Source organism: Myotis myotis, unplaced genomic scaffold (genome assembly GCF_014108235.1).
Source record: "Myotis myotis isolate mMyoMyo1 unplaced genomic scaffold, mMyoMyo1.p scaffold_m19_p_4, whole genome shotgun sequence".
Taxonomy (NCBI): domain Eukaryota; kingdom Metazoa; phylum Chordata; class Mammalia; order Chiroptera; family Vespertilionidae; genus Myotis; species Myotis myotis.
In genome coordinates, this window is record NW_023416346.1 from 116827822 (window position 1) to 116899910 (window position 72089).

Sequence of the window (72089 nt, forward strand, 5' to 3'; positions counted from 1 at the left end):
AGCTCTCTATCCTTTTTCCTTCCTCTCTGAAATCAATAAAAATATTTTTTTAAAAAGAAATAGATTTGGGGCAAATATCTTGCATGTGATCCCAATAGGGAAGTGGCTCTCAAAGCTGGTCCCAGGACTCACAGTATCAACACCTGGGAACTTATTAGAGATGCAAATTCTCAGGCCCCAAGCACCCAGAAGCCCCTGGGGGTGGGGCCCAGCCATTTGTGTTTTAACACACCCTCTGAGTCAGGCGAGTGTAAGAACCACTGTTAGTAGAGGATATGAGAATAAGGAGTAATTAAGGAGAAACTCAGTTCAGGGTAAGGCATTCTCTTGACCCATGGGCATATTTAAACCTATGTATTATTTTGCCAAGTAAAAGAAATCTCCAAATACTACATATGTTATTCTCTTCTTATGGTGGTGTGCTGGAGCCAGCTCCTAGCAACTTGTGAGAGCTGATTGTTAAACATTCAGAAAGTCAGCAAGCCAGCCATGGTGAGAGTATTTACACCACAGAATCAGCAAACGCTACAAATCCAAGCTTTTATTCAGTGAGCCCGTTTACCAGCACACGACTGGCTGATTTTTAAAAGGGTTGTTATGGTAGGTGTTGGGACATGAGGCCATATCTGATAAATGATCACAAAGTAAGGAGTCAGGATTTAGAGCTGGGCGAGAGAGTAGGAAGATGTAGGTACAGAGGGGCAAACCAGTCCCAGGAAAAGGCCAGAAAGCCAGTGGTAGAAACTTAATTGGATGCTTAGAACAGCCAGAGCAGGAAGGGGTAGATTATGGAATGAGACAGAGCAAGTTTAATATAATATAATTTTATATTTTAAAAGTATTCCAAATATATTGTTTTGTATTGTTGACTGGTGGTGACATCTTGATTTATTCATTCATTTGGCGAATACTTATTGAATGTCTATGTATACCGGGCATTGTGCTAGACTCTGATGCTACAGCAGTGAATAACACAAAGTCTCTGCTACTGCATAGCTTACACTTTACAGATAACAACAACATAAAGCTAAGTACACATAGTTTAGTATTCCAATGGGGATAAGGAGTCATTTGATGTAATGATCATAAGTGCATATATATATATATATATATATATATATATATATATATATATATATATAAAAGCCTAAGTGACTGTTACAACCGGATGACCAGCCAGTAGCTATGACACGCACTGACCACCAGGGAGCAGATGCTCAATGCAGGAGATGCCCCCTGGTGGTCAGTGCGCTCCCACAGCCAACCCCCCGCAGCCCCTCCCCCTGGCCAGTGGGCCCGATGGGGACTGGGTGAGACGGCCCCAATAGGCCCCAATCACTGCCCAGGTCAAGGGACCCCACCCGTGCACAAATTCATGCACCGGGACTCTAGTTTGATATAAGATGCTCAGGGTGAGCTTTGTGAGCAAGGTGACATTTGAGTAGAGACCCAAAAGAAGTGAGAGAGCAAGTCATTATTGAGAAACAATTCTCCATGGGTCTTGTGCATCTTTGCACAATTTAGGAGCAAAATCACTGACTGCCTTTGATCTGGAGAGCTTTTCAAAGATGTCTATATAGCAAAGTCCATGGAAGGCAGAGAAAATGTCTCTCTCCAAAGTTAAGCACAGATTCACTTACTGTCCAGTATAATGAAGATAATATTCCCCCAGGGAAAAGGACAACTATGCCTTCCCTGCCCCATTTTAAATGATTAGGGTTTCCTAATCTCAGGGTTCCTCCCCTATAAAACAACCCTGAATGGGCTGGTGTCACCTGCCCTCCCTATGGGAACTGGGACTCAGGGAACCAACACAAGAAAATGCAGATACTCTGGCTACAGATATTGCTGTCAATAATAAAGTCCTTTGTCTCTGACCAAAGAGTGTTATGTCTTCTGCCAGCATCCATGAAACTGCAGCAAGATAGCTTGATGGCTTGCGAGCAAGGTAACATGGCAGGCCCCTCCGAGTTCATGACATCCATGAGAATAAATGAGGGAAGGGTGGTCCAGGCAGGGGAATCAGCAAGTGCACAGGCCCTGAGGAGGATGATAGTTCTCCTCAACCAGACTCTCCTCTGTGACTTGCCCTGGCCCTCCATAGCTGTGTAAATCACTGTCTTAACTCACTCTGTCTAACTTTAGGATGCCACCACTTCTTGCATAAGGTCTGTGATTGTCAATACAGGAGGAAAGAGGGAGCATCTCCCATGCCACCCCTACATATAGTTCCAAAGGGAGTCCTATGGAATATAGGGTCACATGAAATTTGTTTAGTTTATGGGCTGAGAAAAACAGTCCTAATCTTGGGGGGAAGGCTGGGGAAGGCTGGGGAAGGCTGGGGAGGGTGGGTGGGTGGGTGGGTGGGATATAATCAACCAAAGACCTTGTATGTATATATGCATAACCCATGGACACAGACAATAGGGTGGTGAAGGCCTGGGGTGGGGGTGGAGGCGGGCTGGAGGGGGGAAAAGGGGGACGTATGTAATAATGTCAACAATAAAGATTTTTTTTAAAAAAAAAACAGTCCTAGAAAGCCTTGCAGTGCCCAGAACAAACACTACAGAAAGCAAAGAGAGACAGTGACCAACACCACCAGGCAGCAGCTAGGAACCCAAAATTCAATAGAAGAAAAGTGGAAAAATCAAGAAATGAGAGAAGAGGTACATCCTCAGATAGGAAGGTCTCAATATTAGAGCATTTGTGGGTAAAGCCATGACAAAGCACAGCAAAGCCAGCTGAAATCACAATGGAGAAAAAAAAATTAGGATAGATTGACTCACATAAAGAGTATGAGAGTTGAAGGAAACAGCACCTGGCATATAGATTCTAAAAGCCACATTTGAATGCATTTAAAAATTTTTTTTTTCAGAAAAACATCTCCAATTTGATCATGAAAGTCACTGAAAAGGCAGAATTCTATTCACAGACATTTGCATTATGAATCACTCCTTAGAAATGACTCATTTCCTTAAAATTAAATGTCAGCACCTCATGAGGAGCAACACCTCTAAAATTCCCTACTTCCATCTTTAATCAGATTTTGAACTTGGCTTTAGTTTTCAGTGTTAAAAAAAGGAGTGTACTCAGCTAAGTTTGAGAAAATAGTCAATACTTTCCTGTGTATCATGATTCAATTTGCCAGTCACTCTGATGCAGATAAATCTTAAACGAAAAAAGCAGACTGATACTATGATTTCTGTTTTAAAATATTTTCTTTTCTCTCCTACCTCAAAAGAACTTACTTCCCTCATCCATAACTTTTACAAACTTATTCCAATGGGTAATATAAGTGTGCGTATACCTTCAGAGTAGATCTTCATTGCAATGCACTGAATATTTGTGTTCCCCCAAATTCACATGTCAAAACCTAATCCCCAATGTGAGGGTATTAGAAGGTGGAGCCTTTGGCCCAGCCGGCATGGCTCAGTGGTTGAGCGTCAACTTATAAACCAGGAGGTCATGGTTCAATTCCTGCTCAGGGCATATGCCAGGGTTGTGGGCTTAGTCCCCAGTGTGGGGTATGCAGGAGGCAGCCGGTCAGTGATGCTCTCTCATCACTGATGTTTCTTTCTCTCCCTCTCCCTTCCTTTCTGAAATCAATAAAAAAAGAAAAACGAAAAAAGAAGGTGGAGCCTTTGAGCAATGATTAGGTCATGAGGGTAGAGCCCTTATAAATGAGATTAGTGCCCCTATAAAAGGGACCCCAGAGAGCTCTTTTGCCCCTTCTGCCACATGAGAACACAGCGAGAATAGACACATGCATGATAGCTGTCTATGAACCAGGAAGCTGGCCCGCACCAAATGCTAAATCTGCTGGTGCCTTGATCTTGAACTTCCCAGTCTCCAGAACTGTCAGAAATAAATGTTTGGTGTTCATATCACCCAGTCTGCAGTATTTCGTAGAGTAGCCCTTACAGACTAAGATAGTGGTATCGATATATATAAAAGGCTAATATGCTAAGTGTCCGACTGTCTGACCGGTCACTATGATGCGCACTGACCACCAGGGGACAGACTGTCAATGCAGGAGCTGCTGAGCTGCAGTGACTTGGCTGTGGCGGTTCTCAGGTGATACACCCCGAAACCAGAGAGGAGGGAGCCTCATTACTCGTGTGGCCGCATGATTCCACCTTCAGCCATGGGTTATGTTGTTGCTGGGGCACTGTCGGCCCTGAATCTGGTTTACTGCACACTTGCATTTGTGTTCCACACCCTGTACAACAGCAACTTTGCAGAGTGCCCTATCGCACTCCAGGACCCCTCAGGGGATGTTGGAGAGCCAATTTCAGCCCAATCCCCACAGGCCAAGCCAAGGGACCCCACCTACCGGAGGGACCCTGCTCACTCTGCAGATGCCCTTCGAGCCAAGGCGCCACCCCAGGTGCAGCCGGCCAGGGAGGGACTACGGGAGCTTGGTTCCAGGGCATTTCCTGCCCGTCTTTCCCAGTCCCGAACTGCTGGCTGCCTTCTAATTAATTTCCTTTCAATGTACACAAATCCGTCCACCAGGGCACTAGTATCCACATAAAAGGTTTCAAGCACAATTTGATCCTGAGGTCATCAAATAAATTTTCCTGCTTCTATATAGGACTGTAGCAAAACTGGCTAAATCAACCTGGCCCATGTGGCTCAGCAGTCGAGCATCGACCTATGAACCAGGAGGTCATGGTTCAATTCCCAGTCAAGGGCACATGTCTGCATTGCGGGTTCGATCCCCAGTAGGAGGCATGCAGGAGATAGCTGATCGATGATTCTCTCTCATCATCAATATTTCTATCTCTCCCTCTCCCTTCCTCTCTGAAATCAATTATATATATATATATGCTAAGTCAGTATTTGCCATGTTTTCAAATCCTTCAGTGAACATCATCTTGCCATTTGCCAATGTTATCACCGATAAGGGTTTAATCTCCAACATTTATAGGAAACTCATACAACTTAACAAAAGGAAGAGAAACAATCCAATCAAAAAAATGGGCAAAGGACCTAAATAGACACTTTTTAAAAGAAGACATTCAGAAAGCCAAGAGACATATGAAAACATGCTCAAAGTCACTAATCATCCGAGAGATGCAAATCAAAACAACAAGGTACCATCTCACACCTGTCAGAATGGCTATCATCAACAAATCAAAAAACAACAAGTGCTGGAGAGGATGCGGAGAAAAAGGAACACTCGTGCACTGCTGGTGGGAATGCAGACTGGTGCAGCCACTGTGGAAGACAGTATGGAGTTTCCTCAAAAGGTTAAAAATGGAACTCCCATTTGACCCATTGATCCCACTGCTAGGAATATATCCCAAGAAACCAGAAACACCAATCAGAAAGGATATATGCATCCCTATGTTCATAGCAGCACAATTTACCATAGCTAAGATTTGGAAACAACCTAAGTGCCCATCAACGGATGAATAAATTAGAAAACTGCTGCACATCTACACATTGGAATACTACGCTGCTATAGAAAAGAAGGAATTCTTACCATTTGCAACAGCATGGATGGAACTGGAGAGCATTATGCTAAGTGAAATAAGCCAGTCAGTGAAAGAAAAAGACCACATGATCTCACTCATTTATGGATAATAAAGACCATTATAAACTAATGAACAAAAATAGATACAGAGGCAGAGCAGCATTAAACAGATTGTCAAACTACAGCAGGAAGGCGGGGGAGGGTTGGGGGTGGGGGGGTAAGAGATCAGCCGAAGGACTTGTATGCATGCCTATAAGCATAACCAATGGACACAAGACACTGGAGGGTAGGGGAGGCCAGGGGATTGTCAAGGGGGAAAAAAAGGAGACAAATGTATTACTCTTTGTAATATTTTAAGCAATAAAAAAATCCTTTAAAAATAAATAAATAAATATAGTCTTTTAAAATTTTCTGTGAAGATTTTAGTTACAATCATGACTACTTTTGGAAACAAGGACAACTGGAAACAACATAAATGCCTCCAAATAGAGGAATGGTTAAATACCTGAGGCCATGCCCTGACTGGTTTGGCTCAGTGGATAGAGCCTCGGCCTGCGAACTGAAGGGTCCTGGGTTTGATTCCGGTCAAGGGCATGTATCTTGGTTGCTGGCACATCCCCAGTGGGAGGCGTGCAGGAGGCGGCTAATCGATGTTTCTCTCTCATCAATGTTTCTAATTCTCTATGCCTCTCCTTCCTCTCTGTAAAAAATCAATAAAATATATATATTTTTAAAATACCTGAGGCCATAAGCATTTGGCCAGACACCTTGCTGCCATTCAAGAGATAGTGTAGAATATTAATGGCATGAAAAGATTGTTATTATAGTTTGTTAAAAGTAAGGGAGTTATGTAGCAGCACATGCAGGGTGATAGCATTTTTTAAAAATTATATGCTTATATATTCCCCATGTGGGTACGAAACGTGTGCTAAGCACCTATTATATGCCAGGCACTGAATAAGGCTCTGAGAAGCAGTGGAAAAAAAAAAAAAAAAAAAACATAATTTCCCCCCTCATGAAGCTTACAGTCTGGTCAGGAAGATAAACATTAGATAAATCAGTATGCAAGCCATTAGTTCATTGTAATGAGAGGAAGTGCTGAAAAAAATCCAGGATATTATACTTTTTTATCTAAGAAAACCCTCACTCCAGGCATTCTGCTCATCCTCTCCATTTCAGCTTTGTGAAGTCCCTCTGAGTGAGAGGTTTTAGGACATATTCTGCTTCCTAATTTTTTAAAAATATATGTTTTTATTGATTTCAGAGAGGAAGGGAGAGATAGAAATATCAATGATGAGAATCACTGATTGGCTGCCTCCTGCACACCTGCTACTGGGGATTGAGCCTGCAACCGGTCATGTGCCCTTGACCAGATTCAAACCCAGGATCTTTCATTCTGCAGGCCGACGCTCTATCCACTAAGCCAAACTGGCTAGGGCTGCTTCCTAATTTTTCACATGAATATATGTTTAGAATAAGACCAATAAGAGACATTTTAGAATCCCTGAGGAATCATTTCTCAATAAGCATGCCATCCCACCAGGAGTAACTTTGCATTGACTGGAAATCCTCACTCCTCAGCTCTTTTTGGCCAAGCTAATTATGTGAATTATTTTAACCTTTCCTTATAGGTTTTATTTTCCAAGCCTTAAATCATATTCATTGTCCTCGCATGAACTGCCTCCAAGTTTTACATGATTAATGTCTGCTCATTAGATGCTGAGCAAATTTGTGGTCAGATGCACTCCAGTAACTTTAAAGGCTTTGGTTTTGTCAAAGAAGGGCTGCCGCCAATACACAATATATAGCATCTGCATCTATGATAAGCAGACCTCTTAAAGCTGGGTTCTCCATAAAGGCATTCAGTCTTCCCATTTCTTTCTAATTAGGATCGTCCCATCTTCAAAGGCCTGGATTGCATCCACAATCCCTAAATTATGTTTCATTTCTTTAAAAATAGCATTTCCCTGAAGCAGCATTACACAGACATTTCAACATGAGTTTGTTTGCTTTTTTTTCTGTTCAAGCCTATCAGCAGATTTGCTACTGCTCTGGCCATCAGACACAATGCATCAGGTCCAAGCAATTTTGCCAACACAGAATTTTTATTCTATTCCTGGAAAGCAAGTGAAGACACTGCCTTAAAGATCCCAAATGGCCTGAATGTTTTTTTGAGTATCTAATGTTTCTTGGGAACTTAACATGTATGTAATATTTCTCTCACACAACTAAACAAGAAGATGAAGTTCCTATGTTCCAATGACTGACACCTAAATGGAAAGATAGTACAGCCCAACCAGCATGGCTCAGTTGCGGTTGGATTCCCAGCCACAAACCTGGATTGTGGGCTCAATCCCCCATGTGGGGGGCGTGCAGGAGGCAGCTGATCAGTGATTCTCTCTCCTCATTGATGTTTCTATCTCTGTCTCCCTCTCCCTTTCTCTCTGAAATCAATAAAATTATGTTATAAAAAAAAGGTAGTACAAACAGGTGGGTTTAAACATGAAGATTTAGTGGCCTCTTTAATACACATTAAAAAGCCTGGGCCACTGGGAAAATACACACCAATGCTTAAAAACCTCATACAACCTTAGCAGAGCATTGAGATTAAGCTCTGCTCAACTGTGGGAAGCTTCCACGGACTACATGGCTTTTACGTGACATTTTTATTACTGTTGAAAGTAGCACACAAGGCCTAGCCAAATATGCAGTAACCACTGGGCCAACAAGAAAAACCTCACAGTAATAGCATCAGGATTTATTTAAATGACCTCTATTGAGCATAACTCAATGAAGACTTGGAGACGTCTCTACCATAAATGCCTAGAAATCATAAATGGTTACCCTGTATTCATTATGTTTCTCGCTTCAAGATTTGAAAACGCCAAGAAAATGATGCTGATAAGATATGGATTCTCTACAGTACATTGAAAGGAGGGAGAGGAGGAGAGGGAAGGGAGGGAAGGGGAGGATGGGGAGGAAGTGAGAAGGAAGGGGAGGGGAGAGGGGAGGGAGGGAGAGGGAGGGGAGGGGAGGGGAAGGGGGAGGGGGAGGGGATGAGAAGTGTTTTTGAACAAATAGCTTAGGAAATGCTGATTGTTCCACCCCTCTCTGGAAGAGTCATAAGGCACCTTAGTATATATTAAAGTCTAGGAGAATTCCTACAATAAAAAATTTATGAAACTTTTGAGTGATCCACACATTTGCAAAACCTATATAGTAGGTGCTCAGGTTATGTCTGAGATCCATTCCTATGGCACTATGTAATGCGATTTTCACCATAAGTCGGAACCCACCTACATAAGCACCTAAGTCACTCACATGGAGCACATACACAGCAGTAATGAAGTGAAACAGTAAAAAAAAATTAAAAGAAAGATAATTCCTGACCTTTACTTGTGGTAAATAAATAATAAAAATATAAAGCACATACGTACCCACATCGAAATGACGGGCCTTTTTTATAAATGAGAGATGGCAATGTAACCACGAAACGACGTACGTCAAGTCCGACGTAACCCGAGGACTGTCTGTCTACCCACAAAATCCATGTATGGTCCTCAGAAGAAGGTTAGACAATCACTCTGTGTTTCTAAACTATATACTCTCCCATGCTATTTTATGCCCTAAAGCAGTGATGGCAAACCTATGACATGCGAACTCATTTTTTTGGTTGATTTTTCTTTGTTAAATGGCATTTAAATATATAAAATAAATATCAAAAATATAAATCTTTGTTCTACTATGGTTGCAAAGATCAAAAAAGTTCTATATGTGACACGGCACCAGAGTTAAGTTAAGGTTTTTCAAAATGCCGACACACCAAGCTCAAAAGGTTCGCCATCACTGCCCTAAAGCATCAGGGACTGAACATAGACAAGCTCAAACCAAGACCTTGACCTGCTTTCTACTTTTCTCAGCCCTGTTTTAAATGCACAAGATCAACATTTTAAAAAGTGAAAAACAAAGTTTGTCATTCTTCAGGTAGCTATTGTCTACTTCTCTATCTAAATTTTACATCTCTGGACCATCAGTACAGAATAAACCTCTTCAAGTTCGTTATTTTTATTGCAAGTGTTCAGTTTTCCATTTCCTTCCCTGTCATTGCTTTTCTGTGGACAGTAACCATTTGTGTCATTCAAAATGTGTTCAGTTAACCATGTCAGATATTGTTTCAGAGCGCCAGACATGTTCCCTAACTCATAAGTACAGTGGGGCCTTGACTTACAAGTGTCCCGACTAACGAGTTTTTTGAGATACCAGCTGTCTCTCGGCAGATTTTTTTGCATTGAGTTGACAGAGTAATTTGAGTTAACGAGCTCCTTAACGAGGTCGGTCTCGGAACGAATTAAACTCGTAAGTCAAGGCCCCACTGTGGATTACATCTATAAGTCGAGGACCAAGAAATGTACATATAAGCTGTGTGAACTGGACGTTAAACAAAGCCAAATATCTATATCATTAATTTTAAAAGAAGTAATAGAAAGGGATATGAAGACATGTAACTTGTAAGAGGAATACTTCACATACTGTTACAGAGTCGTTTCAGAGGACTGGAACTTCTTGATTTAGTTGTTTTAGAAATGTCACTTAGGAATAATTCTGAATTTGATGCATTAATAGTGACAAATAGTGTAGGATTTCAGATTTAGACTGCTTAGGCTCTTTATCAGTTAGTTCTTGCTGTGTAACAAACTGTACCAAGTTCAACAGCTTAAAACAATAACCACTTTGTCTTACTCATCTATCTGTGGGTCAGCTCAGGTGGCTCTGCTGATCTAGGCTGGGCTCAGCTGGGCTTGGCTTCATGTTGTTGGTTGAGTCTGGGTCTGCTCAACATGTCTCTCTTCCTCTTTGGATAAGTGGGTTTAACTGGGGCATGTTCTTCTCATTATAATGGCAGAAATACAAGAGGACAAGCCCAATCACAAGAACACATTTCAAATCTGCTTGCATCATTTCGGCTAATATCCCATTGGTAAATTCAAGTCTGTGGTCAAGCTCAAAGGCATCTAGTGATGAAATACACTCCACCCACCATGAGACTAAATCAAGTCCCACAGCCAAGCCCAAAATCAATGGGATGGGAAAGTATACTTCTCCCCCGGTGAGAACATGAGTGTTTTTTAACACTAATCTGATCTTCCATGGCTCCAGTCTTGTTTTTGCCACTTATCAGCTATGTGGCCTTTGACAAGTATCTTAACCACTCTGCTCCTCAATTTCATCTTTTGCAGAATGGGTATAAATAGTGCTTACACTACAGGGTTGTTGTGAGGAGTGAATGAGGAAATGAATATAAAGCATGATTGAATCTAACACCATCTTTAACCATTGCAAGAATGGTTTAAATATTATAGAGATTTTATTTTTCCTTAGGAAGTGAAGTAAGGGTTCCCTAATAATTGGATGCAAATACCAAAGCATTTTTACAATGGCTAAAGGAGATATATTTTCAATATGGAAAATATCTACAATAACACAATGGAAAATCAGAGCAAGAAACCAAGTCTACTTTGGAAGCTCTGACCCATTGCTAACCTTATAACAACCCTCTAGAAAAATAAAATCAAAATATATCTATATGCTGTAGTTATGTGAATATAATATACAAAATTTTATTTTCATTTTTTACCTAAAGTGTGGAAAGCTTAATTAGCCAGATAGTTGCTTCAGTCTTCCATATCATTTGGCATACGTTTGCAAAAAGGGGAGGGGGGATACAGTACATTTTCACTATAACAAGAATTATAAGGAAAGGCATTTTAGGACTCTTAAATATGCATTTATGTAGGGCTTTTGCTAAAAGCAGAACTGGCAATAAAGAAAGCTATACAACTGTTTTTCCATAACTCAGTTGTAAAAGTAAGTCAGCCCAAATACATCAGCTTTTTCTAGGAAACTGACTTAAAACTGAATCACCTTCCAGAGTACACATTATACCCACTTGACTCCTACCAAAACAGCTTGAATTCTGAATCCTGCTTCCTCCTCAGATCTTCTGAAAAACCTCACTATCAGTCCCATTGATTTAACACTTACTTACAGCTCTGAATTGTGACAAACCATCTTCTAGGTATTGTAAGCATGATTCATTCCCCAACACAAATGGAATCAAGTCAAGAGCAAAAATCTCTTTAAACTGACCTGATCAATTAGCCCAATAACTTGGTCATAGAGAGTATCCCATAAATATTTGACTAATAGAACCGGTGTCTACAAAATGACCCCTTCCTTTTTGTCCACAGCAGCTGTACAAACAATGTCCAGAGAATTTTTATTAATGACTAGATATAGCATCATGTTTGTCTGAATAGGTAAAAGCTGTCTGCATCTTCTCTACCCAGTAAGATCTGTACTTATAATTCTCTTTCTCATATTTACCTGTAGGATCAAGTAGAGAGTAAACCTTTTAGACTAGTCTAATTCAGCTACACATATATAAATGTATCAATAAAGAATCCCCAGCTTTCGGACCAAGATGGCGGTGTAGGCAAACACCTGTACTCACCGCCTCCCACAACCACATCAAAATTACAACTAAAATACAGAACAACCATCATCCAGAACTACCAGAAAGCTGGCTGAATGGAAGTAAAGAAGAAAGCACACTAAGACTGGTAGGAGGTGCAGAGGCGCTGAATGAGCTGGTCCAGCACCCATGTGTGCTGCTTTTGTAATCAGGAGGAAGATCGTCTCTGCAGAGGCTGCCCTGGAGGAGCAAGGGGCCCCAGCCCCACACCAGACCTCCAGACCAGGGTCTCAGAGCTGGGAAAAGAAGTCCCCATAACTATGGACTGTAAAAGCTAGTGCACATCGGGGCTGAGTGACACAGAGGCTGCTGGAGATCCAGCTACTCCTCTGAAAAGGCCAGCACACAAACTGAACTTACAAGATCCTGCTTCCTCTGAGCTCCAGTGCCAGGGTGAGGCTCCAGACACATATGAGGAGGAATTGGACTGTATATCATCGGGGCAGGAACTCGGGGGTGGCTTTCTCCCAGACAGAAGTACTCAATGGCAAGGATCATTGTTCTTATGCTGGAACCTGCCTGGTCGCAGAGCTGACTGACAGCCATTTCTGTTTGCTTCGCCCTGGTGAGTCCCAGAGACCCCAGCTCATCCAATTTGCAGCCTCACCCAACCTGTGTGCAGTGTATTTTGCATATGAATAGCCTGTCCTTGCTCAGGTTAAAAGTTGTCAAACAAGCTGCAGTTAGGTCAGGGAGTCCTAAACCTATCAATAAAAGGCCCAAGATCCAGCATTAGCACCAGTCTGCCTTGCTTCACAGCTGGGCCTCATCTGGGCACTTCCAACCCTGATACAAAGAGGAGGAATCTGCATATCTCTCTGTAGCTCCTACTGGGTGGCCGCAGGCAGTGGCTGACTTTACTCCTCCCCGGAGACCCAAGAGCCAGTATATCCAGTGGTCAGTGTCAGACCATACCAGATTACAACTCTTCACATCTATAAGTGATACACTCAAGGGGCAGACTCAGTGAGCACCAAAGCCCCACTGAAGCAAGTCCTGCTCCATAAGGGTGTCTCCTACACTGTAGCTCTCCCTCTGTAGTCGCAGCTAGTCCCCACAGCCAATTGGTCTGGAGGTCAATTTCTCCCAGTGACACCAACAGCAATCAAAAGGCTCAACTACAACAAGACTGTGCACACAGCCCACAAAGGGGTGCACCTGGAGTGTCCACCTCAGGTAATTGGGGAGGCTGAACCACTGGACCCTATAGGACACCTACTACACAAGGCCACTCTATCAACTCAAGGATACATAGCAGCTCTACCCAATACATAGAAACAAACACAGTGAAGCAGCCAAAATGTGGAGACAAAGAAACATGTCACAAATAAAGAAATAGAAGAAAGCAAACCACTGGATATAGAGTTCAAAATCATAGTTATAAGGTTACTCAAGAATCTTCTAGAAACCTCTAAGGGACTTAGCAAGACTTTCAAGGAACTTAGTGAGAATGTCAAAAAAATGGAAAAGGACCAGTCAGAAATTAAGCATACACTGACTGAAATATAGAATAATTTACAAGGATTCACCAGTAGACTAGAGCCGTGGTCAGCAAACTGTGGCTCGCGAGCCACATGTGGCTCTTTGGCCCCTTGAGTGTGGCTCTTTCTAAGCCTTAGGAGTACCCTAATTAAGTTAATAACAATGTACCTACCTATATAGTCTAAGTTTAAAAAATTTGACTCTCAAAAGAAATTTCAATCATTGTACTGTTGATATTTGGCTCTGTTGACTAATGAGTTTGCTGACCACTGGACTAGAGGATTCCAAGAATCAAATTAACGATTTGAAATATGAGGAAACAAAACACACCCACCCAGAAGAGCAAAAAGAATAAAAAAAGAATAAAAACTATGAAGATAGTGTCAGGAGCCTCTGGGACAACTTCAAGCACACTAACATCCACATTATGGGAGTGCCAGAAGAAGAAAGAGAGCAAGATATTGAAAACCTATTTGAAGAAATAATGACAGAAAACTTCCCCCACCTGGTGAAAGAAATAAGACTTACAAGTCCAGGAAGCACAGAGAGTCACAAACAAGAGGAAACCAAAGAAGACCGCACAAAGACACATCATAATTAAAATGCCAAGGGCTAAAGAAAAAGAGAGGATCTTAAAAGCAGCAAGAGAAAAGCAGTTACCTACAAGGAACTGCCCATACAACTGTCAGCTTATTTCTCAACAGAAACTATGTAGGCCACTCAGTGAGGGAATGGCAAGAAATACTCAAAGTGATGAATAGCAAGGACCTACAACCAAGATTACTCTACCCAGCAAACCTATCATTTTGAATTGAAGGTCAGATAAAGAGCTTCACAGACAAGAAAAAACTAAAGGAGTTCATTACCACAAACCAGTATTATATGAAACTAGAGGTGGCCCAGTGCATAAAATTTGTGCACTCAGGGGGGTCCCTCAGCCCGTCCTGCACCCTCTCACAGTCCAGGAGCCCTCGGGGGAAGTCTGATGGCTTAGCACTGCTGTGGAGGTGGGAGAGGCTCCTGCCACCACAGCTGCACTCACCAGCCCTGAGCCTGGCTTCTGGCTGAGCGGTGCTCCCCCTGTGGGAGTGCACTGACCACCAGGGGGCAGCTCCTATGTTAAGCATCTGCCCCCTGGTGGTCAGTGTGCATCATAGTGACTGGTCATCCTGCCATTAGGTCAATTTGCATATTAGCCTTTTATTATATAGGATGTTGAAAGGTATTATTTAAGAAGAGGAAGAAGAAAAAGGTCAAAAATATAAACAAAAAAAGGCAACAAATACATATCTATCAACAATTGAATCTAAAAACCAAAATAAATGAATAAGAAATCTAATGAACAGAATAAACTGGTGAATAAAATAGAATCAGAGGCATGGAAATGGAACAGACTGATGATTCTCAGAGGGAAGGGGGGATGGGAGTTGGGAAGAGATTAAACAAAGATCTTATATGGCCGAAACCAGTTTGGCTCAGTGGATAGAGCGTCGGCCTGCGGACTCAAGGGTCCCAGGTTCGACTCCGGTCAAGGGCATGTACCTGGGTTGTGGGCATATCCCCAGTAGGAGATGTGCAGGAGGCAGCTGATCGATGTTTCTCTCTCATCGATGTTTCTAACTCTCTATCTCTCTCCCTTCCTCTCTGTAAAAAAATCAATAAAATATATTTGAAAAAATAAAAAGATCTTATATGCATATACGCATTACCCATGAACACAGACAACAGGGTGGCAAAGGCCTGGGGTGGGGCAGGACCTGGGTAGAGGGGGGGTGGCTATGGGGGGAAAAAAGAGAGACTTCTGGAATAATTACAATAATAAAGATTAAAAATAATAATTTTTAAAAATCCCCACAGAAGGGACTATTATGAATCTAATTTCACTCAGAAGCTCAAACCAAAAGCATGAATAGCATCCTTGATTCTGAACATACTCCCACCCTACACACACACACACACACACACACCCTTAATCACCAAGGTCTGTCGCCTATATATTTCTTGAATTCTCATCTCTCTATCTCTATTGACATTATCCCTTACTGCTGCTCTTTTATATTATTACAACTGTCACCTACCTCTTTTTTTAAAAATATATTTTATTGATTTTTTACAGAGAGGAAGGGAGAGGGATAGAGAGTTAGAATCAATGAGAGAGAAACATTGATCAGCTGCCTCCTGCACACTCCCCACTGGGGATGTGCCCGCAGCCAAGGCACATGCCCTTGACCGGAATCGAACCTGGGACCCTTGAGTCCGCAGGCCGACACTGTATCCACTGAGCCAAACCGGTTTGGGCTGTCACCTACCTCTTAATGAAGGCTTGCCATGTTCCAGTCCATTCTCCACAATACAAATTTAATGGTGATAGGTCAGGGGAAAAAATGACCACAATATTCATAGCTCCTCCCACCAAGTGATAGAATTTATTTCTTCACTCCTTGAATCTGACTTGCTTTGGCCATTGGGACATTAATAAACAGGATACAATCAGAGGCTTCGAAAGTGCTCACATATTGGTGTTTGATCTCTCTTGCTGCTGGGAACTCTTCAGCCATTGTAAGAGGCAGCCTACTGAAGGATGAGAGACCATGTGGAGAGAGGTCCCAGCCAACGCAGCCGAGGTCCCTGATAGATGAACAGCCTTCCTAGACCATCCATCCTCAGCTGAGCTGGCCTAAACCAAAAGAATAGCCCAGTCTACCCACAGATTCATGATCCTATATAATAAAAGGCTAATATGCAAATTGTCCCCTCTACCGGGAGTTCAACCAGGGGGCAGGGCTGGCCAGCCAACCTCCCACGTCCCCTCCCCTGGCTGGCCCAGCCTGATCAGCCCAAATTCATGCACCCGGCCTCTAGTAAATAATAAAAGGCTATTAAGGCTAGTGTCTTAAGCCACTAAGTTCAGTGGGTAGATATTATAAAGCCAAGACAACTGATCTTTTTTTCCCCTGCTTAAAATCCCAAAATAGATTCCCCTAATATAAATCCCAAACACCTTAATCTACTAAAATGTGTCCCTTCACAATTTAGCACCAGCTAAAATCTACAGTCTGATCTCTCACCATTCCCTCTCCTCCCCTCCCAACTTCTGCCAAATAATTAACATTTTTAAACCTTTAAAACCCTACCTAATAATAAATCAGTTTCATTTATGTCCCTGGCTAACCCCCTTTATTCTCAGAATCCTTCCTGCATCCTGGTAAATAGACATTTCTTATTGATTTTAATTTATTAAACACATACCACTCAATTTTCAGTGCCCCGCAGGAGGCTCTTTCACTGTATAATAAAAAGTTGCTGCTGTTTATTCATATTTTAATGATACTGTGAATACAATGGTTCATATTCTGACTCCTATTCTTAGAGAAATGGTCTCTGTTGGATTCTCACTGCCATTCATTTCTCTACTTATTGTTGGACTTTGCTATTATGATAATTCCAGATATGTCAAAATAATATCATCATGGGCCAGTTGCTTTGTTCAAAAACAAGCCACCTTGTCAATTTGTTTCCTCTTATATTCAATAACAGAGCTTACAGCAGGATTAATGTTTTAATTGAGTCGCACATGTGTTTTTAGCTCCCTGTAGAAAGTCAGTAGCTCTCAAAACACTGAACTCATTACTCCTCTCCAGCTGTTCTAAACTAATCCACCATCACTTGGTTAAAAGTAATCATATTCCTTCAGTCCAACAAACATATCAAATTCTGTTGATTTGATACTTCCCTGGTTAGTCTGATAACTATATACAATCAAACTAGTTTATTCTGGCTCCAACGTTGATAGCCAGTGGCAGTGACCTCAGATTCCTACTTAGAGCTATGCCATGTGGATCCAAACTAATCACTTATCTACCTTGCAAACCCTAATTCCCATGAAAGTCAGCAGAACGGAGTAAAGAATCTCCTTTAAGTTCCAGGTACACGGGCAATTATGCATTCACATGGTTGAAATGGCATCCTAGAAATGTCTTCTGTGGAGAGTGGCTACAGCATTTGGACAGGTTCAAGCCTCGGACTAATGAGAGAGCAGGGTCCTCTTGTGGCAAAGCCACGTGCAAGTCCCAGCTTGGAGGGCAAAGCCCTCCCAGCACAATTATACCCAAAGGCTATGGTTGTAAGCTTGACCTTATGGTCCGAACCTGTGGTCCCAGGTGGCTAAGTAAGGTAGGCTGCGGGAGGTGCAGCAAGTGCTGCCAAAACAAAGCTTGATAGAGTTCAAGTGCACGTAATTGAGTAGATTCGAAACCCCTGAGAACTTTGTAAATATCTTGACCACACCCTTACTTTGCCTCGTGGAATCTGGCTATAAAATAAAGACTCGGCTTGCAGGCTGCGCCACTGTCTCTCCATCTGAGAGCAGCGTCCCACCTAGCCCCAGCTTTATCCTCTTGTCTGTCTTCTTTAATACTTCACCACTACCAACCCCACCCCTCAGGTTCACCCTGGCCATGCGGAGTACGGCACAGTCTTCTATTTCTCTATCCCTCTGCCCACACACACACACAGCCATTTTTAGCGAGATTACATTTCCACAGTGATACTGCTGGCAGAATGTGACTACAAAGGGACAAAACTCATGTGAGCCAAGAAAGGGGTCACTTTGACAAGCTCTTTTTACTGTTTCCTTGTCATCCACCCTCTGGGATCACTAACCTAACTCCTAGGAACCCTCCCACGCTAACCAGCTAAAAGTCAGCAAACAAACCACTGTGCTGAAAAGGAGACTGGTTTTTAAAAATAGCCCTTTCGGTTTTCTACCTAAGTTACAATTATGTTGTGCAACACAGTTATATGAACAGCCTAGCTACACTCCTTTATTAGACTCAAATTCATTCAGAGTCAACAAATATTTACCCAATGCCTGCTTAATGGCAGCCATTCCATTTTTTCAAAGAATTGAATAAAACTCACACCATGATTTACATATACCCTAATTAATGTGCCTCCTGTTCCATGTAATTCACCAAAAGTCGTCCTATATCCACCATCCTTTTTCAGAACCTAGACCCTGTCACCAAGTCTGGTCAATATCATCTTCTATGCATTACCTATCTCTGCCTTTGCTCTCTATCTCTATTCCCACCACTCAAATCCAGGCCAGAACTTATTACAGCCTCCTAGTGTGTCTCCATCTTTTCCCCTTAAATTCATAATGACCATCTGAAAAGCAAATATGAATATGTTACTTCCCAGATTAAAATCGCTCAAAGAGCCTGGTTGGTGTGCTCAGTGGTTGAGTGTTGACCTATGAATCAGGAGGTCACAGGTTCGATTCCTGATCAGGGCACAAGCCAGGTTTCGGGCTCGATTCCCAGTGTGAGGCATGCAGGAGGCAGCTGGTCAATGATTCTCTCTCATCATTGATGTTTCTATCTCTCCCTCTCCCTTCTTCTCTAAAATCAATAAAAATATATTTGGGGAGTAGGCAGCATGGCATTAAAAGTGCCATGGACCAAGACCAATTCCCTCTCCCACCAAATCTCTTACTCCCCTCCCTCCCCGCTCCTTTATTATTTTTTGTTGTTGTTGTTAATCCTCACCGGAAGATATTTTTCCATTGATTTTCTGAGAGAGTGGAAGGGGGGGGGGGGTAGAGGCAGAGAGAAACATCAATGTGAAAGAGACACATCGATTGGTTGCCTCCCACACACACTCTGGCCAGGAGCCTGCAACCAAAATACATGTCCTTCACCAATTTCAAACCCAGGACCCTTCAGTCTGCAGGCTGACACTTTATCCACTGAGCCAAACGGGGTAGGGCCCTTCCAGCTCCTTTAGCTATCAGGGGCAGTCAGGAAAGAATTATGCTATTTTGGGCTTCCATCAGCTAGACTTTGATGGTCTGTGAGGTCCGAAAGGTTGGCGACCGCTGAGCTAGAGAACCAGGCTTGGGCAAATGATGAAAGAATTGCCTAAATCAGCCGTGAGCAAACTACGGCCCGCGGGCCGGATCCGGCCCGTTTGAAATGAATAAAACTAAAAAAAAAAAAAAGACTGTCCCTTTTATGTAATGATGTTTACTTTGAATTTGTATTAGTTCACACAAACACTCCATCCATGCTTTTGTTCTGGCCCTCCGGTCCAGTTTAAGAACCCATTGTGGCCCTCGAGTCAAAAAGTTTGCCCACCCCTGGCCTAAATCATTGGCTTTCCCTCAGTCTTTGTTTCACTTAAGCTAAAAATCAACTGACTCATGAGCTACCATACATGCTCAGGGCAGCTTCTGTTTTCCACACAATTCTAGAAACCCAACAACAAGCTCCATAATTTGGGGCCAGGAGCTAACCTAATTCTACCCTAATTATAAAACTCCTTGAAACATTTCTTGAAAATTGAGCAAATTGATACATTTTCCTTAAACATCATTTTCTTTGTGGTTAATATTAAACTAACTCACCAACCAACTGCATTGGTGGAAATCAATTAGATGATTAAGGTTCCCAGAAAAACGTTATGTTTTTACTTTTAAACATATACCACTTGGTCACAATGCGGACTAGATGAGAGAAAAGTCTAAATCAAATATAATGCTTCATATAGATTAACAACAACTATAAGAGGATGTTTAATTGGGACTTTTGACTGAGACCCTACGATATCAGATACCAAAGTCACCTGTAAGACAGACTACCATGAGGAAATGTCATAGCAAAAGAATGAGTGCCAGTTATGTAACTTAATCCACATCAAGGAATTAAAAAGAAAGGGTTGGAAATTAAGAGAATCTGTGAGGAGGATAATTTTTGACTTTTTGGAGAGGACTGTATCCTGAGTATCACCCCTGTGCCCTCCAAAGGGATGGGATGGGATGGGATGAGGTGGGGTGCTGCCTTTGATATCCAAGCCAAGTGTGATGGGCATTGCTTGGAGAACTTAATATGTGTGCCACGGAAGATGGCATGCAATAAACTGGTGGTTGACTTACTAGTAAACTTTAGGGCCAATGTAGCTGGAGACAACTACAGCTCCATTATTATTATCATTATTATTATTATTATTTTGGTTAATCCTCACCCGAGGATATTTTTTCATTGATTTTCAGAGAGAGTGGGAGGGAGAGGTAGAAGCAGAGAGAAGCATTGATGTGAGAGATTAAAGGGCTACCCTCCCTCCAGTGACAGGTCAAGTGCGCAGAAATCCCAGCAATCAGATGTGAACTCTGACCCAGAAGGCAACCTGTCAGGGTGCAGAGCCTGCAGGACTAAGAGGATGTGGGGTGTATCACCAGGGCAGAGACGGAGAGGGAGTGGGGCAGCTGACTGAAGGAGGAACACTGTTGGAATCAAGGGAGGCCCAGAAGGGGGTGTCTACAGAACCCACAAAAATGCTCTAAGAGAAGCATCTTCAAACATTGGACCAGAGATCGCAAAGCCACTCTGAAACAGGGCCAGCAAATAAGAAGTCTCCTTCTCTTCTCATTCTCTGATTACAAAGGTCTCAGAATCTCTAGGCAGCAAGGTGGGGAAGAGCAGCAGGGAACAGAGAGAAATTTCACTTTCAGTCAGGTTTGGATAGTCTGTGGCTGGACAACTTTAACTGAATTGAGATTGTGATCACAAACTGAAGGCACCTTAGAACTTGTCTTTTTTCTATGAGTATCCAGGAAATCTTGGGATTTGACCGAATTTTTAAATAATGGCTGGAGGACATTTTCCACAAAACAAATGCAAAGGAACAATGAAAAGCCAACAAAACAACAATGCCACTGCTTTCTGAGTTCATCCCAAGATTCTTGCCTATGTGACGCAACAGTTACATAGCTAACATTTTGAGAAGTTACATGGGCCAAGAATTGATCTACACTTGGTATGCATACCTTAATTAAATCCTTATAACTCCACGAGTAGGCCCTATAATTAGCACCATTTTATCACTAAAGAAAACTAAGATCGGAGAAACCAAGATAGCGGCATAGGTAAACACCGGAGATTGCTGCCTCGCACAACCACTTCAAAAATACAACTAAAAGACGAAATGGACATCATCCAGAACCACAGGAAGGCTGGCTGAGTGGAAATTCAACAACTAGAAGGAAAGAGAAAAGCATACCGAGACTCAGAGGAGGTGCAGTGCGGAAGTAAAATACAAAGTTGCGGAGGTACATGCAGAGAGGGCTGGCGGCTGAGGACACGATTGTCTTTTTCAATCGGGAGGGAGTCTCAGGCTCTGAGCTCCAGTTCTGGGCAAGTCTCTGGGGACCCAGACTCATACAGGAGAAACGGGACTGTCTGGCATCCGTTGGAACTCGAGGGCAGCTTTCTCTCAAAGGCACTCACAGTGATTGCCGGGGCCTCTGAGGGCAGGACTGAGAGCAGCCATACTGCTTGCTCCGCCTGCCCTATTGATCCCCTGAGATCCCGCGCAGAGAACCCCAAACAAAAGGAATCCAAAGAGGACCACACCAAGACACATCATAATTAAAATGCCAAGACCAAAAGACAAAGAGAGAATCTTAAAAGCAGCAAGAGAAAGAAACTCAGTTACCTACAAGGGAATACCCATACGACTGTCAGCTGATTTCTCAACAGAAACTTTGCAGGCCAGAAGGGAGTGGCAAGAAATATTCAAAGTGATGAATGCCAAGAACCTACAACCAAGATTACTTTATCCAGCAAAGCTATCATTCAGAATTGAAGGTCAGATAAAGAGCTTCACAGATAAGAAAAAGCTAAAGGAGTTCATCACCACCAAACCAGTATTATATGAAATGATGAAAGGTATCCTTTAAGAAGAGGAAGAGGAAGAAAAAGGTAAAGATACAAATTATGAACAACAAATACACATCTATCAACAAGTGAACCTAAAAATCAAGTGAATAAATAATCTGATGAACAGAATATACTGGTGATTATAATAGAATCAGGGGCATAGAAAGGGAGTGGACTGACCATTCTTGGTGGGGAAAGGGGTGTGGGAGATGCGGGAAGAGACTGGACAAAAATCATGCACCTATGGATGAGGACAGTGGGGGGGGGGGTGAGGGCGGAGGGTGGGGTGGGAACCAGGAGGAGGGGAGTTATGGGGGGAAAAAAGAGGAACAAATGTAATAATCTGAACATTAAAGATTTAATTTTAAAAAAAAAGATTTAACAGTTAAAAACTGTCATCAAACCATAAAAAAAAAAAAAGAAAACTAAGATCCGGAGACATGAGATAACTTATCCAATATAACACACCTATTAAGTTCAAATTCAGGTCTATTTGAGTCCAAAACCCATGCTTGAACCATTATTCTGGTGAATTATTGGTAAACACTTTGGTAGAGAAAGGACTACTCTCAAATTATAAGGACTGGATTATCAAACAATTGTTAACATGACTATATTGCACATATTAAAAAATGTCAAAATACAATCTTTAAAATCAAAATGGCAATCGCAATCCTTGATACCTTTATTACCCAGGGCTTAGAGCAGCTAAAAGGTTTCGGCAACGTTATGTTGCATACAAATTACGGATTAAACATGTCTGTGGAGTGTCCCCATGTAATCGCCATAATATTCTATTATAGAATAACAGCACAGGTCCTGATCCCTAGCTCTTAGTAAACATGAGTAGCTGGAATCCATTGTTGTAAGGGCTTAGCATCCCCCACGCATGGTCTTGGCCTGAAAGCGAGTTTCCCAAAGCCAGACATCAATAGAAACTCCTTTGCTGAAGATTTGATTTTTATGAATTGGGATAAACGGAATGAGCATACAGTGCGCACAGTTATTAGGGAATGCTTTCATCTACTAAACTCGACTGGAGGAGGGAGAGAGTTATCCAAACAGCTCAGTTGTACATCTCTGCTAACTGTGACTTAATCCCAGTTCATAAAAGCACCTGTGTTATTTGTCATGGGTCTTAGTCCTGCCAAGTACACCAAACAATGCCAACCTCTGTGCAGGGGGCAGGGGGTGAGGGTTAAATGATATGTGTCAATCTCTAAAGGGATTAGGATGATGTCGGCTCATTTTTACAAACATCCTGGAATACATGTGGAATCTGCCTTCCCAGAAATGAAATTCTCCAGCACCATCTACCACCTCCACACCTCATGGCAGGCTTAACTCATCTCAGGGGACTGCGCTGTTCTTTTTCTCCTCTGCCTTCCCTGGAATGGATACCCCTTTCTTCCTTTTTTGGAAATAAAAAATGGATTGTGCTGCTCTAGCCGGTTTGGCTCGGCAGATAGAGCGTCAGATTGTGGACTGAAGGGTCCTGGGTTCGATTCTGGTCAAAGGCATATGCCCGGGTTGTGGACTCTATCCCCAGTAGGGGGCGTGCAGGAGGCAGCTGATCAATTATTCTCTCTCATCATTGATGTTTCTCTCTCTCTCTCCCTCTCCCTTCCTCTCTGAAATCAATAAAAAATATTTTTTTCTAAGTGGATTGTGCCCCTGAGGAGCTCTTAACAAATAGTTAGTTGCACAACTTCTTTTGGTTTCCTTTCACTGACATGTCAAAATGTAAATTATCTTTAATCCTAGGCTCAAGGCAACGGGGCATAAAAGATCATCTATTCTTCCCTTCACTGGTCTCCTCAGCTCACCCTCTTCCTTTTTTTTTCTTTTTTTAATCCTCACCTGAGGATATTTTTCCACTGATTTTGTTTTTAGAGAGGGTGGAAGGGAAGGAGGGAGAGAAACATCAATTGGTTGCTGCCTGCACGCACCCCGATGGGGTGCCGATGCTCTAACCACTGACCCACACCAGCCAGGGCGTGCCATCCTCTCCTGTTTCACTGTGATTCTATTCATCCTCTCTGCATTGCCTTATCCAGAGACAGGGGCAATCACCAAACTCTGTTTGTTATATTTCACATAACCAAGAATTAAAAGCATGTCTGAATGAAAAGCATTTTCTGGGACTAGGGAAAGATTGTTCTGCCTTCCACAGTGAAACAAAGGTTATGTTAAAATATATGCTGAATACAGTTTAAAAAACGAACCTAGATGTCTGTGAACTTAGCTAAGGAATCAGAATCTGAAAATATAGTTGCGTCTCCAAGAATTCAGAATCCTTGCCCTTCTCCGAGGTTGGCTGTGCAGATTTTGCGTGGCAGACAGTATGGTACAGATCCGGATCTCAGTTCTGCTTACCTCTTGCTTTGCAACAGACAACATCAGGCGGATAAAATGTAACTGAAACATAGTTTGGCTGGGAAAATACGACACGTTTTCCCAGGAAGTGGAGTGGGGAGAGGGGAAGGGGGGAAGGGCAGGTCCATGGCTTGATTCAGACAGCAGAGGGCGCAACTTACACATGTAAGTATAAAGGAGCCTTCCCTGGGAGCTGTAAGGGCTCCTGAGATTTTTGTCATAAATTTCACATTTTCGAAAGGCATATCCAAGCTCCCGGGGACAAAACTCTGCTGAAGTCACTCAGTTCTCTCCTCTTGATCAAGTAAGATTATTTTCTACTGCCCCCAGGTCCAGCCACTCAAACTGCCACTTCTCCACCCCTGGCTCCAGCATGGGAAAGAGAATGAAGATAAAACTCCTTCAAAAGAAACGGCTTTGCAGAAAGGGTGACCTGTATTCCCAAGCAGCCTTCATTTGTATTTACAGCGCATTAGCGTTGATCAAGGAATTCTAGGTGCAAATTTCTTCATTTAACAGACTCAGTCTGTTCAACTCTTGACACTGGGAATTGGGATTTCCCAGAACTATTAGCACTGCACAGTAGGCGCTCCACCCCGGCCAAGAATGGGGGATTAACAGGTATTTGTCTCAGCTAATTTCACTCTCTATACTGGGTCTATAGAGACTGGGGCTTCTTGGCGGAGTGTGTGCCACCCCACTAATTGGCTACGAATGTAACTACTCCAGCATGCCAATGGAGCACAGGGTAGCCCAGTCTTCAGAGGCTTGAGGCGAATGGATCCTTCCACTAGGCATTCAGGCAAGTTGAGGTTGCTGGGCAGCACTGCAATTGTAAACAGTTCATTTGCCAACTTTTGCTCCCGTTGACTATGAAACTCTTTCCCCTGTAGACCATGTCGGGATCCTTTGTAAAAATTATGCTCAATGACAAGTGCATCTGTGAAATCCTGTAGTAACAAAGAATTTCCATATATTCATTCTATTCAGGATGTATTAATAGAATCAAAGGTCCTAGAGGTAGCTCCCCTAAAACACAAAATTCCAAATCATATAAAATCATTATGCTCATCAGGATATTCACAGATTACGTAAATCATTTCTGGGAAGAAGACTGGAAATAAAGAGACAGTTGTGATTGTGAAACCCTATTCACATGCCCTATTCTTCCGCTTCCCTGGTGATAATCAGTCTCCTTTAATGATGGATCCTACCTCTAAAGCTTCTGATATAGGAATTGAAGAGTCAAATATTAAATATTATATGTATCTATTGCAACCTAAAAATTATCCCAAAGTTTGCAGCTGAATACAACAGACATTTATTATCTCACTAGAAGCCTCGTGCACGAAAATTCATGCACTCAGGAGGGGGATCCCTCAGCCTGGCCTGCGCTCTCTCGCAGTCTGGGACCCCTTGAGGGATGTCCAACTGATGGCTTAGGCCTGCTCCCCAGGGGATCGGGCCTAAGCTGGCAGTCAGACATCCCTCTGGCAGCCTGGGAGCCCTCAAGGATGTCCTACTAAGACAGTGATGGCGAACCTATGACACGCATGTCAGAGGTGACATGCCAACTCATTTTTTTGGTTGATTTTTCTTTGTTAAATGGCATTTAAATATATAAAATAAATATCAAAAATATAAGTCTTTGTTTTACTATGGTTGCAAATATCAAAAAATTTCTATATGTGACACAGCACCAGAGTTAAGATAGGGTTTTTCAAAATGCTGACACACCAAGCTCAAAAGGTTCGCCATCATTGTACTAAGACATCCTTAGTGCTGCCGTGGAGGTGGGAAAGGCTCCTGCCACTGCCACTGCGCTGGCCAGCCATGAGCCAGTTTCTGGCTGAGCAGCACTCCCCCTGTGGAAGCGCACTCAACACCAAGGGGCAGTTCCTGCATTGAGTGTCTGCCCCCTGGTGGTCAGTGCACATCATAGCGACTGGTTGTTCCAGTTGTTCTGACTTTAGGGTCAATTTGCATATTACCCTTTTATTATATAGGATAGTTTCTGTGGATCAAGAATCCAGAAGCGAAAGAAGTTACTCGGGAGCAACTAAGATGGCGGCATAGGTAAACACCGGGAAATTATCGCCTCACACAACAATTGAACATTACCGCAAAGGACTGAGCAAACATCATCCAGAACAACAGGAAGGCTGGCTGAGTGTAAAGTCCACAACTAGAAGGAAAGAAAAGCACGCTGAGAGCCAGAGGCGCTGCGGAGGTGAAGTGCAGAGGTACGGTGGCGCGCGCGTGCGAGGAAAGGGGGTGGCACCTGAGGACGCGGCTGACTTTTTGAATCACAAACTCCCGACTGCTCTGAACTCCGGTTCCGGGAAGTCTCTGGGGACCCAGGACTCATACGGGGAGAGGCTGGTCTATCCGGCAGTGAGCGAACTTGAGGGCGGCTTTCCCTCAGAGGTGCTTGCAGCCGTTACCGGAACACTGAGACGCGCGACTCCGGGCGGAGAATCGGCCATGGCCGCTTTCTCCGCCCTCTGACTCCCTGAGACCCCGCCCCACCCAGGCTGCGGCAGAGGCTTTTGCATGTGAATTATACCTAACTGCAGCCGAACCAGGCAGACCTGGAACTTCCAAGAGAAGGCCCAAGGCCCCGCAGCGGCTTGCATTGCTTCACAGCTGAGCCTCTTCGTGGCTCCTGCTGTGTGGCCTCAGGCAGAGGCTGAACTAGCACCTCCTTAGAACCAGGAGCCACTGTACCCAGTGGTCAGAGGGGGTCCATCCAGACTGCAACTCCTCAGATCCATAAGGGACGCACTCAGGGAGCAGACTCAGTGAGCACCAAAGCCCCACTGAAGCAAGTCTTGCCCCAGAAGGGTGTCTTCAGCACAGAAGTTCTCCCACTTTAGACACAGCTGATTCTCACAGCCAATTGGCCTGGAGGTCAATTCCTCCCAGTGATTCTACAACAACCAAGGCACCAAGAGTGCACCAAGAGTGTCCACCCCAGGTAACTGGGGAGGCTGAGCTACTGGGCCCTACAGGACACCTGGCGCACAGGGCCACTCTATCAACACAGGGAAGCTGCAAAAATGCGGAGACAAAGAAACAGGTCACAAATGGCAGAAATGGAGGAAAGCAAACGATTGGATATAGAGTTTAAGGCCACGGTTATAAGGTTTTTCAAGAATTTTATGGAAACCGCCGATAAATTTAATGAATCCCTCAATAAGTATAGGGAGACCATGGAGGACATGAAAAAGGACCAACTAGAAATTAAGCATACACTGACTGAAATAAAGAATAATTTACAGAGATCCAGCAGCAGAAAAGAGGATCCCAAGAATCAAGTCAAAGATTTGAAATACAAAGAAACAAAAAATACCCAACCGAAAAAGAAAAAAGAAAAGAGATTCCAAAAATATGAAGATAGTGTAAGGAACCTCTGGGACAACTTCAAGCGTACCAACATCAGAATTATAGGGGTACCAGAAGGAGAGAGAGGGCAAGATATTGAAAACCTTTTTGAAGAAATAATGACAGAAAACTTCCCCTACCTGGTGAAAGAAATGGACTTACAAGTCCAGGAAGCGCAGAGAACCCCAAACAAAAGGAATCCAAGGAGGACCACACCAAGACACATCATAATTAAAATGCCAAGAGCAAAAGATAAAGAGAGAATCTTAAAAGCAGCAAGAGAAAGACAGTCAGTTACCTACAAGGGAGTACCCATACGACTGTCAGCTGATTTCTCAACAGAAACCATGCAGGCCAGAAGAGACTGGCAAGAAATATTCAAAGTGATGAATAGCAAGAACCTGCAACCAAGATTACTTTATCCAGCAAAGCTATCATTCAGAATAGAAGGTCAGATAAAGAGCTTCACGGATAAGAAAAAGCTAAAGGAGTTCATCACCACCAAACCAGCATTATATGAAATGCTGAAAGGTATTCTTTAAGAAGAGGAAGAAGAAAAAGGAACTCTTACCACTTGCCACAGCAGGGATGGAACTTGAGAGCGGATAAATACCACAGGATCTCACTCATTTGTGGAATATAATGAACAACATAAGCTGATGAACAAGGACTGATCCAGAGACGGAGAGGCATTGATTGGACTGTCGGGACTTGGAGGGAAGGTAGGGGAGGGTGGGGGTAAGGGGGAAAGATCAACCAAAGGACTTATATGCAAGCATATAGGCCTAATCAATGGACATGGACAACGGGGGGTGAGGGCATGAGTGGGGGTGGGGGGGGTGGGGGGTAGAGGGTAACGTGGGGACAAGGACACATATGTAATATATTAATCAATAAAAATTAAAAAAAATAAATAAAAAATAAAAAGAATCCAGAAGCAACTTAGATGGGTGGTAATTGATTCAGCTTCTCATGAGGCTGCAAAGTGTGGGCCAGGGCTGCAGTCATCTCTAGGCTCGACTGGGGGAGAAGCCACATCAAAAATCAATTACATGGCTATTGGCAGGCCACAGAAGACCCCCTTCCAAGCTAACTAATGTGTGCCTCTCCTCAGGCTTCCCTCATAACATAGCAACTGGTCTCTCTCACATTGTAAATGTCTGTGTCCCCTCAAAATTCATAATTTGAAGCCCTGACCCCAGTATGGCTGTATTTGGATAAGGGACCTCAAAGAAAGTAACTAAGGATGAATGAGGTTATAAGGGTGGAGCCCTGATCCAACAGGATTAGCATCGTGATAAGAAGAGACACTAGCCTGGCCGTGTTGCTCAGTGGTTGAGCATTGGCCTATGAACCAGGAGGTCACAGTTGGATTCCCAGTCAGGGCACATGCCCGGGGCTGCATGCTCAGTCCCCAGTGGGGGGCGTGCAGGAGGCAGCTGATCGATGTTTCTCTCTCATCGATGTTTCTGACTCTCTATCCCTCTCCCTTCCTCTCTGTAAAAAAATCAATAAAATATATTTTTTAAAAAAAAAGAATAGAAGTGAGCACACAGCAAGATGCCAGCCTCCTACAAGCCAGGAAGTAGGCCCTCACTTAGAACTGACCAGCACCATGATCTGGGACTTCCAGCCTCCAGAATTGTGAAGAAAAAAAAACAAACAAACACCACAATTTCTGCTGTTTAAGCCACCCAGGCTGTGGTCTTCTGTTATGACAGCCCAAGCAAACTAATACACCCCAGAACAAGCAGTCCAAGAAAGAGAACCCTACGATGGAAGTCCCAATCTTTTCATAACCTCATATCAGAAGTGGCATCCCATCACTTCTGCCGTATTCTATTCATTATAAGCAAGCTGATAAGTCTAGCCACACTCAAAGACAGGGAACTCCACAAGGGCGTGGCTACCAGGAGGCAGAGATCATTGGGGGCCATTTGGAGGCTGCCTGCCACACTATAGAAGAGCCAATCTATTGAATAAAAATATATCTACAATTATACTATTATCATTGCATCTATTCCAATACAATCAGTGCATGTTATATTATTAGCATTTGCAAGAAGACAAAACTGGTTTTCAAATTATTGGTGCATTTGAAAGCTAGCTCAAAATTTGGGAGTCTTCTGCTTTATAATCCCATTCACACATGTGCCCTTTTGCACTCCTCTGAGTAAATGTGTGCATATTGATACCACTTCCTGAGCCACAAATGTTGCCAGTGGAATATGTGGTTCACCATTCCAAGCTTGCTTTCTGGGCTGTCTGCCATATCTGCCACCCAGTAGTAAACCTCTTATTACAAATCCCATTGTTCTATCAGATGGCTACACCATTGATTGATTAATTGAGCCCCTCTCAACACTGTCATAATGATAATAATAACAATAATACATTTCTGAATGTGTTTGCTTTTCCATGATGAACTGTAGTGGTTTCATTATCACTTAGCCACTACATAGACATTGGGACATACTATTGTACATCTCACCTTTATTCTTATATCTGTAATAAGACTTGAAAAAGAAACTTCTTCAAAGATGAACATTGGGGAAATAAAGTAAATAAGTGGTTTTATGAAATTTTTCTATGTCAGGTTCACTCTGTATTTTGTATATATTTCTTCTACAGAGGAGCTTCTTGATTATGGTTCCTGAATTTTCTTTGTTGTATGCATTAAAATGAGACTAAGTTTCTTACGGCATATTTAATGATTCTATTGCATCAAACTAATGTAAGTGTCCCATGTGTCATCTAGAATGCATTTGACAGCATCCATCACAATTTTAATATTTATCTCAGCATTTAAACATAATGTCAACATGATGGAATAATGAAATACTAAATTATTACTTAAAAGAAGGATTGCTGTTTGGAGTAATGAGATGGTATATGTACAAGCACCTGACACAGGAGCAGAGAGCTCAAAGTCATATTTCAAATAAAAGCTGGCTGACATTAAGTTCTGGGCATAAAATAAAGTGAAAACAAGAAGGAACTAAAGAAGAAGGGGAAAAAAAAGACAGAAAAAGAGGGTGAGGTTGACCCTACATGGCTCCAGAACTGGAAATAGCAAACAGGTTGTACTGACATGTAATCCTTCAGTCTCCCAATCCCATTAAAATACAAATCATTAACACTATGCAAATCAGCAACACAATCAAGATTCCCACAGTAATTTCTATTCCCACCTCTGCAGAGAGATCTAGTCTATTTAGTTGCACAGACAGAGGTTCCGGAAAATTTGATTAATTAGGGGAAAACATGATAGTCACAAAAGAAAACTTGCAGCTAACCCAAGTTCAGCTAGTCAAGGTTACAAAGAGGAGAAATCATGCAGGCTACTTAATCTTGTGTAATGAGAATTCCACTCCACAACCACCAATGTACTTCTGATTCTAGCAAACCAACTTATAACACTAGGTCATGGGGTAAGGCAGGCATAATGAGGGATTTGAATGTTTTGCTGTTTTTTATGGGGTTTTTAGCATTTCTACAGAAAGGTAACCCCACAAAACAGTCATACATAGTGGAGTGAGATGAGGGTGAGACAGTCACACCATCCTCTCCTATAAAAACCAGTACCAATAGCTTTCAACTCAAAACCCTGGTGATTCAAATGGAGAGAAAATTCCTGTTTTAACTTACTAGTCCTACCCAAGATTTCTACAGAACAGTCAAATTTCAAAATAATGGAGAAAACTGAAAATAATATTCCATTTTGAAAAAATACGTAGTAAATGTAAATTAAAATTAAAATAATATTTTCAGTAAATAGGTGTGATTTTTTAAAAAAATATTTTACAAATTTGTCTATTTTGAAATAGTCATAATTTACCGAAATTGCAAAAATAGTACAGAGGTCCATCCCATGTCCCCTATACCCAGATTTTCCCAATGGTTACAACCTACATAACCACAGAACACTATTAAAACCAGGAAATAGACGTTGGTTCAATGTGTGTGTGCATAGTTCTATACCATTTTATCACACGAGGAGATATGTGTAACCATCACTGTAACTAAGATACACAACTATTCCTTCACCACACAGACTCCATCATGCTACCTCTTTAGTCACACCCACACCACCACCCCTAACCCTTAGCAGCCACTTACTTGTTTTCCAGCAATTTAAGTATACCATTTTGCAAATGTTATATAAATGGAATCATACAGAATGTGACCTTTTCAGATTGGCTTTTTTCACTCAGCATAATGCCCTTGATGTCAATGAAAGTTGTTACATGCATAAATAAAAATGTAGTGGTTGCTCTAGGTATTGCATTAGGCATTCATAACTCATCACAGTTTATTGGTGTTGAAATGTTACCAGTACAAGTGAAATGTAGAAGCCTTACTTCCCTTTAAGTCCCTATACCCTACTCCATTTATAATATAATTGTCTTAACTATTTCTTCCGCATACATTGAGAACATCAAAAATGTTATCTTTTCACTCCAACTGCCAAATATTTAAAAACTCAAGAGGTCTATTATATGCACCCATATTTGCTCTTTTCTTTGTTCTTCCTTCTTTCCTAGTGCTTCAAGATTATTTCATTTCCTTTCAATTTCAAGAATTTTCTTTAAACATTTTTTATTGTTTTTATTAATTGCTCTTTTTTTAGAGAGCAAGAAGGAGGGAGGGAGAGAGGGAGGGAGGGGGAGAGAGAGAGAGAGAGAGAGAGAGAGAGAGAGAGAGAGAGAGAGGGAAGAGAGAGAGAGAGAGAGAGAGAGAGAGAGAGAGAGAGAGAGAGAGAGAGAGAGAAAGATTGATGCAAAAAAGAAGAAAAAGAAACATTGATGTGAGAGCAGAACATCGATCAGCTGCCTCCTGCACCATCCCTACTGGGGATTGAGCCAGCAACCTGGGCATGTGCCCTGACTAGGAATCTAACTGGCAACCTTTCTATGCACAGGACAAGCCCAACCAACTGAGCCACACCAGCCAGGTCTAAACATCTTTTTACAGATAAGACTGCTGAGGAAAAAAAAATATTTTCATTTTTCTTAGTCTGAGAATGTCTTTATTTCCCTTTTATTCCTGAAGGAATTTCACTAATGAATTTGTGTTTGGCCCCAGCTGGTTTGGCTCAGTGGATACAGCATCGGCCTGCAGACTGAAGGGTCCCAGGTTCGATTTTGGTCAAGGGCACAGGCCCGGGTTGTGGGCTCAATCCTCAGTGGGGGGCGTGCGGGAGGCAACCAATCAATGATTCTCTCTCAACATTGATGTTTCGATCTCTCTCCTTCTCCCTTCCTCTCTGACATCAATAAAAATATATTTTAAGAAAAAGAATTTGTGGTTGACATTTTTTTCTTTCAGCACTTGAAAATTTTTATGCCACTTCTTTCTAGCCTTCCATGATTTCTGAGGAGAAATTTCCTGTCATACAAATTATTTTCCCCTGTACAGGCATGTCTCATTTTATTGTGCTCCACTTTATGGCATTTCACAGTTATTACTTTTTTTACAAATTGATGGCAAGACTTTCCACCAGCAAAAAGATTACAACTCACTTTATTGTGATACAGGTTTTAACGTGGAACCAGACCCACAACATTTCAAAGTCTGTCTGTAGATAATGTATCATTTCTCTCTGGCTACTTTCAAAATATTTTCTTCATCTTTATGTTTCTCAAGTTTGATTATGATGTGTCTTGGCATGGATTTCTTTGGGTTTATCTTGAGTTTCTCTCAGCTTCTCAAAACTAGAGGTTTATATTTTGCCAAATTTAGTAAATTTTTAGGCGTTTCTTTGAATACCTTTTCAGCCCCACCCTCTTTCTTTTCCCCTTCTGTGATTTCAACCACACAAATGTTACAGCTCTTGTTAGAGTCCCACAGATCTCTTAGTCTCTGCTCAATTTTTTTTTCCAGTCTATTTTCTCTTTGTTGTCCAGACTGAGTAATTTTTATGGTTCTATCTTCAAGTCTATTGATTCTTTCCTCTTTCCTCTCCACTCTACTCAGGTTTTTTCTGTTATTTTATTATTCAAATCTAAAATACCCATTTGATTCTTCTTTATACTTATAGAATATATTTCTTCTTAATGGATTTGCTGAAACCAAAAATAACTATCTCAACCATCTGGGTCTCAAACAGGAAAAGACTTGCTTGTTTTAGCCAAAAGCAAAGGACAGCACAATAGCAAATATAAATGTCATAGTGTTAACTGAGATAGTAAAGGGTGTCCCAAAATTCACGCAAGAAGTAATTTTGATAGAAAACACAGGTTTATAATTAAAAATTGTAAATTTTTTATTGATTCGTAAAGTATACAGTATAGGGTTATGTATGGAATAGGATATTGGGTAAATGGCCTCCATGGCTTTGCTGGAACATACACACTCTTTTGTTGAAATTTTCCATGACCGAAATGCAGCTGCTCAGGCAATAACAGTTAATGATAATCCAGTTTTTTGTGCAATTTCAGTTAATATCACAAGCAGATGTGGAGACTGAATTAATGCATCATCTGAGAAACAGGGACATAATACAACCCTGTGCTTTACTTTATGCTAAGACCCCTTCCCATCATTTGATATTAAACCACATAAAATGAATTGAGGAACTTTCCCACTATTTCTAGTCTCTAAAACAGTTTTTATAAGGTAGCGTTATGTGTTTCTCTAAATTTTGGTAGACCTCACTTGGGTGCGTTTGGTTTGGTAGAAAGGAGAGGCTATTTGGGAGAATTTTATGGGCAATTTTTGATTAGTTAGTAAATCCCTTTAATGAATATGAGATTATACATGCATGTTTGGTATTTCCTTTAGAGTCAATTTTGATCATTTGTATTTTTTAATAAAATTTGCAATTTCGCCCAAGTTTTTGAAATGTAATATCTCAATGAATATATTATATATATGTATGTATATGTATATATATATGTATGTGTGTGTATGTATATATATATGTGTGTGTGTATATACATATATATATATATATATATATATATATATATATATATATATATACTAAAAGTAGAGGAGAAAAAGTCCTATAACACCAAAGAATAGGCATGATAAACCTAAACTGGGAGACTACCTGCTAAAATAAAATATTTAATAGGACAAGTGTCTAAAAAAATCACCCATCATACAAAGAACTAGTAAAAGCACAATTTGATTGAGGGAAGACAATTAATACCAACACCAAAACAAATCAGATAATGGCATTATCTGACAAGAATTTTAAAGCATCCATATTAAAACTATTTCAACAAACTATTACATATTCTTTTTCTTAACATATTCTTTTGAAACAAATGAAAAAGAAAATCTCAGTAAAAGAAATAGATTTTTAAAAACCAAGTGGGAATTATACATCTGGAAAACACAATAACCAAAATTTAAAATAATCAATGGGCTCAACCAAAAAATAGAACACAAAAGAACCAGAGAACTTGAGATTACATTGTGGAATTCACTCAATTTACATGAGGAAAAAAAAATTAACAGAGCCTCAGGGACCTGTGGAACCATAAGAAAAAGATAATATTCCCATCATTGAAGTCCTGAAGAAAGGAGAAAAGTCCAAAAGGAGAACATGAGGCTGAAAGAGTATTCAAATAAGTAATAGTTAAAAACTTCCCAGATTTGGGGAAAGACATAAACCTAGAGATTCAAGGCTGAGCAAACCTCTAATAAGATAAACCCAAATAAATCATTATTAAACTTCGAAAACCTAAGGACAAAGAAATCATTTGGAAATCAGCCAAAGACAAACAATAGGAGTAAATCAATGCAAATGGCGACAGATTTCTCATCTGAATCCATGGAGACCAAAAGGAAGTGGCATAACATTTTCCAAGTGATGGAAGTGAAGAAATGTCAACCATGAATTCTCTATCTGGTGAAACTATCCTTAAGAATGAATGGGAGAGAACCAAGATGGCGGCATAGGTTAACGCTGGAGATGGCTGCCTTGAACAACCAAATCAAAACACACCTAAAAGACAGAACAGACATCATCCAGAACCACAGGAAGGCTGGCTGAATGGAAATTCTACAACTAGGAGGAAAGAGAATATCATACCCAGACTCAGAGGAGGCGCAGTGCTGAAGTGAAATACTCAGGTATGGAGTGCGTGCACGGAGCGGGCTGGCGGCGGAGGGCGCGGTTGGTGCTTTCAATTGGGAGGGAGTCTCAGATTCTGAGCTCCAGATCTGGGCGAGTCTCTAGGGACCCAGACTCAAACGGGAGAAGTGGGACTGTCTGGCTTCAGTCGGAACTCGAAGGCAGCTTTCTCTCCGAGGTTTGCAGCGGTTGCTGGGACTCTGTGAGGCAGAGCCCCTAGGGACGGAACTGAGAGCCGCCATAACTGCTCTCTCCGGCCCACCCTGTTGATCCCGAGCCCGAGCGACCCACCCGCCCCGCCCAAGCCCTGCGCAGAGCCATTTGCCAGATAGCCTCAGGCAAAGGCTAGATTAGCACCTCCCTAGAGGACAGAAGTTTTCCCACTGCAGACACAGCTGATTCTCACAGCCAGCTGGCCTGGAGGTCAAATCCCCCTAGTATTAACTACAACAATTAAGGCTTAACTACAGGAGGACTGCACACAAAGACCACTAGGGGGTGCACCAAGAAAACATAACAAAATGTGGAGACAAAGAAACAGGACAAAACTGTCAGTGGAGAATATTCAGTTCAGAACCACACTTTTAAGGTCTCTCAAGAACTGTCTAGAAGCCATTGATAAACTTAATGAGATCCTCAACAAATCTAATGAGACCCTCGATGTTATGATAAAGAACCAACTAGAAATTAAACATACACAGACTGAAATAATGAATATTATACAGACTCCCAACAGCAGACCAGAGGACCGCAAGAATCAAGGCAAAGATTTGAAATGCGAAGAAGCTAAAAACACCCAACCAGAAAAGCAAAATGAAAAAAGAATCCGAAAATACGAAGGTAGTGTAAGGAGCCTCTGGGACAGCTTCAAGCGTAACAACATCAGAATTATAGGGGTGCCAGAAGATGAGAGAGAGCAAGATATTGAAAACCTATTTGAAGAAATAATGACAGAAAACTTCCCCTACCAGGTGAAAGAAATAGACTTACAAGTCCAGGAAGCACGGAGAACCCCAAACAAAAGGAATCCAAAGAGGACCACACCAAGACACATCATAATTAAAATGCCAAGAGCAAAAGACAAAGAGAGACTCTTAAGAGCAGCAAGAGAAACTCAGTTACCTACAAGGGAATACCCATTCGACTGTCAGCTGATTTCTCAACAGAAACTTTGCAGGCCAGAAGGGAGTGGCAAGAAATATTCAAAGTGATGAATGCCAAGAACCTACAACCAAGATTACTTTATCCAGCAAAGCTATCATTTAGAACTGAAGGTCAGATAAAGAGCTTCACAGATAAGGAAAAGCTAAAGGAGTTCATTACCATCCAAACCAGTATTATATGAAATGCTGAAAGGTATCCTTTAAGAAGAGGAAGAAGAAAAAGGTAAAGATACAAATTATGAACAACAAACATGCATCTATCAACAAGTGAATCTAAGAATCAAGTGAATAAATAATCTGGTGATCATAATAGAATCAGGGACATAGAAAGGGAATGGACTGACTATTCTTGGGGGGGAAAGGGGTGTGGGAGATGCGGGAAGAGACTGGACAAAAATCGTGCACTGCCGAAACCGGTTTGGCTCAGTGGATAGAGCGTCGGCCTGCGGACTGAAGGGTCCCAGGTTCGATTCCGGTCAAGGGCATGTACCTGGGTTGCGGGCACATCCCCGGTAGGAGATGTGCAGAGGCAGCTGATGGATGTTTCTCTCTCATCGATGTTTCTAACTCTCTGTCTCTCTCCCTTCCTCTCTGTAAAAAATCAATAAAATATATTTTTTAAAAAAATCGTGCACCTATGGATGAGGACAGTGGGTGGGGAGTGAGGGCGGAGGGTGGGGCGGGAACTGGGAGGAGGGGAGTTATGGGGGGAAAAAAGAGGAACAAATGTAATAATCTGAACAATAAAGATTGAATTAAGGAAAAAAAAAGAATGAATGGGAAATAAAGACATTCGCAGATGAAGGGACTAAAAGAATGGTCACTAATTAACTTACCATTAAAGAATAGCTAAAGGTGGGGGGGGGAGAGACATATGTAATACTTTAAACAATAAAGAATTTAAATTTTTAAAAAATCCAGTGAGGAGGAGGGAAATAAAGGCGGTGGGGAATGGGAGATATCTGTAACACCTTTCGCGTGGGGAGCCTAATCTGGGGTGCCAGTCCGCCTGCAGCTCAAGCGCCCCTTCCTTTTGTCACCTGGAGATAACTGCAGGCCCTCGTGGCTGGCGTTTACCTGCAGACCCTGGGCAAGCCAGTGATGGAGCACTGGGGGATCTCCTACATGCACACGCTGGTGGGTTGCTGCTGCCTCCAAAGGTTGGTTTCCAGCTCAATCCTCGGTAGGAAGTGTGTGGGGGGGGGGGGGGGAGAGCGAATGGATGTTTCTATCTCTCTCTCCCTCTCCCTTCTTCTTTCTCTAAAATCAATAAAAACTTATTTTTAAGAATAATGGCTAAAGGAACTTGTCCAAACAGAAAGAAAATGATTATTTAGAAGTGTGTTAATTTCCAAGTGATCAGAGAGGACGTAAAAAATGAAGTAAATTACACATAGAATTGAATAAAAATGAAAATAAAACATAAAATATGTGGGAATACAGCTAAAGGAGTGCTGAGAGGGAAGTTTATAGCACCAAATGCTTACATTAGAAAAGAAATAAAAGGTCTCAAAACAATCATCTAAGCTTCTACCTCAAAAAATTTTATAAAAAGCAAAATAAACTCAAAGTAAGCAGAGGATCATAGAGATAAGAAATCAATAAAATTAATGCCCTAGCTTGTTTGGCTCAGTGGATAGAGTGTGGGCCTGTGGACCAAAGGGTCCTGGGTTCAATTCCGATCAAGGGCACATGCCAGGGTTGCGGGTTCTATCCCCAGTGGGGGGCATGCAGGAGGCAGCCAATCAATGATTCCCTCTCATCATGGATGTTTCTATCTCTCTTTCCCTCTCCCTTCCTCTCTGAAATCAATAAAAATATATTCTTTTAAAAAATAAATCAATAAAATTAAAAACAAAAAAATAAAGAAAAGCAGTGAAACAAAAAGCTGATTCTTTAAAAAATTCAATAAAATGGATAAACCTTTAGCAAAACTGACGAAAATTAAAACACAGACGACATATTACCAGTTTCAAGAATGAAATGGGATATCACTCAAAATTCTGAAGCTATTAAAAGGATAAGAGCACTGACCGGGTAGCTCAGTTGGTCAGAGCATCAGCTATGCCAAGGTTGTGGGTTCATATAAGAATGAACTAGTGCTAGCTGTGGCACTACACGCAGACGACCATGTCTGGGGCAGCAGCTGCAGCCAGACCCCAAGCCGGGTCATCCCCACCACTCACCGGTAGTCCTCAGTGACACCGTGCAGCTCCCGCCGGGGACTACAGCATCACCACCACCACCACCACCACCCGCAACCCCCCCCCAGCCCCCCCACCCCCTGGCAGCACGCTCTTCAGCACCACCCCGGGAGGTACCAGGATCGATCATCTATGACCATAAGTTCCTGATGGAGTGTCGGAATTCACCTGTGACCAAAACACCCCCACGGGGCCTGCCCACCATTCCAGGGGTCACTAGCCCTGTAAGTGATGTGCCCCCGACTGAAGCCAGCCAGAACCACCTGCAGAACAGCCCTGAAGATAATCCAGCAGGCGGTGAAGAGTCACAGTTTGAGATGGACATTTAAAGGACCAGCCATCAGATGGAGCAATGCCTCTGGGCCTCTCTGGCCCTTCTCCGGAGAAAAGTCACACCGCCAGTTATCATCCTGGGCAGGCACTAGGTGTGGGGTCGACCACCCCAGTCCTCTGCTCCCTCAGTCAGGGCACCAGTCCCCCCTTCCTCTTGGTGAACACCAGCAGATACCTTTTTGCGCCTCCATTCATGCAAGAGCTGGCACCCCAGGGGGAGTGAGTGACTCTCAAGAGCACACACCGTGCAGCCTGGGGCCAGGAAGTGGACTTGGAGGAACCCTTCTGAATGACCACCCCGCTCTCTTCTGCTGAGGGCACACCACCCCTTCCTTAAGTTGGTGTGCTTGGGGAAGTCCCCCTCCCCTATTTCTTCAACAGAGGAAATAAAAGCCACCTTTGCCCTGGGCCAAAAAAAAAAAAAAGAATGAACTAGTGAATGCATAAATAAGTGGAACAACAAATTGATGTTTCTCTCTCTCCCTTCCAAATAAATAAATTTTAAAAAAAGTTTTTAAAAGATAAAAGAATATGATGAACAACTTTAAACTCATAAATTTGAAAAAGAAAAGATATACCAATTCCTTGAAAATCATTAACTACCAGAGCTCAACCAAGACAAAATAGATAAGCTAAATAGTCCTGTATCAAAGAAATTAAACTCATAATTTAAAATCTTCCCCCAAATAAATCTCCATGCCCAAATGGTTTTACTGGAGAATTTTACCAAACATCTTTTTTTTTTTAATTTGAGAGAGAGAGAGAGAGAGGAAGGGAGAGGGGTGTGGGGCCCTGACCAGAGATCAAACCCCCAACCCTTGGCATATTGGGACAACACTCTAACCAATTTAGTCACCTGGCCAGGGCCTCTACCAAACTTTTGAAGAAAAAAAAACAACACAAAATCTACACAATCTCATCCTGAAAATAAAATAAGGCATACTTCCCAACTCCACTTTATGAGGCCAGTATAACCCAATGCCAAAATTAGATAAAATACAAAAAAAAACCAACCCTACAGATCAGTGTCTCTTATGGAAGATAAAAAGCTAAGAACATGGAAAGAACATGGAAGATAAAAAGGGAGAGCAGAGAACTATAGAACCCCTTGGCACCAGTTAAGAGAGAAGATTAAAAAAGAAGAAAGAGATATGGAATGAGATATCCAAAGAAGAGAGAGACTGAGAGAGAAACAGAGGGAATGGTGCACACTCATAGATAGAGAAAAAAGATTCAGAGGGAGAGGGAGCCCAAAAGATAGAGAATGAGACACACTGCAAACAGATTAGTGAGCAGGGGATATCCCAAAATAGTTAAGAACCACAGAGACCTAAATGAAGCAATTAAACTGAGACTTAGAGAGACGCCTCAAATGCATAGAAGTTCCAATCTCTAGTGTATAGAAAAGTATACAGGACTGGAAGGGGGGAAAAATTCTGCAACAAGCCACAGACATGGACTTCAGAAGCTCCCCAACCCTCTTGGTTTGTAACTTTTTAAGCTATAAAATGGAGACAAAGCAGATGTCCTGTAAGTTCCCTTCCAGCTCCAAGAATTTATCAAGATATGGTAAACTTTCTTGGCATTTATCATTTCTAAATTAAGGGCTTATCCTAAGATTCAGCCTGTGAGTAAGGAACCCCTCATCCCAGACCTACACTGTTCATGGAAAAGTGAAAAGATGCCAAAATGTATTTAAGTAAGCTCTCATCTTTAGTTTAAAAAGTTTATGAGAGACAAAGGTCCATATTATTCTAGACTGATGGGAACAGCTAATTTGTAACCTTCCCCCACAACAGGCTTTAAATAAATCCCTTAAGTTTTTTTTTAAATCACATGAACTTAAAGAATATTAGAACTATTATACTTCCATTTCTCGAACTGAATTTTCTTCTGCAGCTAATGTACTCCTAGTTTAATTTTCCCTTTTATTTCTACTTTTATTCTAATCTTGCTGAACATTTCAAGAAAGACTTCAACACCAAAGACACTCAAAATAAAATGTTGCTGAACCAAAGCAGTGAATCTGCCTCCCACGTACACATGCACATGGACATATGCACAAGCTCTCCCAGCCTAAATATATAAAAACCTTGTGAGAACTGGAGACCCATTCAGGGGCATGCCCACCCTAGGGACGAAAGCCACAATCCCAAACCCTGGGCATTGGAGAGCTTCTTTTCCAAGTAGCAGTGCTAATTAGTGCTAAAAATACTCAAAGCTCAAATACTCAAACACATGCCCTAAATACACATACATTGAGCTAGTAAACATCACCTCATAAAACCAAGTGAAAAAGAAATGTCCCTCCCCTATTGTACTCACACACCTCAGGCTCAGGACACTTTTGTTGATTTCTCTTTGCAACCGAAGGTGTCCTTGATGTTGATTTTAACTTGGCTTATTTGGATTAAAGTGTGGCAGAGAAGGCTCTGAGGGAAAACATCCAGCTCAAAATATTCCCTGCACTGTAACTAGACATGCTCCTGCTTACAGAAATACTTACCTTTTCACAGCAATCATCTCATCTCCCAGCACGCATATGGACAAATCATCTTCATGGCACTCTATAAACCGGCATCCCATTCTGTGGCCCCTCACTGCTTTTCAGAGGAAACGAAGTAATGGATGTGAAATCTACCAGTTGCCTCCAGGCCTCCAAACATATCTATTTACAGCCACACATATCCTTGCAACTCTATCCCTCCTACCTCTTCTCCTCTATCCATATTGGTATATTCCTTTTATTATACCTCCTCTCTTGAATTTTACATCTCTGTTTCTCTACTGGTTCTTTCTGTTCAGGTTATATAGTGTGTTCCAATTTCCTCCCATACTATAAATCAGTGGTTCTCAAAGTGTAGTCCTAGAACCCTTGCAGGAGGTCCCGAAGGCTCCTTCAGGGTCTTTCTTTTACTAACTACACTTGCAATGAAGGTGAGATTTTTCTTATTTGCTTCCACCAAGGCAACAGACTGCAACATATTGGATACAGAAGCAGATGTGAGAATCTAATTGGTTTTTACCAAGTCAAACATTAGAGAGAAGTGCAAAAATGAAAAACCGGGCCACTCTTTCCATTAAATTTTTGTTTTGAAAAAGTTATTTTTCTTAAAAAATATATGTTAAGAAATAATGGATGCCCTAGACTGTTTATCTCAGTGGATAGAGCATCAGCCTGTGGATCAAAGGGTCCGGGTTTGTTTCTGGCCACAGGCACATACGTCGGTTGCAGGCTCCTCCCCGGCCCAGGCTCTGGTCAGGGCACTACAGGAGGCAACCAACCAATGTGTTTCTCTCACATCAATGTTTCTCTCTGTCTTTCCCTCTCTCCCACTCTCTCTAAAAATCAATGGGAAAATATCCTCAGGTGAGGATTAACAAAAAACAAAAAGAAATAATGGGTTCACTACTATTATTTTAAATGACTACTTCTATATTTTCTATGTTAATATGCAATACGGTAAATATTAAATGACATAAACAAAAGCTCTTTGGGGCCCTCACTAACTTTTTAAGAGTAGAAAGGGACCCTGAGAGCAAAAGATTTAAGAACTATTATAAATCATTTTCTGAATCCTGTTACTCACTCAGGAAACTGGTCTTTGTCTCCTTGCCTTTGCTACCAACAGGGAGTCACACATTCCTTGTTCCCATTTCCTCAGCCCCAGCTATCTCCTCACACCCCTGGAATCCACCTTCTGCTTCTCATCACTCCACTAAACCTGTTCTGACCACGGTCACTGGTGATTTCCTTTTGTAAGAATTTTTATCAAATTCTCTTATGATTCCAAAAGTAAGACATGCTCATTGTAGGACATTTGGAAAATGTAGAGAAGCAAAAACAAACCAAAAAAGCAATAAAAAATCACCTCTGATCGCCCTGACTGGTTTGGCTCAGTGGATAGAGCGTCAGCCTGGGGACTAAGGGGTACCGGCTTGGATTCTGGTTGGGGGCACATGCCCAGGTTGCAGGCTCCATCCCCGGTAGGGGGCGTGCAGGAGGCGGCCAATCAATGAGTTCCTCTCATCATTGATGTTTCTATCTCCCTCTCCCTTTCTCTCTGAAATACATTCTTTTTAAATCACCCCTGATCAGAGTGGGAAGAAGGGCACCAGGAGCCAAGAAACTCAGGCAGCCTCCAAGCTGCAAAGGATCAGGGTACTAGGAAGCCATATGGCTGGAAAGTCACACATGAAAATACAGCCAGGGGCGTCTGGAGCCAAAGTACATGTTCATTCTTCTGTGTTCTGTTGCCGCTGTATGGGTAGAACTGTCTAGTTTGGGTTAATCTGTTAAGCATATATGCATAGCCTGTGGGCACAGACAATAGTGTAGCAAAGGCCTGGGGGCATCTGGGGCTGAATGTGGGACATCTGTAATAGTATAAATCAGTGGTTCTCAACCTTGGCTGCACATTAGAATCACCTGGGAATCTTTTTAAAATCCTGATTTCTGGGCCTCATCCTGGAATGAGAACCACTGGTATAAATAGTAAACAATGAGCAATGCCCTCAACGTCCCGGATCTGTCTCTGCTTCTACAGTGTTTGGAAGGAACAGATCCAGGGACACCCCTTCTTCCAGCCTCCGACCACTCTCCAGGGTCTCATCGAGTCACCACCTTCAGAACCACCTCCAAGACCAGCCAACACACCGGGGGGTTTCTCTACCTTAACTCCTTATTGCCGAACAGCCATCAGCTCCCAAATCCGTCAGAATTATTCCACCGAGGTGAAGGCTGCGGTCACCCACCGGGACAACCTGCATCTGCGGGCCCCCCACACCCACCTCTCTCTGGGCTTGTTTCCACCCGACAATGTGGTTCTGGAGGGCGGGGCCGCTTCTTCCAGGAGTTGGCACAGAAGAAGCGCGAGGGCGCTGAGCATCTCTTAAAGATGCAAAACCAGCGAGGTGGCCGCATTCTCTCCAGGTCGTGCTGAAGCCTCCCCACAGCGAGTGGGTGAAACTCAGGCCGCCATGGAAGCCGCCCTGGCCTGGGAGAGGAACCTGAGCCAGGCCCTCTTGGAGCTGCAGGCCCTCAGCTGCGGGACTCCCGGGAGAACCACTTCCGGGATGAGCAGGTGAAACTCATCAAGAAGCTGGGCCACACCTGACTCACCTCCGCAGGCTGCCGCCCCCAGGCTGGGCTGGGAGAGGATCTCTTCTTCCAAGGGCTCACCCTCCAGCACAACTAGGAGCCTGTGGAGCCCAGAGGCCTCTGAGGGGCCCCTCTGCATTCCCCTGGGGTCTGGCTCTTGCCTGAGCCTCTCCCCGAAACTACTAGCCATTCCTTTAACCACCCTGAAGCCCTCTCCCATGCATTGGACCAAATGGAAACAATAAGGCTTTTTGCAGCCAAAAAAAAATGACAGTAACATTTAAAGTAAATATGAAAGTAAAAGCTTAATGACATCATGATAAATGTGGAAAAAGCTAAGAACATAAAAAAATTAATAAAATATTTTCCTTTTTTTTAAAAAAAGAACTACCTAGTTTTTCTACCTTGTTCAGCTACTATCTCTTCAGAGAGATTTGAAGAATGAGAAGGCCTCAATCCCGCATCACTGGTTTAAAGGTGGAGGAAGAAGAGCAACAGGAAGGAATGTAGGCAGTGGCCTAGAAGCTGAAATTGACCCTGGCAGACAGCCAACCAAGAAATGGGACCTGAATGAAAAAAAAAACAACCTAAATGAGGTTAAAAGAAGACTCTTGCCCCCTACCTGGTTTGGCTCAGTGGATAGAGCATTGTCCTGCAGGCGGAAGGGTCCCAGGTTCGATTCCAGTCAAGAGCACATGTCCAGGTGGCAGGCTCGATCCCCAGGTGGGGGCGTGCAGGAGGCAGCCGATCAGTAATTCTCTCTCATCATTAATGTCTCTATCTCTTTCTCCCTTCCTCTCTCTGAAATCAATACAAATATATTAGAAAAAATATATTAGAAAACAAAAGAAACTTGTGCCTAAAAACAATTACCCCCAATGCGACTGCTCAGAAGTAGCCACTGTTACTTCTGAGCCTCTGTCCCCTCAGAGTTTTCAATGCACAGTGTTATAAAGATAGTACTAGAGAACACATGTATTTTACATACTGTTTTCTAAAATGTATTTTCCATCGTAAACTTTGGAGCCAGACTCTTCCATCCATGGAATACAACAAAAATTGCATAATGTGGACAGAAAAACAGGTAGCACCATGCAATGTGGCGGGGGGGGGGGGGGGAGAGAAACTCTGTTTTGTGACAGGCAAGTTATTGAATCTCTCTGAACCTCCCTTTCCTCATCTGTGAGATGAAGACAGATCAAACTTTTATAAGATTTTTTAAAATTTGGAGATAATAGTCCTCATCAGTAGTGAAATTCCTCAGTAATTTAAGAAAATTGGTCATTCAAAAGTACCTATATTGGGTCGTACTTGGAATTGGTCTGCCTTAATAAAGGCCATTTATTTCAAACTCCTCCATCAAAGAATAAATTCAATATGGAATTGAATTTAAGGGGGAAAATCATATTCGTGATACAAATGCTATTTTAAGGCCAGGATTTGACCATCAGCTAGACATAATGCTTTGCTAGTTAATAAATTTCATCCTTTCCACACACACACAAAACAAAATACATGGTAGTATACCCCACTATTAAAACAACACATTACCCAAGAATCAAAAAATCCAGATATTATTTTAATCTTTTAGGAAGAGCACACAAACCTGTCTGACTGCTGCTTGCAGCTGTACCCTGAGAAATGATCCCCCATACTTCGGGTTATTTCTGAATTTCTGGAATCCTCTGAAGTCTATTTCAGGTTTACTCCAAGACCAGAAAATTACAGGCAGCCCATCCATGGATTTCAACTGGCTGTGCAGCAGCCTTCTAAGTTAGCTCATGCCCATCACCACCCCTGGCTGTCTATGGGCAAGTAAGAGGTTAACATAACAAAAGTGGAGAGTGTAAACTTGTCATGGGAACCTGTACAAAGGGTGACCTTTGAGCCTTCCACCTGTCGCTGCCCATTCTGGTCACACACCAGTTTTCTTTGTGAATCATGAAAAAGTGTGTCGGGGCATGGGCAAAGGGGACCAGCTGTCCTGAAACACTAAAATTTCCCCAAAAGCAAGGGCATAGGAAACTGCAGTGTGAGTTGCTAATAAATATGAACTAACACAGATGATGTCAGCATAAGAGTTGAAGACTCTTCAGAAACAATTCAGAAAATGGGATTTCAGGAGAGGGACTATATTAATTAAATTTGTCTATTCCAATTCCTCTGTTGTTATTTTTTTTTACAATAGCAATAGGATTTTTACACACACACCATCACTCTTTTAGAATGAGCAATTACATATGACCAAAAGATGGCAGTGATAAAAAGTTTGGGGTCAGTACATGCATTATTAACGTTAGACAAAATTCCCGTTGACTAGGGGTGGGGTGAGGAGGACAAAAACAAAAGTGTTTTCCTGAAACAGCCTCTTTGAAGATCACCTAGAGAGGAAAGTACATGCTTCTGTTTTTGCCTTTCTGGATCCAAGCTCTAATGTGAACATATTTGTATAATTTATGCACATAATAGTAGTTAATAGCAGCAAATTCACACACCTGCTGCTTTTCCTCCGTGTGAAAGGAAAAATGTAAAGGTCAACCAAATGATTTCCTTGCAGGTAGTGGAAATAGACAGACTGCAGTTCAAATCCCAGCGCTGCCATTTACTAGCTGTGTGACTCCAGGAAGTGACTTAACCTCTTTGTACCTCAGTTTTCTCTGATGAAAATGGGGCTGATAAAACAACTGACCTCATGGCTTTGTTATAAAAAATAATATGAATAAATACAGAAAATGCACTTAGAACTGAGGGAGGCATCTGGGAAGTAATTGTCATTATTATTACCATCCCATTATTTAAGTTTTAAAGGAGTGTGGTAGATTGTGAAGTAATTAGCATGTGACCTTATCGACACAAGGGTTAGAGTTTACTACTAGTTCACCAAGCTCTCATTTGACAGAAGTAAAAAAAAAAGAAGAAGTTTTAAAAAATTCACCAAAAAATATTGCCAGTCCCTAGTCCTCTTTTAAAAGATTATTCTTCAAAGTCATATATAATAACAAAAGGGTAATATGCTAATTAGACTGGACATCCTTCCGGATGTCATTCCAGATGAAGCTGGGAACGGAGAAAAGCCAGCCAGGGTCCCAGGTGCCTGCCGGCGGCTGGAGGGAAGCCAGGGACCTGCGAGGAGGAGGGATTGGGAAGTCCATGTTTCATAGGGACCAGGTTGCAGTTTGGGATGGTGACAAGTTCTGGAGATGAATAGTGGTGATGGTTGCACCACTATGTGAATGTGCTTAAGGCCACTAAACTGTACACTTAAAAACGGTGAAATGGGCCCAACTGGCGTGGCTCAGTGGTTGAGTGTTGACCTATAAAACAGGAGGTCACGGTTCAATTCCCAGTCAGAGCACATGCCTGGGTTGTGGACTTGATCCCTAGTGTGGAACTTGCAGGAGGCAGCTGATCAATGATTCTCTCTCATCACTGATGTTTCTATCACTCCCTCTCCCTTCTTCTCTAAAATCTATATATATAAAAGCCTAAGCAACCATTATGACCGAATGACCAGAACGACTGGTCTACCAGTCGCTATGATGCGCACTGACCACCAGGGGACAGATGCTCAATGCAGGAGCTACCCCCTGGTGGTCAGTGCGCTCCCACAGCCAACCTCCCGTGGCTCCCCATTGGCCCCAATCAGGGGTCCAGCCAGCCAACCTCCTACAGTCTCCCCCCCAGCTGGCCAACCTTATGGGGTCCCTCCCCCTGGCAGGCCAGCCCCTTTATAAGCCTCAATCGCCGTCTAGGCCAAGGGACCCCACCTGTGCATGAATTCGTGCACCGGGCCTCTAGTCAATAAAAAATAAAAATATATTTAGTGTCAGTTTTAGAGAGAGATAGAGAGATAGAAACATCATCTATTGGCTGCCTCCGGCACGCCCCCTACTGAGGATCAAGCCCACAACCTGGACATGTGCCCTGACCAGGAATTGAACCAGGACCTTTTGGTTCCCAGGTCAACACTCAACCACTGAGGCACGCCAGTGGCTGGTGCCATATTTTTTAAAAAGATCATTCTGAGTACCAAGTCAAACATGAACTGTTGGGAGAAAGAAGCCACTAAACAGGCAGACCACCCCTCTTGCTGAATTCTGTGCAGTTATAGTCTCTTCCCTTTCTTTTCTCCTTCTTCAGTATAATATTCTGATATAACTTTGCAAAGTCCTCTCTGCCCACCCATATCCAGATGTTCCAGGGAAAATTTTAAGATGTCGAAATCTCAATGGGTTAGAAAGCAGTTGCCTCACTTCTGCCTACAGCTGATCCACATGAAAACGGTTTCAAATTCCTACAGCTCCCAAGAAAGTCTACAGCTGCCTTCAGGAACCTGCTCCAGTGTCTATCAGCCTTTGCTACGAGGAAACATGCGCAGTGTATCTTAACTAAATCCCTCTGATTGCACTCTAAGTCCGTATCCTCTTATTCTAGTCTCCGTTAGTTGAAAGACAGCTGGTTTCCATCCACTGCAAAATAAAGTTCTCTCTGCTTAGAGATTTCTGCAGAGGCTCGTTCTTCAGGCTTAACAGTCCCAATTGAAGTCTTTCTTCTATAAAACCTCCCTCTAAATGCTCCATGTTCCCATTTAAATTGTTCATAACATAGACACAGTCCTCTCTGAAGAACAGGAAGAACACAAATATATAAGATTGGGGTAAAGGAAACATAATTATAACGAATTATGGAGAGCCAGCACAAATGTCAAATTTTTACAGTTTCATCAACTCCATTAACAGTTATTTTTCTGAAGCTACCCACCTTTTCAGCTTAATTAACCAACACCCGGTAGTTATGAATTTCAGATGATCATAGATAATTGCGCTACACAATTCACCAAACACTGTTTATCTTCTGGAACCAATAAAGTATGGGAGAAACAGAGCAAATGGTGAATGCCACTAACTTCACCTGTGTAACAATGGTTAAATATTCCATTTCAGCGGCAAATGGAGAAACACTCACCTATATAACAATGATCAAATTACAAAGAGCAATGACAATTAGCCCCGGGTTGCTAAATTCGAGCAGATTCATATGACAGAGATTGCATAATGTCTCACCCATGAGTCTTTGTAAGGCACACAATTGTAATCGCATTGACATTTTTTATCTGTGTATTGCATTGTGTGCCCACCACCCAAAGTCAAATCATCTTCCATCACCAGATATTTGGCTCCCTTTACCCTTTACAACCCCTACCCCCTTCCCTCTGGTAACCACCATACTGTTGTCTGTGTCTGCGAGTTTCTGTTTGCCACACGAGTGAAATCATATGGTTCTTAGCTTTGTCTGACTGACATTTCACTTAGCAGATGTATTATTGCTACCTTATGAAAGAAGTCCTCAGTCTCCATAGTAATTAATTTTCTGAACTTTTTACAGCAAGCCTGTCAAACTCGTGGCCCGCATGCGGCCCACAATGAATATTTTGCGGTCCAGCCAATATAACGGTATGTAAGAAACATTTTAATAAAAATTTCGTCACTTAATTTTTACAATATCCTGTTATACATAATTATTAATAACGAACTACAATGTTCGCTAATGACTGATGACTAGAATCATGTTGCTTTCATTTCCCTTATGTGCCTTACACGCAGGTGAACCATTTCTCTCACTAATACTAGCAGCGAATATTTTAGCAGCTGATTGCCACGCCATTACTCTTGGACTGACCTGTTTGGTGTGCGCAACAGGAAACATTTTGCTTTCAGAGAACAAGAAAAATAGCTTTATTTGCATTATGCTTATTAATTTGTGCAGTTACTCAGTGTCTGGTAAGTTAATGTTCAAGAAAAAATATTAATTTTTGTTAAAATGTTCTATTACTTTATGTTAACGACTCATTTATTTCAGCTCTTTGTATTCAGCATGTCTCTATTGTAATAAACCTACGTTTCTATGAAAATTGAAGCTTTTGTTTTTTTGCGGCCCACGTAAACTTAAACTTGTTTATTTGGCCCGTGTTAGCCTTTGAGTTTGACATGCTTGTTTTACAGTGTTTTCCTTACAGGCTTTTCTGCACTGGACCATGTGTAATATTAATAGAGCAGCAGTTCTCAAACTTTTTTATTTCAAGACCTCTTACACTCTTAAAAATTACTGAGATCCCCAAAGAGCCTTTGTTTTACATGGGTTATATCTATTGATATCCTATATAATAAACAGCTAATATGCTAATTAGACCGGACAGCAGAATGACCATCTGGACGACCTTCCAGAGGAAGCCAGGGCTGCGAGGGCCGAGCCCCTTGCACAAATTTCGTGCATTGGGCCTCTAGTTTACCGTATTAGAAATGAAAAGAGAACTTTTACAATGTTTATTTATTTATTTTAAAATAACAATAGACCCATTACATGTTCATATAAATGTTTTGTGAAAAAACAGTTCTATTTTCCACAACAAAAAACAGTGAGATGAGTGGCCTTGTTTTATATTTCTATGTCTCTTTCATGTCTGATTTAATAGGAGACAACTGTTTTCATAGATCTGCTTCTGCATTCAGTCTGTTGTGACATCACATGTTGTCAAGCCTCTAGGAACCTCCACTCTATACTCAATAAAAGTGAGAATTTAAAAAGAAAATAGCCCTATCCAGTTTGGCTCAGTGGATAGAGCATCAGCCTGTGGACCAAAGGGTCCCAAGTTTGATTCTGGCCAAGGGCACGTACCTCAGTTGCAGGCTCCTCCCTAGCCCGGAACCTGGTCAGGGCTTGTGCAGGAGGCAACCAATCGATGTGTTTCTCTCACATTAATATTTCTATCTTTTCCTCTCTCTTCCACTGTCCCTAAAAATTAATGGAAAAATATCTTCGGGTGAGGATTTAAAAAATAATAATAAAAGCAAATAGTTTCTTAATATTATTATGGAGATTTTTTTATTTTGTATATACACACTTTAAGAACCACTGTTAGTAGAGGTTGTAGGGACTGAAATTATTTCTAGGAAACTGAAATTAGTAAGGACAAATCCTATAGATGCTGGGAATCATAAAGATCAAATGGAATGTAAACTATACCTCTTTATGAAATACCTTGTGCTTTAAACCATGCTAATCATATCAAGTGTGTAGGCATAATGCTTAACAAGATGGCTCCCATTACCAAGTGTTCCTCAAGCATTATCTTCATTCCCTCTTGAGAGTTAGTTTTCATTGGACTGAAGAGAAAGCATCCTTGTCCCTGAGAGCATACAACCAGCCTCCCAGACTCAATTCAGCCTATATTCTTGCTTTTCTCTCCTTCCTTGTTTCTAGAAACCCAAACACAAGAGGCTGTAAGGTGTCATACATGGCAAGGAAGGCTCCATACAGGACAGACTATTTAAGCATATTTCATTCAGTCCCAGGGAAATTTAAATAACTTGATCTCTTCTGGACCTGAAACCAAAATCTTGCCTTCTCAGAGAAGGTTGCAAATGGTAAGCGAAATGTCTAACTGTATCATAGTGTAGAATAAAGCATGCCACTCCCCTAGGGGCCTAAGATATAAAAAAATTATGTCAAGATTCAATGTTTAGTTGAGTATTTGTTTGAGAAAATGGGAAAATATATGAAAGCTCTTATTGTACCCTTTTCTACCTTTCACCCGTTCCTACTGATCTAGAGGAATGTGTGTGTTGGAGGTGGGCAGTATATTAATTTCCAGAAAGATAAGAAAAGAAAAATGCCATTAATTCCACTTCTACTCATAAAAAAGTAGTTTGGCTCTTGGGAAATATTTTTATTTATCCATTGCTGACTGTATACAAAAAAAAGTCAAACAAAAATAGCTTAATTGGCCCAATCCAGGGCTTAAATCTCTGTGAACAAAGCCATATTCTTGTTGGGGGAATAGCAGAACAATTTCCACAAAATTAAATTGGAATATATGCGCATATGTGTATCTTTTACCCTTTGTAACTGGAAGGAGAAAACTGGGTGGCTCTGTCTTATAGTAGAACATGTATTATAACCAAACGTGGTTTAAAAATACAAAAGCAACAAATGGCTTTTTTTTTTTTTAATAAAAGGAACCCCAGGGCTTCGCCTTTGGATAAGATATCACTGGGGACATTTTTTAAAAATTCAGTAAAATACTCAAATAGCAAGTGTCAAGGTATTGTATATCCACCCAGTTGATAAAATAAATCAGTTAATTTGGCAGGTAAGTATTAAGTAATCACGCTGTCAGAATCGGGTGAATATCAAAGGGAGAAAAACAAAGACTGAACAAAGGAGGAAAAATAAAATAAGTAGCAGATTATCAAATAAGTAAATAAAAATGAGAACTTCTCAATACTCTATTGTGTCCCCCATAAACCAGTTCAACCCTGCAGACTTTTTCCCTCCTGCTTGGGAGTCAGGAAAGCAATGTGGGTATGAGGAGCCTGACTGCTTGCGAACTGTGCTGTTTGGGGGAAGAAAGGCCTGGCCCCTTTAAGAATGAAAAGCTGGTCTGTGGCAAGCAAGGCATAGCAGACTGGCAAAGAAGCCTGCTTCATATGCTAGCGTTTCTCCTGCACGAGGGGGATGAATTAGGAGCATAGCTGCCAGGAAAGGCCTGACTAGAGACCATTTAAGGAGATTATATTCAGGCCCAGGAAATTCACATAAGTGTTTGTTTGTTTTTTCTGCTCTCAGTCTAAAACACAAAGTGTGTGTGTCAGTGCATTGAAACCTCCCCCACTCTGGGAAGCAAAGATGCCTTATTTATCTACGGAACTTACCAGTGTTTTGCACAGGGCTGGACACATAGCAAACCCTAAATACATGTTTGTGGAATCAAAAGAAAGGATAACATCCCTAGACACTATCCACTATTAGTTGTTACGGTATTTTATGTTCTGCAAGGAAACAGTAATTTCAGGTCTTTCTGATGTTAATGCCAAGTTCATTTTCATAAAAAAGACTGGAGAGCCTGAATAGAATTATATGGTATAACTGAAAGAGATAGTTGGGATTAATGTATGATAAACCTCTTATTTTATAGATAAGGAAACTGAGGCCCAAGGAAGTTAATAGATTTGCCTAAAATGACCTTAACTAGTTAATGGCAGAACTAAGAATAATCCATCAGGTAGAGCTGAGGTAATGAACCTGGATCCAAAACTTTGCCCAATAACGTATGTGTAAAATTTCATGTGCATTGCATCTGTGGGGGAGACAGTCCAAAGCTATCATTTGATTTTCAAAAAAGTATGTGACCCTCAAAACTGTGAAGAACTCCAATCTCAGAGGGAGAGCCATTAGGGAGTGAGAGGGAACCCTTTCTGCCATTGCTCCTATGTTGTGAGGAGCAGAGAGCAGAATTTTGATAAGTTCCAATGAGACCTGCAGTTGGCAGAAGCAACAAGCAACAGGCAACAAAAAGACTTGCGAAAGCTCAGGCCTTCAATGTGTGAGAGTACTAAAGGTGCTCCTCGATGCAAAAGAAAAACATTCAGCTCTAGCTGGTTTGGCTCAGTGGATAGAGTGCCTGTGGACTGAAGGGTCCCGGGTTTTATTCCAGTCAAGGGCACATGCCCGGGTTGTGTGCGGGCTTGATCCCCATAGCGGCGGCATGCAGGAGGCAGCCAATCAATTATTCTCATCATTGATGTTCCTATCTCTCTTTCCCTCTCCCTTTCACTCTGAAATCAATAAAAATATATTTTAAAAAAAGAGAAGAAAAACATTCAAAAGCAGATTAATGGCACCACATTGTACCTGGGTATTTAGATTCCTTTAAACGTTAGTAAAAATTATTTGAGCTTGTGTACATGTTTAATAATTAGAGACTATTTCCCCTGGTATTTTTTATCTTTTAAAAATAACATCTTTTTATTGATTTCAGAGAGGAAGGGAGAGGTAGAAAGACACAGAAACATCAATGATGAGAGAGAATCATTGATCAGCTGCCTCCTGCACGCCCCACACTGGGGATCGAACCCACAACCCAGGCTTGTGCCCTGACTGGGATTCGAACCATGACCTCCTGGTTCATAGGTCAACGCTCAACCACTGAGCCACGCCAGTCAGCCTATTTTTTCTGGCACTGATGCAGCTAGCGTATGGTAAGAGAAGAAAATGGGAGGCCTCCATGCAGGGATTCTCAGGAGAAAAATGTGCCCAATGCAATATGGATATACGGTTGGCTGGTTAACCAAATGAATCAGGTAAAGCTTTGAGGTATAAAATGGTACAATCACACATTAACCATTAGGTTTAACTGAAAACAGATGTATATTTATTTGTTAATATTTTGATGAAAGGTTAAGGCCTTTGAGGATGGGTCAGCTCATTGGAGTTGTATATAGTCTTTTTTACATACATCACACCTATAACAGATCATCTATGATTTTCAGATTTCGCTTCTTCAGGGTGGACTGAGATCTCCAAGACACTTATGAGGAAATCTGAGTGGAGAATCCTTCAAGAAATTTAATGATTGGTCTGGCTGGCATGACTCAATTGTTGAGCATCAACCTAGGAGCCAGGAGGTCACGGTTCGATTCCTGATCAGGCCATATGCCAGGTTGCAGGCTCAATCCCCAGTGTGGGGCATGCAGGAGGCAGCCAATCAGTGATTCTCTCATCCTTGATGTTTCTATCCCTCTCTCTCCCTCTCCCTTCCTCTCTGAAGTAAATAAAATATTTTTAAAACAAAGAAATTTAATGATTTTCCCCATTTTTTACAGTTGTAGCCCCACATCTAATTTGTCGACAGCTGTTTTTAGCAACTCATATTTATTGAGTCTTATGAATGTATTCAACCTAATGTTCAGAGAAATAAGATTACACTTACATTTCATCCATTCATTTAATATTTGATTAAACTATAGAATTTACACTACTAACTCCAAGTGCCATAAATAGATTGGGAACAAACACAACTGTCTCTATTAAGCGCAGAGTTCATTTGGTAGGGGCAGAAGTGTTCAGTGGAGAGTAGCCTACTAACTACAAGTGGGATATTCAGTATGCTGTGGGCATCAGTATGTAGGATTTATAGATGAAATGGAGAACTTTGGTTCCTCCAACAACATAATTAATCTACGTTAATGAAGAAAGCTTCTATTATTCATTGTCAGTCATGGGGTCTTGGCCTCAGTTTTTGTATCTCAAAATACATGATTTTACCACTTGAGAGACTGATTCACTCTCATCAAAATTAAAGTAACCGAGCTATCAACCAGAATGCAAATGTGTTCTCTTATGGTGTATTGAACACTGATGCCCAAGGCTGCAATGATATATCCCATAGCTTCTCTCTTTCCCACCACACCTCCAACATTAGCCTGATGTTCTAAAACCTACAGCACAGCACAGCCAGTGTGGCTCAATGGTTGAGCGTTGACCTATGAACCAGGAGGTCATGGTTCGATTCCCAGTCAGGGTACATGCCGGGGTTGCGGGTTCATGATGCTCTCTGATCATTGATGTTTTAATCTCTCTGTCCCTATCCTTTCCTCTCTGAAATCAATAAAAGTATATTTTAAAAAAATAAAACCTACAGCACACAGAGAGTGGGGGCAAATATCAAGAATCTCAAAAAGTCTTTCTAAGAAAAGGATTATGTTGCAGCATTATAGCATTGTGATTAAGAGTACAGACTTTGTCAGGGGGTGGGGGTAAAGGAGGGAAAATATGAGACATCTGTAATCCTATCAACAATAAATTACATATTAAAAAAAGAGAGAGAGACCTGAGTCCCATCAGGAACTTACCTGCTCAAGCAAGTCACTAACACTCTCTAAGCCTAGATTTTACATCCTTGAAATAGAAGTGATAATACCAACATCTACTTCACAGTGTTATTGTAAATGTTAACTAAGAGAAAGAAAGACAAGGAATATCAAGCACCTGTCATAGTCCCTGGAACATATTAAGTGCTGAATTTATGATTGTTATTTTGATTGTTAATAAGAATGCAGACTGAATCCTTCAAGAAAAATTAATGTGGCCCTAGCCGGTTTCCTCAGTGGAGAGAGCCTTGGCCTGTGGACTGAAGGGTTCCAGGTTCAATCCCAGTCCAGGGCACATGCCTGGGTTGCAGGCTGTATCTATCCCCAGTAGGGGGCGTGCAGGAGGCAGTTGATCAATGGTTCTCTCTCATCACTGATGTTTTTTGTTTGTTTGTTTTCTCAGGATCGCTGCAGCTATTCAGGGTCTTTTTTTATTCCAGATGAATTTTTGGAGAGTTTGTTCTAGCTCTGTGAAATATGCCGTTGGTATTTTAATGGGAAGTGCGTTGAATTTATAGATTGCTTTGGGTAGTATGGACATTTTAATGATGTTGATTCTACCAATCCATGAACATGGTATGTTCTTCCATCTGTTTATGTCTTCCTCTATCTCTTTTTTCAATGTCCTGTAGTTTTCATCACTGATGTTTCTATCTCTCTATCCCTCTCCCTTCCTCTCTAAAAATCAATAAAATACACATATATAAAAAAAGAAAAATTCATGTGATTCCACTTTTCTGTCACCCCAAGCAATGGTCCCCAATCTGGATTCATGGATTTTCAAGGACAATGACTGACACTCAGTGTATTACCCTCAGGCTCTGAGAATGTGCACACACACAAGCACATTGATGTAACCATTATGGAGAGCAGACTGGCAGAATTTAATCAAAGTATCCATGTACCATATGATCCAGTCATCCCATTCCTGGAAATATATCCCAGAAAAATTCACACATGGCCCAAAAGGGGACATTTATGAGGAGTGTTAGTTGTGGTAAAGGAAGTTGGAGCAACCTAAGTGTCCATCACTGGGGAATGATGGACAAGTGGAATGTGAAGGGTGCACACTGTAGCATATCAGGCAGCATTTAGAAGCAACAAAGTAGATGGACACACAATAACATGGATGGATACTAAGGACATGGTCCTAAATTTAAAAAAAAAAAATACTAAAAAACAATGAGTTCTTTGTCCTAACAAGTTTGGCTCAGTGGATAGAGTGTCAGCCTGCAGACTGAGGGGTCCCGGGTTCGATTCCGGTCAAGGGCATGTACCTTGGTTGTGGGCACATCTCCAGTAGAGGGTGTACAGGAGGCAGCTGATCAATGTTACTCTCTCATCGATGTTTCTAACTCTCTATCCCTCTCCCTTCCTCTCTGCAAAAAATCAATAAAAATATATTAAAAAACGAGTTATTTGGAAAATCCATTAATGTAAATTTTAAAAAAACAATGTAAATTTTAAAATAATATAAATTTTAAAATACCCACAATGTAACTTTATATATGCTATAAGGTCATTCTTATATAACCTACATATTCTGATACACATTTGAATTCAGAAGTTAGACACATTGGAATCATGTCAATGGGGGTGGGGAAGAGAGTGAGAAGTGGTGGCAAAAGGGAAGAAAGGAATGAAAGAATCCAGGAAGGGATAGAAGAAAACAGGGAGGAATGGAAGGAGGGGAAAGTCTTGTGTGTTTTAATGATGATAGTGTATTTTCTATTGGGGAATATAACCCACCCTCCAATGTAATAAATAAGCAGCACAAACAGATGTTTGCCAATAACACTTAGTGGCACAATAAACTTGGGGTCATTTCAAAACTAAATGCTTGAGAACTACAGGAGCATGTCCTATTTTCAAATAACTGAATCACTCTGCTATTCACTTTTCGCATTTGATGAAATTTCCTTTCCTATTTTGTTGTAAACATCCCAACTTGGAGAAATGAAAAGGCAGTGTAGAAAGTGAAAAGGAATAGAGGAGATTATTAATTTTAATACTAACCTATTAATCTTCACTAAACTAAAATCTTACAGTGAGAGAGCCCAGCTGTCATGACTCGGTGGTTGAGCATCGACCTATGAACCAGGAGGTCACGGTTCGATTACCAGTCAGGGTACATGCCCGGTGTGGGGGCATGCAGGAGGCAGCCGATCTCTCTCATCATTGATGTTTCTCTCTCTCTCTCTCTCTCTCTCTCTCTCTCTCTCTCTCTCTCTCTCCCTCTCTCTCTCTCCTCTCTCTCTCTTTATGAAGTAAATACAAATATATATGTTTAAAGACAGTGAGAGAGACAATATATACTGTGATGCATACTTTCACCAAAACAGGCCATTTGTCAATATTTGAATGCTTGCACCATTATTTATTCATCATAGACATACAAAAAATCAGTAAAATACTGATAGCAAGTGTCAAAGTATTGTATATCCACCCAGTTGGTAAAATAAGTCAGTTAATTTGGCAGGTAAGTATTAAGTCATCATACTGTCAAACTCGGGTGAGTATCTAAAGGAGAAAGATAAAGACTGAGTAAAGGAGGGGGGTTACAGAAAAGAAATAAGAAGGGGGCCAAAAATAGGCACAAGGAGAAAATAAATTCAGTGTGACAGGTTCAACAGTGGGATGGATGTCTCCATTCCATCAGAGACATTATCCTAGACATAAAGACAGACACTTCAAAGTGACACCGGCAAAGCTGAGGGCGTTGGTCCATCAGATAGAGGCTATTAATAAAAGTGAATTATGGATTAAAGTGGTCTTTCAATGTCAGCCTTCTCCATCTTCTATCATAATGCTTTGGATGCCACACAAATTGTTGGGCAGCATACATAACACTCACATACAGACACTATGTTCTTATCTCCTCACTGCCTGGGCCAGTGCTTGGCAAAGTTTTTCTGGGAAGGGCCAAATAGTAAATATTTTGGCTTTGCAGGCCAATAGTAATACCATGGTTCATCAGACGTTCCCTCTCTGCTCAGCTAGCCATTATTTTCTCAACTCATGTTTTCCTCGTATGACTTTGCAGTGCCCTTTGTCTTTATAAGAGAGAGAAGATCAATGTCAGTCAGATTTAAAAAAATAGATTTAGATGATAGAAAAGATGCTCTCTTCTGGGCATCTCTTTCCACTAATGCCAGTTCTTCCTCCGTCCTTAGTCTGCTTGTTTTTCATTTCCCAGATCTTTACTCTGATCACTTCACTTACAAGTGTCCTGTTCGTAGAATCAGTCTTTGATTTTCTTAAGAGGCCCAGACCTCTGGAGATTATCTACTGCTTTTATTAGTCTTACAGGAGGCCCTGATTCCAAATAAGACTAAAACCCTAATTAAAAGGAGGTCCACAGTAGAAGATTTGATACCCAAATTCAAACTGGGTGCTAACAGATCAAAGCAGGCAGTGAGACCGAGAAACCAAGATGGTGGCATAGGTAAAAACCGGAAATTGCTGCCTCCCACAACAAATTCAAAAATACAACTAAAAGACAAAACGGACATCATCCAGAACCACAGGAAGGCTGGATGAGTGGAAATTCTACAACTAGAAGGAAAGAGAAAAGCACACTGAGACTCAGAGGAGGTGCGGAAATAAAGTGCAGAGGTACGGAGGCGCACGCGGCAAGGGCTGGAAATGGGGACACGGCTGGCTTTTTTAATCAGGAGGTAGTCACAAGCCCCCGACTGCTCTGAACTCCAGTTCTGGGAAGTCTCTGGGGACCCAGGACTCATACAGGGAGAAACTGGACTGTCTGGCAGCGGGCAGAACTCGGAACTCGAGAGCGGCTTTCTCTCAGAGGTGCTTGCAGCGATTACTGGGACACTGAGACGTGGGGCCCCTTAGGGCAGGGCTGAGGATCAGCCATAGCTGCTTGCTCCGCCCTGTTGATTCCCTGACACCCCGCCCCACCCAAGCTGTGGCAGAGGCTTTTGCATATGAATGCCCTGGCCCTTTGCAATCTGAAAATTACCTCACAAACTGCAGCTGGGCCAGACAGACCCAAAACTTCCAAGAGAAGGCCCAAGGCCCCACAGCAGCTTGCATTGCTTCACAGCTGGGCCTCATCTGGGCACCTCCAAACCCCAAACAAGGAAAGGGAATCTGCAGATCTCCTCGTAGCTCCTGCTGGGTAGCCTCAGGCAGAGGCTAAATTAGCACCTCCTTAGATCCAAGAGCCAGTGTACCCAGTGGTCAGAGTGGGACCATCCAGATTACAACTCCTCAGATCCCTAAGGGACACACTCAGGGGGCAGACTCAGCACCAAAGCCCCACTGAAGCAAGTCTTGCCCCAGAAGGGTGTCTCCAGCACAGAAGTTCTCCCATTGTAGACACAGCTGATCCTCACAGCCAATTGGCCTGGAGGTCAATTCCTCCCAGTGATACCTACAACAATCAAGGCTTAACTACAACAAGACTGTGCACAAAGCCCACAAAGGGGTGCACCAAGAGTGTCCACCTCAGGTAATTGGGGAGGCTGAGCCACTGGGCCCTATAGGACACCTAGCACACAAAGCCACTTTACCAACACAGGGAAGCAGCCAAAATTCGGAGACAAAGAAACAGGTCACAAATGACAGAAATGGAGGAAAGCAAACAACTGGGTATAGAGTTCAAAACCACACTTTTAAGGTTTTTCAAGAACTTTCTAGAAACCACCGATAAATTTAGTAAGACCCTCAAAAAGACTGGTGAGACCGCCAATAAATGTAGTGAGACCCTCAAGAAATCTAGTGAGACCCTCGAGAATATGAAAAAGAACCAACTAGAAATTAAGCATACACTGATTGAAATAAAGAATATTATACAGAGTTCCAACAGCAGACTAGAGGATCGCAAGAATCGAGTCAAAGTTTTGAAATACGAAGAAGCAAAAAACACCCAACCGGAAAAACAAAAAGAAAAAAGAATCCAAAAACATGAAGACAGTGTAAGGAGCCTCTGGGACAACTTCAAGCATTCCAACATCCGAATTATGGGGGTGCCAGAAGAAGAGAGAGAGCAAGATATTGAAAACCTATTTGAAGAAATAATGACAGAAAACTTCCCCTACCTGGTGAAAGAAATAGACTTACAAGTCCAGGAAGCGCAGAGAACCCCAAACAAAAGGAATCCAAAGAGGACCACACCAAAACACATCATAATTAAAATGCCAAGAGCAAAAGACAAAGAGAGAATCCTAAAAGCAGCAAGAGAAAGACAGTCAGTTACCTACAAGGGAGTACCCATACGACTGTCAGCTGATTTCTCAACAGAAACTTTGCAGGCCAGAAGGGAGTGGCAAGAAATATTCAAAGTGATGAATGCCAAGAACCTACAACCAAGATTACTTTATCCAGCAAAGCTATCATTCAGAATTGAAGGTCAGATAAAGAACTTCACAGATAAGGAAAAGCTAAAGGAGTTCATCACCACCAAACCAGGATTATATGAAATGCTGAAAGGTATTCTTTAAGAAGAGGAAGAAGAAGAAAAAGGTAAAGATACAAACTATGAACAACAAATACACATCTATCAACAAGTGAATCTAAAAATCAAGTGGATAAATAATCTGATGAACAGAATATACTGGTGATTATAATAGAATCAGGGGCATTGAAAGGGAGTGGACTGACTATTTTCAGGGGGGAAAGGGGTGTGGGGATGCGGGAAGAGACTGGACAAAAATCATGCACCTATGGATGAGGACAGTGGAGGAGGGGGGAGTGAGGGCGGAGGATGGGGTTGGAACCGGGTGGAGGGGAGTTTTGGGGGGGAAAAAGAGGAACAAATGTAATAATCTGAACAATAAAGATTTAATTTAAAATAAAAAGTGGGCAGTGATGCAATATGTGTGATGAGGGTTGTTCATCTGTATCTCCCTCTATAGCTCACTGCCTCCTCAAAGGACCAATTTTAAAGGACTATTTCTTCTTCCACATAATATCATTACACAAAGCACTGCTGGGTTTCTTCCTTTTTTTAAATATGTTTTAATTGATTTCAGAGAGGAAGGGAGAGAGAGGGAGAGAGAGAGAGAGAGAGAGAGAGAGAGAGAGAGAGAGAGAGAGAGAGAGAGAGAGAAACATCAATGATGAGAGAGAATCATTGATCAGCTGCCTCCTGCATGCCTCACACTGGGGATTGAGCTCACAACCTGGGCATGTGCCCTGACTCCTGACTGGAATTGAACCATGACCTTCTGGTTCAGAGGTTGATGCTCAACCACTGTGCCACGCTGACCAGGCACACTGCTGAGCTTTCTGAGAGTGCAGTTAAACCTGCTTTGCAGGGCAAGCTGTGCAGCACCTCGGCCAGTAGAGCATCTGGATGACCCCAGAGTCTTGGTGCGCAGTGCCTTGGACACCGCCCTCTTTAGAAATAGAAGTATGGGGGGGGGGGAGGTAGAGGGTAAAGGAGGTCAAATATATGGTGATGGAAAGAGACTAGTTTTGGGAGGTGGGCACACAATGTAATATACAGATGCTATATCATAAAATTACACACTTGACATCTAGATAACTTTATTAACCAATGTCACCCCAATACATTTAATTTTAAAAAGAAAGAATTACGAATGGAGAGCTACTGTAGGTCTCTTCTAAGCTTATTTTTCTACACATAGGGATTGGAGTCTGATTCTGGTCCAAATAGAAATTAGGTCAGTTATTCTATTTTTGAAAACCTGGCAGGAATACCTTTCTTTAAATGCACTAATTAGGCAAACTGAATATTTTCCAAATAGGAATCAGAGGGAGATTTCCGCGTCTCATTCAAGTCCACAGCTTGATCTTGCTTTTCAATCTCATTGCAGAAGGAGATTGCTGGTCACTCACAGTCACTGGTGTCTCCTGCCCACATTCAAAATGTACAGTTTGCTCAGAATAGAAGACGTTTGCTCACAATATTGAAAGAGCTCAAGTTCATGTTGGAAAATTCAACTCAGTGGAAAAGAGAAATGATAGACCTTTCCCTGCCAAAAAAAAAAAAAAAGGAGGGGAGCATTATCTTTCTTTAGGAAGGCACAGAGGAGAGAGCCAAATCTCAACCAATCCCAGCTGAGCTCTTCTGGTCAAGTGCTAGTGTGCGCTGTGAGATACAGGTAGGCGCGTGTATTGCCCACAGAAGGATGACTGAGGAAGCCCCTCAGACTCATCATGTCTTCCTCTTCAATGGTAGACACGTTCCCTCTAATGCAGGGCTCTTGATGACGGTGCACTGGTAGTGTGGGAAGATGGATGCTCACACTCCTCCTCAGAAAATCCAAAATCTCAGCTAAGACGAAACTGCTGTGCCCTCATCTTCTACATTTTTTTTTTACAAAAAAATTCTCACCCGAGGATATTTTTCCATTGCTTTTTAGAGAGAGTGGAAGGGAGAGGGAGAAACAGAAACACCGATGAGAGAGAGACACATTGATTGGTTGCCTCCCACATGCCCCTGACCAGGGCAGGGAGCCTACAACCAAGGTACCTGCCCTTGACCAGAATCGAACCCGGGACCCTTCAGTCTGAGAGCCAACACTCTATCCACTGAGCCAAACCAGCTAGGGATACTTGTACATCTTTTTAAATTTATCTTTATTGTTGAAAGTATTACAGATGTGACCTTTTTTTCTTTCCCATTGACCCCCTCCACCCCACACCCGCCCCTCCCAGTTCTTCGCCACACCATTGTCTGTGTCCACGGGCTATGCATATATGCATCTAAGTTCCCCCGGTTAATCTCTTTTCCATACCCACCCCTTCCCTCTGAGATTCCACAGTCTGTTCCATGCTTCTATGTCTCTGGATCTATTTTGCTCATCGGTTTATTTTGTTCATTAGCTTCCACATACGAGTGAGATCATGTGATATTTGGCACCACTGATTTTAAGACACATAAAGGCCTGCCTGCCCTCCTTATTCTGGTCAGTGCCCCAGCTGACCCTGATACAGGCTAGTCCCTGCTGCTGTGCCAGTCCTCAGCTTCTTCTAGTCCAGTGGTTCTCAACCTTCTGGCCCTTTAAATACAGTTCCTCATGTTGTGACCCAACCATAAAATTATTTTCGTTGCTACTTCATAACTGTAATGTTGCTACTGCTATGAATCGTCATGTAAATATCTGATATGCAGGATGGTCTTAGGCGACCCCTGTGAAAGGGTCGTTCCACCGTCGTGACCCACAGGTTGAGAACCGCTGTAGCCTATTGTTGAATCCTTCCATGGTGTTCCTTATTTCAACTATGTCATTTTTCATTTCCCATGGATTCTTATTTATTGTTTCTTTGTCTCCCCATTTTTGCTGTCCCTTTGTATTTGTTTCTATGTATTAGATCAAATTGCTATGCCTCCCAGATTTTGTGGGGTGGTCTTATGTAGTAGGTGTTTTGTGGGACCCAGTGGTGCAGTCTCTTAAATCTTTTGAGCTGGGTGCTCCAGGAATGCCCCTTGTTTGAGTTATTTGGGTTCTCCTATTGTAATTGGGTCTTGAATGTTGTTGTCCCATTGTGGATGGAGTCTCCTTTCAGGCTGGCTGGCTATGTGGCTCACCCTCAACCATGTTGTGCAAGCTGTTGTGGAGGTACTGACAGAACGGAACAAAATACAACATGACAAAACATGAAACAAAAGAAACAAAACAAAAACATACACAAGACCCCGGTCTCCAGATGTTTTCTGTCCTTCCTTGATATGTCTCCTCCTCAGCTGGACCCCAGTTGGTAATTCAGGTGTATGTTCCCCGCTTGAGTTTTATTTCCAGTCTGGCTCCTCAAGCTGGAAACTCTGACATGACTTCATGTTGTAGTCCCAAATCTGCCCTTCTACATTTTTTCCAATGGCCTGTTTAATATCTTCACGCAGACCTAGCATGATGGTGAGCAATAGTACTAAACTAGTAAGTCCATGTACCTGGACAGCTCATGTGGTCCACTATCTGAATTACTTTGAGCTATTCATCATAAGTTCAAGCTGTTCTAAATCTCGGTGTTCCTAAATATGCCTTTAAAATTAAAACTCCTATGAAGTCCTTTAACTCATACTTCAGATTAAGCTACGGGGAAAAAGGTACAAATCCCATTTCACTAGCCCCAACTCTTCAGTCCTTCTCTGTAATCCTATATAATAAAGAGCTAATATGCTAATTAGACCAAACAGCAGAATGACCGTCCGGACGACCTTCCGGATGACCTTCCAGACAAAGCCGGGGCTTCAAGGGCTGGCGAAGGCAGCTGGGGCTGCGAGGGCTGAGCCCCTTGCATGAATTCCGTGCATCAGGCCTCTAGTAGGATTATAAACCCACAGCCTCTGCCATTTGGCTTGCAGCAGAAGTAGAGTTTGCAAAGTAAACATCTCCACCCAATTGATTTTATGCCTACTCTTGTGACTTGTTTTGACCAAGAGAATGTAGGTAGAAGTGATAGTGTGTCTGTTATAAGCAGAAGTTTTAACATGTATGGCAAGCTTTCACCAGCAACTTTTGTGCTTCCAGCATTCACCATGCAAAAAGCATGTCTTATATCATTGCTGTTCCTTAACCTGGATTCCATGGACATGGAGCAAATGTGAATCAGGCCCAAAACCTGGGTCCAAGCCTAGCTGAGCCCAGCCAAGCCAACCAGCCGACCCATGGACAACAGATAAAGGAATATTTTTGTTAGCTACTGAAATATCTGGATTGTTTGTTACACAGCAAAAGCTGATTAATATGTCTTCCAAATCCAGTGCAACAACAGGTTATTCTGTAAGTTACAAACCACAAGAATTCCTAAAGGTATGGGACACCTGTCCAAATCTATTCCTAACAAGCAGACAACCAAAAAGAGGTGCCTGCATCATGCCCTAGTGGGTTTGGCTCCATGGATAGAGTCTACAGATCAAAGGTCCCGGGTTCGATTCCGGTCAAGGGCATGTACCTTGGTTGCAGGCTCTTCCATGGCCCAGGCTCTGGTCAGGGAGTGTGTAGGAGGCAACCAATCAACGTGTTTCTCTCACATCGATGTTTCTTTCTGTCTTTTCCTCTCTCTTCCACTCTCCCTAAAAATCAATGGAAAAATATCCTTGGGTGAGGAAAAGGAGGAGGAGGAGGAGGAGGAGGAGGAGGAGGAGGAGGAGGAGGAGGAGGAGGAGGAGGACGAGGAGGAGGAAAGGAAGGAAGGAAGGAAGGAAGGAAGGAAGGAAGGAAGGAAGGAAGGAAGGAAGGAAGGAAGGAAGGAATAGAGGGAGGGAGGGAGGGAGGGAGGGAGGGAGGGAGGGAGGGAGGGAGGGAGGGAGAAAAGAAAAAGAAATAAATGACTGAAGCCTCTAATAATACAGGTGGTTTGATGACACTTGTAATGGAGCAGAATATGGTTGGTCTTGCCATCAAATTTTCAGAGTTTTCTTATGTCCATTTGTTCTTCATAATATTAACCTGTAGTCATATTTCTCAGTCTCCACGCTTCCTCTCTTTTTATTTCCCTATTTCTTTTATACAAGACTGAAAGTTGAGCTGCTGTGAATTGCTGAGTTCTGTTTAGTTCCTGGTATAATTGGAAACAATTGAATTTGAATAGCAATTTGGTTTTCACATCTTTTTTTTTATTAACGTTCCTCAAAATATAGAAAGTAAAAGGGTAAAAACAGTTTTACATAATATACAGAATGTCAAGAACAGGAAAAAATGAGGACAAAGAAAAAATGCAAACTGAATAAAAATTAGTCTAATTCTATCTAGAGAGTTCCAGTTTTTACATCTGTTTGTACTAATGCATACTTCTCATCTGAAGCAGTGGTAGTCCATAAATATTACAGCTATAGGGTTTATCCATTAAATAAACAGACTCAGTGGTTATGTAACTAATGTTCAGAAAGAGAGAAAGCATTTGCTTTGGTCTCCACTTAAAATGTAAGGATAGCAACCCAGCCGGCATGGCTCAGTGGTTGAGCATCGACCTATGAACCAGGAGATCACAGTTCCATTCCCGGTCAGGTCACATGCCCGGGTTGGAGACTCAATCCCCAGTGTGGGGTGTGCAGGAGGCAGCTGATCAATGATTCTCTCTCATCATTGATGTTTCTATCTCTCTCTCTCCCTCTCCCTTCCTCTCTGAAATCAATAAAAAATATATTTTTAAAAAAGAAAGAAAATGTAAGGATAGCAAAGGAGTAGATGTGACCTGCTGAAGTCCATATATAAATGGTTGGGCATCACCATTTGCAAAACTATTATTTGCTCTGCTCCTGGCACACACAGGTGTGTTCAGTTTTTAATAAGTTCACTATTCTGCGTGCATATCATACTTCAATAGAAAGGGCTTTTTAAAATTGAACTACAAACAGGTAAAAAATAAAAATAAAAAAAGAACTAACACCAGGTTATTTTCTTTCCTGGGATTTGGTGGTAATGTACTTATGAACCAGCTATGCAGTGGTCAGATACAGGGGTGGCTCAGCAAAACAAACCCAGAAAGTTTAACAATCCACTATTAGAAAGTGCTTCCTGCCCTAGCCGGTTTGGCTCAGTGCATAGAGCGTCGGACTGTGGACTGAAGGGTCACAGGTTTGATTCTGGTCAAGGGCACATGCCTGGGTTGTGGGCTCGATCCCCAGTGTGGGGTGTGCAGGAGGCAGCCGATCAATGATTCTCTCTTATCATTGATGTTTCTCTCTCCTTCCCTCCCCCTTCCTCTCTGAAATCAATAAAAATATATTTTAAAAGAGAGATGCTCTTGCAGTTCCCTCTTGTATACAAGTGGATGAAAAGAGTAGTGTGTATTGTCCAAGGCATGTATGGTCCTTGCCATCTCTTAACAGCTTTGGAAACCTTTAATTGGCACTTTCCTCCTGGGCACTAGAGCTGCAATCCTGGTTACTCCACTCTGGGACTCAGGGACCAGGCACTCAGGTCTACAACCTTGGGCAGGTATTTAACACCCTATCTCAGCTTCATCATCTGTAAAATGGAGACAATAATATTAGCTGCTTACTGGGATTGTTGCAAAGAATTATATACCTGGTATCCAGGAAGTGTTCAATAAATGTTCATTATTATCACAACTTCCATGGTAGTGGTTCAGTATATAAGACATGAATAACTGAGAGAAGAAGAAATAGAAGCTGATTCTTCCCAAATTGCTTTTTCCATAAAAAATTCTTTCAATGTTTGAAGTGCTCATGGGGCAACTGATGGATGGATATGTGATAAAACAAATATACTGAAACATTCATTGTAGGATCTAGGTGATGGGTGTGTTCACAGCACAATTTTTCAAATTTTTTTTTGTATATAGATATTAGAAAAACAAAAGAAATCTGAAAAAAGTACATGACAAATATTTAAACCTTGTATCATTACTAAGTATAGGCAGAGACCCTGTACTATATAACTTTGAGTTAAACATAAACACCTAATTATGGATTTTTCTTTTAAAAAATATATTTTATTGATTTTTTACAGAGAGGAATAGAGAGTTATAAACATCAGTGAGAGAGAACCATCAATCAGCTGCCTCCTGCACATCCCCTACTGGGGATGTGCCCGCAACCCAGGTACATGCCCTTGACCGGAATCGAACCTGGGACCCTTCAGTCTGCAGGCCGGCGCTCTATCCACTGAGCCAAACCGGTTAGGATGGATTTTTCTTTTTATTCTAAACTTAAGTGGTGGACTTCAGTTTTCTAATTTCAGAAAAACCTTTCCTTTCACTCTAAATCCTTCTATCTTGTCAGATGTTCCAACTAACGCTTCTTTCTCATTCTGTTTATGAGCATATTTGGTGTTCAAAGCCTTTTTCCTGCATGAAATGATAAGAACCACAAAGTCGCCCGGCCAGCGTGGCTCAGTGATTGAGCGTTGACCTATGAACCAGGAGGTCACAGTTCGATTCTAGGTCAGGGCACATGCCCTGGTTGCAGGCTCAATCTCCAGTAAGGCATGTGCAGGAGGCAGCCGATCCATGATTCTCTCTCATCATTGATGTTTCTATCTCTCTCTCCCTTTGAAATCAATAAAAAAAAAAAAAAGAACCACAAAGCCCACTCTGACTTGTCTTACCCCAAGAAAATAAAAGGAGGGGGATGGGTCCCTTTCTCTGTTTAAACAGCCCAATGGGCACGATCCAACTACCCCAGAGATCTAAGTTATTTATATTTTATCTACCCCTTAAATTAGGCAAATCCTAAGACAATTTAATTTCAAGAGCACATTAATTCTCTAGAGAAATGTGGTTTTCTTTGTTCAAAATTCTACCATCGTTAACTCTTTTTACAAAGAGCTTCATATTTGGTCCATTATTGTTCAGACCAACAAAAGGACAGAAATCTTTGGCAGACACAGTTGTGTTGCCTCCTCCACAGCCCTTCCCCACCTTCTTCTTAGCTTACTGGCTTCTAAGACTATATGCAGGCCCAAAATGAAAATGGACGCATGGTGGAATCCAAGTGAGTTGTGCTGGACTTCTCATTTCTCTTAAAGTGATTGGAAGCTGAAAATGCATAATAATTTATATCAGCTGTGGATGCTGTGGTGATTGTAAAACATGTCCCCAAACTCATTGTCCTCCCATCAAAAGATAGGATCTATGTGCAAGACTGGGGAAACAGGCTGGGAAAATGAGTGCGTGGGTTTTCCAACATCTATAAGGAATACAAGGTTGGGAATAGCTTTGTTATTATTATTACTATTTTGTTGTTGTTGTTGTTGTCAATCCTCACCAGAGGATATTTTTCCACTGATTTTTAGAGAGAGTGGAAGTTAGGGTAAGAAAGAGAGAGAAACATCGATGTGAGAGAGACACATTGATTGATTGCCTCCTTGCACACGCCCCAACCAGGACCGGGGATTGAGCCTGCAACTGAGGTACGTGCCCTTGACTAGAATCAAACCCTGACCCTTTAGTCCATGGGCCAACTCTCTATCCACTGAGCCAAACCGGCTAGGGTGGGACTGGCTTTTAGGTAGTCAGTCAGAACAGTCTGCCACAGCTTTTCTTGGAGTTGGTTATAGGGTGTCTGCTCTGGGGGTGAGCTGCCCGTTCCGTTCCCCCACCCTCTGAAATGGCAAATGCGCATGAGTCTGAGTCACCCTTTTCCAGAGTCCTAAAATGGAGACTGAAGGAGACCCAGAGACACAAAGAAATAGAGACATCCAGACTGATCAAATAATGTCACCACCAAATGAGATGATGGCTAAGGAGCTAGAAGACACCCTAATAGCTCCCCAGGCCCAGGTTCCATGAGAGCCCGTGGGCACCCAGCAGAGAGCCTTGAAGAAGCCTGTGTCGAAGATGCTGAGACCTGAGATTGGGCCAGGAAGGAATCCTCTCAACCCTGCGGCCTTAGGCAGATGTTCAGAAAGTTCTGCTATGAGGCTGCAGCTGGGGCCACGGATGTCCTCAGACATCTCCTGGAGCTTGCCAGGCAGTGGCCGAGACCTGATAGTCATGAGGAGCAAACTGTGGAAATGCTGGTATGGGAGCAATTCCAGGCCATCCTGCCGAAGGAGCTCAGAGGTCAGGTGAAGAAATGTCAGCCCAGGGTCAGACTCACTAAGTCTCACTGCTCACTTGTTGCTCAGCGTACACATGAGATGTAACCAAAGGTTCCCTCCCTTTGTTGCAAGTTCCTACTACAGCCATGGGAAACCTGAACCTTGGTCGTCTTTCAGTTTGCCTTTGACTAGTTGCAATTAAGAATCTATCAAGAACCTTCATGCACTGCTGGTGGGAATGCAGACTATATTCATAGCAGCACAATTTACAATAGCTGAGTTGGAAACAGCCTAAGTGCCCATCAGCAGATGAGTGGATTAAAAACTATGGTACATCTACACAATGGAATACTATGCTGCTGTAAAAAGAAAGAACTCTTACCATTTGAAACAGCATGGATAGACCTGGAGAGCATTATGCTAAGCGAAATAAGCCAGTCAGAGAAAGATAAATATCCCATGATCTCACTCATTTGTGGAATATAATAAACAACATAAACTGATGAACAAAAAATAGAACCAGACGCCGAAACCGGTTTGGCTCAGTGGATAGAGCGTCGGCTTGTGGACTGAAAGGTCCCAGGTTCGATTCCGGTCAAGGGCATGTACCTGGGTTGCGGGCACATCCCCCAGTGGGAGATGTGCGGGAGGCGGCTGATCGATGTTCCTCTCTCATCGATGTTTCTGACTCTCTATCTCTCTCCCTTCCTCTCTGTGAAAAATCAATAAAATATATTTAAAAAAAAAATAGAACCAGAGACAGAGAAGCATGGAACAGACCTTCAAACTTCAGGGGGAAGGCAGGGGATGGGGAGTGGGGTTAGAGATCAACCACAGGACTTGTATACACACATATAAGCATAACCAATGGACACAGACACCAGGAGGGTGAGGGCACGTGCTGGGAGGTGGGGGTAGCCAGGGATTGGTCAATGGGGGGGAAAGGAGACATATGTAATACTATATGTAATACTTTAAACAATAAAGAATTTTTAAAAATCTATCAAAACTCATGTCTGGACTTGTTTTTGTCTGAGGCAGCGCTGTTTCCTGGGACCGTGAACTCCAGGAGGAGTTTCTCTGCCT

General features: G+C 42.1%; 1 pseudogene; it reads left to right on the plus strand.

Moving 5' to 3' along the window:
• Positions 1–1908: 1908 nt before the first annotated feature.
• LOC118653608 lies at positions 1909–39798 on the plus strand (annotated as a pseudogene).
• Positions 39799–72089: the final 32291 nt, after the last annotated feature.